Consider the following 67,271-nt stretch of genomic DNA (forward strand, 5'->3'; position numbering starts at 1 on the left):
ATACCGCCCTATTCCTGAGGGACTCAGGGCGGTGAACAGCGAACGATAAAAAATACATGTAATACAAATGTTAATTAAACAAAAACCAATTAAAATATACTAAACACTCTGGTCCTAGATAATTCAAGACATCCCAGTTTAAAATAAAATCGAAAGCAATATAAAGGGAAAGTTAGGCCAGGCCGGCCTGCTGAAACAGGAATGTTTTGAGGGCACGGCGGAAAGTGCGCAGATCCGGAATCTTCTGTATCTCTGGGGGGAGCTCGTTCCAGATGGTGGGTGCCCCCACAGAAAAGGCTCTCCCCCTGGGGGCCGCCAGTCGACACTGTTTGGCTGACGGCACCCTGAGAAGCCCCTCTCTATGGGAGCGTACTGGGCGGTGAGAGGCTATTGGTGGCAGAAGGCGGTCTCGTAAGTACCCCGGTCCTAAGCCATGGAGTGCTCTAAAGGTGGTAACTAAGACCTTGAAGCGCACCCGGAAGACCACAGGGAGCCAGTGCAGCTCGCGCAGGAGGGGAGCCACATGGGAGCGCCATGCTGCTCCCATAACTACCCGCGCGGCCGCATTCTGGACCAGCTGGAGCCTCCGGGTGCTCCTCAAGGGGAGCCCCATGTAGAGAGCATTACAGTAGTCCAGGCGTGAAGTGACGAGGGCATGAGTGACCGTATTTAACGAGTCCCGATCCAGAAAGGGACGCAACTGGCGAATCAGGCGAACCTGATAAAAAGACCTCCCGGCCACAGCCGTCAAGTGTTCTTTTTAAAGACAGCCGTGAGTCCAAGAGGACGCCTAAGTTGCGAACCCCATCTGTGGGGGCCAACAACTCGCCCCCAATAGTCAGAGATGGCGCCAACTGACTATATCGGGACGTCGGAAACCACAGCCACTCGGTCTTGGATGGGTTGAGCCTGAGTCTGTTCCTCCCCATCCAGATCCATACAGCCTCCAGGCACTGGGACATCACTTTAAGGGCATCATTGGGGTGGTCCGGGGTGGAGATGTATAGCTGAGTATCATCAGCATACTGATGATACTTCACCCCAAAACCACGGATGATCTCACCCAGCGGCTTCACATAAATGTTGAACAGAAGGGGTGAGAGAACCGACCCCTGTGGCACCCCACATACAAGGGGCCTCGGGGTCGACCTCTGCTCCCCTGTCAACACAGACTGCGACCGATCAGAGAGAAAGGAGGAGAACCACCGCAACACGGTGCCCCCCACCCCTAACCCTTCCAACCGGTGCAGCATGATACCATGGTCGATGGTATCAAAAGCTGCTGAGAGGTCTAATAGGACCAGGACAGAGGAGCAACCCCTGTCCCGGGCCCTCCAGAGATCATCTACCAATGCGACCAATGCCGTTTCCGTGCTGTATCCAGGCCTGAAGCCCGACTGGAACGGATCTAGATAAGACGATTCATCCAAGTACTGAGGAAGCTGTCGTGCTACCACACTCTCAACAACCTTCGCAACGAAGCGAAGGTTGGAGACTGGACGGTAATTAGCCAACACTGCTGGGTCCAGGGAATTAATTTAATTCTTATCCCTTTTATTTCCCTATTTCCCCTTACTTGTGCCAATAGTATTTCTAATGAAAGGATGAATAAAAGGGGAGACAATTGACAGCCTTGTCTGACCCTTTTATTTATGTTGGCTTTTTCTGTAAGATATCCATTGACCATAATTTTTGCTGCCTGTTTAGAGTAAATTGCCTTAATCATTTCTGTAATTTTTTTCCCAAATTTCATCCTGATTAATTGAATAATTAAAAACTGCCAATTCAAATTGTTGAACGCCTTTTGTGCATCTACCATTATTACTGCCAATTGTTTTTCTGGGTTGGGCCTCATAGTATTCTAAAATATTCATTATAATCCTTTTATTGTTTTTAATTTGTTGTTTGGGTAAAAACCCATTTTGATCTGAATTAATAATTTTGTTTAATATCTTTTTTAATCTTTCTGCTATTATTGTTGCCAGAATTTTATAGTTGGCATTTAACAGCGAGATTGGCCTATAATTTTGAATAAATTGATTGTCTGTACTTTCTTTTGGGATTAATGTTATATATGCCTCCATCCACGAATTTGGCATTTTGGCTTTCTCTAATATCTCATTATATATATCCAACATAATTTCTTCCAAAACTTCCTGAAATTTTTCATATACTTCCGCTGGAATTCCATCTGTCCCTCGTATTTTGTTATTTTCTGTTTTTTAATTGCCTCTCTTAAGTCTGTTAAAGTACTTTTCCCATTCAACATTTCCCTATCTTCGTCTTATACTTGGCAAATTCCTCTCCTGTAGGTAATTTATGATATTTTCTTTTAATATTTTTTTGACTGTATAGTATTTGAAAATAATTTTGAATAATGTTTTTTTCCCATTGATTTTATGATGAAAGTTTCCTTGTTGGTCTTGTAAATATTGTATCAATTTTTTAGCTTTTTCTTTTTTCAATTTAAAGGCGAGGCATCTCCCTAGTTTATTTGCCGATTCAAAATAATTTTGTTTTGCCAATTTTATATTCGTTATCATTTCTTCCTGTTGTAATATATTGATTTTATGTTTCATTAGCTCTATTTCATTTCTGATTCCATGTTTTTGGGGATCTTTCTGAAGTGATAGTTCTAATTTTTTCAGTTTTTCCAATGTTGACATTTGTTGTTCCTTCTTCTCTTTGTTTCTCCTCACCATGTACGCAATAGTTATCCCCCTCATATAAACTTTGGCGGTATCCCATAGGTTATGTATTGTAGTATCTTTATTCCTATTCTTTTTAAGAAACATCTTTAATTCCATTTCCATTGTTTGTGTATAACATTTTTCTTTTACAATTCTTAGTCGCATATAAATGTCTAACCCCCATATCACCCCCTACTTGGTACAGCAAGGGTTAACACCCACACCCTCACTTTTACCACCACTCCTCCTTACCTTTAGCCACACCTCCCTGGTACTTAAGCGACATGCACGAGGTACTGGCCAGTTCTACAGATTCACCTGTAAGAGAGCAGAGTTGACTTAATAAATATGTTTGGAACATACCAATGGCTGAATATTTCATGGGCTAGATCCTCGTATCTTAACATTCTTTGATCTAATGTCCATCTCTTCTTTTTTCCTCTACCTTTCCATTTTAATACTAAGGGACTATGGTCCATCCAGGTGTTCGGCATAATATCCATCTCTTCTAGATTATTGATCAATTCTGGGTTCATCCAGGCCATGTCTATGCGAGACCATGAGTTATGTGGATGAGAGAAGGTGTACTGCTTTTTCTGTAAATTTAATTGGCTCCATGCATCACTTAAACTCTTTTGCCATTTCAAAAAATGCATTTGGTAATTTTCATCTTTTATTTTTGTTTTCTTTCACTGTTTTATAATCCAATTTATTGTCTACCATTCCATTGAAATCCCCTACTATACAAATGTTTTCACCATCTAATTCCATTATTTTCCTGTGCAATTTATTATAGAATTTTTCTTGTTTTATGCTTGATGCATAAATTGTTACTAACATAATTTTCCTATAATTTGTACTTATTTCCATTATTAAAATTCTTCCATCTTTATCACTACATATTTTCCTAGGATTTAACCAATCTTTTATATATACAGCAATCCTCTTTTTTTATTTTGTACCAATGCCGAAAATACTTCCCCTAATTTAGGACATTTTATGAGATCGTTATGTTTTTCTTTAATATGTACCTCCTGGAGGCAGATGATATCCAATTTTTTCTTTTTGTAATCTTGATAGTATTTGTTTACATTTAGTGGCTGAGTTGATGCCGTTTATATTTAATGATAGCATCTTTATTTCATTTTCCATCTTATTACTTATCTGTTGATCTCAGTCTACACCTTACTCTGTTCTCAGTCTGTGCTCTAGTTTTGGCTCCTTCTCTCACTTGACGCTGTACTTCCTTATGATCTCTTGTGTCTTGTTCTACAATTTTTTCCTCCAAAATCTGATCTTCTTGACTTTTACTTTCTCCTTCCTCCCTGCTTGTTTGTTCGTCTTCCCCACTTATGTAGTGATCATAGAACTCCTGAGCCTTTTCTAATGTATCAATCCGAAATTTCTTTTCCTGCCATGTTATCAACATCCTGTCCGGGATGAGCCATCGGAACATCACTCTGTATTTTAGTAATTGTGTAGAGAGAAAATGATAACTTCGTCTTTGCTCTCTTACTCTTTTTGGAATCTGTTTCAGTACCGTAATCTCCTTTCCATTGTGCATCAGTGGGTCTTCTCGTGTTTTGCTAAATACTTCATCTCTTATTTTTTTTCCTAACAAATTTAACATGAACTTCTCTTGGAAGTCTGTTCCTCTGTGCATAATTTGTATGAATCCTGTATGCTTCATCAATTTTGTTTTCCAGTTCTTGTTTACCTTTTTGTAATATTTCGCTAGTAGCTTAGCCATCAGTGCAGGGAGATTTTCTTCTTTGTTTTCCAGGATATTTTGGAAGTGGAGATAAAACATTGATTTCTCCATCTCCAAATTTATTATGGCTTCTTACAGTTCCCTATGTTCTTCCATCATTTTATTCATTACTATATCCATTTTTCCCCATATGTTCCGTTTTAGCCTTTACTGACTTTATTTTTTGTCCATTTTTAGTTCTCATCTCTTGCATTGTACCAATTTTATCATCTAGCTTTCGTATCTCCCCCTTTACTTCCCCCATATTATTCTCAATATCTTCATGATTGGTTGTCATGACCTCTTGCATTTTTAACATTGTTTCCTGTATTGCTAATAAAGTTGACTACATATGTTGTAAATTAACAGTAGAGCCAGATTTTTCACCTCCCATCATGGCTTCCGCCAATTTTGATCCTGAGGGGGAAGCTGTCATTGAAGTTATTTCCCCCTCCCCGCATTTTGGTGACTGTGGTAGTTGTGCTTGTCATTTTGATATTCCTAAAGTACCATATAATCAATCGTATTTCTTTATTCCTTTCTTCCAATCTCTATCCTTTCATATTTCCCTTATATTCTTTCCCTTTAGCTGTTATAATGTTACCCAATAATTTCTTAGTTTAATAAAATATAATCCTTAATTAAGTCAGTTCCAATTTCTAACAATCAATTGATTAATAAACAGTTAATACTTGATTAGTGATTATTAATATATTAATATATGCATATATAGATCAATAGTAATCAATACTTCATCAATATGTTCCTTCCTTCCTTAACTTCTATTACCTTTACAGTTAGCAACCTTAAATATATTCCTATATTTCTATATATACTACTCTATTCACTTACAATTAAGTGGAGGTCTATTAGTATACAGAACTAAATGTATGAGTGTATAGATAAACAGAGATTAATATGGGTTAATACAAGTTATAAGTATTTCAGTATATGTACATAAAAATAAGTATTATCTAAATATATAATGATAAGTACAAATATAGATATTTAATTATAAATATTATAAATACTTCAGCTGATGTGTAGATATATATATGAAGAGTTCTGGATTATTATTTTTTTAGTTTTTTCTTTGATTATTTCAATTAATTGTTAATAAACACAAGAGGTTTTTTTTAAAGGACTTTTTCACCCCTTCCTTCAAGATGTGTTCTTTATTCAAAACTGCACAGTCACCTTAGTTGTCTGTAGTTCAGATTTTAATCCATTGCCTCCAACGTATCCTTCAAAGCCGATACTTTCTCTTCTTATCCCCCAACAACAGCATCCAAGATTATATAGGTTCTTCTAGCACCTGAAATGTAGCGAACAAGTCCCAATCCACTCACTTGCTCTACTCACCACGATAAGTTCTTTTCCTCTTTGACAGCTCTCGATCTCCGTTCCCACTGCCGCCTTGCCGCTCAAATTCCCTCTTGGAGTCTCACTTTATCACTTCTCTTTCAAACCTTTTAACAATTTCTGAGAGTTTTCCCTTTCTGTCACTTTTATTCTCCTCTCTCCAGTTCTTCAAGCTGCTTTCCACTATTTGCTCCCTGTACAAATCATCAGGACACCACGCCTCTGGATCTGTCATTCTCTAGCAGATGTCTTCCGTGTATATCCAGAGGGCAGCTCTCGCCAAACGGGCGCTTGCACGGCTCCATGTTCGAACTCTGAAGAAACCCCTCCACCTCACCAATCCCTCCAAGATCCAACCTGCCAAAAAAAGCTTCAAAAACACGGAAAATCGGGTGCAAACAAGCAGACCCCGTTCATTTGCCCTGCTACAGCAAGACATCACCGCCAGAAGTCCAGAAGCCTCTTTTATCCTATCCCCTTCTCTCCCACAGGCTGGCCCCATAGATCTCTCCCCTTCTTTCCCTCAGGCTGGCCCCATAAAAGCCTCTCCTCTCCCAGAGGCTGGCTCCACAGAAGCCTCTGTTATCCTACCCCCTTCTCTACCTTAGGTTGGCCCCATAGACACTCTCCTCTCCCCTTCTCTCCCTCAGGCTTGGCCCCATAGATCCTCTCCCCTTCTTTACCTCAGGCTGGCTCCACAGAAGCCTCTCCTACCCTCTCCTCTCCCCTTCTCTCCCCTCAGGCTTGGCCCCATAAATCCTCTTCTATCCCCTTCTCTCCCTCAGGCTTGGCCCCATAGATCCCCTCCTATCCCCTTCTCTCCCTCAGGCTTGGCCCCATAGATCCTCTCCTATCCCCCTTCTCTCCCTCAGGCTTGGCCCCATAGATCCTCTCCTATCCCCTTCTCTCCCTCAGGCTTGGCCCCATAGATCCTCTCCTATCCCCTTCTCTCCCTCAGGCTTGGCCCCATAGATCCTCTCCTATCCCCTTCTCTCCCTCAGGCTTCGCCCCATAGATCCTCTCCTATCCCCTTCTCTCCCTCAGGCTGGCCCCATAGATTCTCTCCTATCCCCTTCTCTCCCTCAGGCTTGGCCCCATAGATTCTCTCCTATCCCCTTCTCTCCCTCAGGCTTCGCCCCATAGATCCTCTCCTATCCACTTCTCTCCCTCAGGCTGGCCCCATAGATCCTCTTCTGTCCCCTTCTCTCCCTCAGGCAGACCCCATAGAGCACTCAGGGTTAATCTCCTCTAGGACTGACCAGTTTGATCGCCTTGCAGTCCAAAGAACTTGCAGGAGTCTTCTCCAGCACCATAGTTCAAAGGCCTCAATTCTTTGGCACTCAGCCTTTCTTATGGTCCAACTTTCACAGCCATACATTGCAACTGGGAACATCATAGCCTTGATTATACGCATTTTTGTTGGCAGGGTAATGTCTCTGCTTTTTAGTATGCTGTCTTGATTTGCCACAGCTTTTCTCTCCAGGAGCAAGGGTCTTAAATTCTTGGCTGCAGTCCCCATCTGCAGAGATCTTGGAGCACAGGAAAATATAATCTGTCACTACCTCCATTTCTTTTCCATCTATTTGCCAGGATTTGAGGGCCAGATGCCATGATCAAAGTTTTTTTAATTTTGAGTTTCAGGCCAACTTTTGCACTCTACTCCTTCACCCGCATACACAGGCTCTTTAGTTCCTCTTCACTTTCTGCCATTAGAGTGGTATCATCTGCATTTCTGAGGTTGTTGATATTTCTCCCAGAAATCTTAACTGCAACTTTTAATTCATCTAGCTCTGCCTTTCTCATGATGAGCTCTGCATATAAGTTAAATAGGAAGGGCGACAGTTTACAGCCTTCTTTACCAATTTTGAACCAATCAGTGGATCTGTGTCCAGTTCTCACAGTTGCTTCTTGACCCGCATATAGGTTTCTCAAGAGATAAATAAGATGGTCTGGTATTCCCATTTCTTAAAGAACTTGCCACAATGTGTTGTGATCCACACAATCATAGGCTTTAGCATAGTCAATGAAGCAGAAATAGATGTTTTTTGGAACTCCCTAGCTTTCTCCATGATTCAGCCTATGTTGGCAATTTGATCTCTAGTTCCTCTGCCTCTTCGAAATCCTGCCTGTACTTCTGGTAGTTCTCAATCCACATATTGCTGGAGCCTAGCTTGTAGGATTTTAAGCATAACCTTACTAGCATGTGAAATGAGTACAATGATGCGATAGTTTGAACATTCTTTGGCATTGCCTTTCTTTGGAATTGGAATGTAAACTGACCTTTTCCAATCCTGTGGCCACTGTTGAGTTTTTCAAATTCGCTGGCAAATTTGAGTGTAGCGCTTTTACTGCATCATCTTTTAAGATTTTGAATAGCTCGGCTGGAATACTGTCACCTCCACTAGCTTTGTTATTGCTCAGATTGCCCATTTGACTTCACATTCTAGGATGTCTGGCTCAAGGTCAGTGACCACCCCATCGTGGTTATCAGGGATGTTAGCTCATTCTTGTATAGTTCTGTATAATTTTGCCACCTCTTCTTAATCTCTTCTGCCTCTGTTAAGTCTTTTTGTTGCTTTAATTGCTACCTCTTGTACAATGTTGTGAACCTCCGTCCATAGTTCTTCAGGCACTCTGTCTATCAGATCTAATTCCTTAAATCTATTTGTCACCTCTACCATATATTCATCAGGGATATGATTTATTTCATACCTGAGTGGCCTAGTGCTTTTCTCTACTTTCTTCAATTTAAGCCTAAATTTTGCAACAAGAAGCTCATGATCTGAATCACAGTCAGTTCCTCGTCTATGCTGCAGAGCACATATTCAATCTGATTTCTGTGTTGACCATCTGGTGATGTCCATGTCTAGAGTCGTCTCTTGGGTTGTTGGAAAAGAGTGTTTGCTATGACCATCATATTCTCTTGACAAAATTCTATCAGGCTGTGCCCTGCTTCATTTTGTATTCCAAGGCCAAACTTGCCTGTTATTCCAGTTATCATTTGGCTTCCTACTTTAGCATTCCAATCCCCCATGATGATAAGGACATCATTTTTTGGTGTTAATTCTAGAAGGTGCTGTAGGACTTCATAGAACCAGTCAATTTCCTCCTCTTCAGCACCAGTGGTTGGGGCATAGACTTGGACTACTGTGATATTGAATGGTTTGCCTTGGATTCGGATAATTAGAACTGCAGAAAAAACAATTGTTACCAACCTGTCTTCCATTGAGGACCTGTATACTGCACAAGTCAAAAAGAGGGCTGTGAAAATATTTACAGACCCCTCGCATCCTGGACATAAATTGTTTCAACTCCTACCCTCAAAACTATGCTATAGAGCACTGCACACCAAAACAATTAGAAACAAGAACAGTTTTTTTTCTGCCATCACTCTGCTAAACAAATAATTCCCTCAACACTGTCAACCTATTCACTAAGTCTCCATTACTATTACTATTAGTCTTCTCATTATTCCTATCACCCATTTCCTCCTACATGACTGCATGACTGTAACTTTGTTGCTTGCATCCTCACGATTTATATTGATATTGTTTCCTAGTATGATTTGATTGCTTATTTTTACTGTATGACTACCATTAAGTATTGTACCTATGATTCTTGATGTATATATATCTTATCTTTTTATGTACATTAAGAGCATATGCGCCAAAGACAAATTCCTTGTGTGCCCAATCACACTTGGCCAATAAAGAATTCTATTCTATTCTATTCTATTCTATTCTATTCTATTCTATTCTATTCTATTCTATTCTATTCTATTCTAAAGATTTGTTTAATGATGGTTAAATAGTTACAATTATCTGAGCTCAAAAAAGTTATGCTACTCCTATTTAGATATGGCAAACACTAGGAGTACTTACCAAATTTAAGACTCCTGATAATAATTCTTGTTAACATTACTCCAATGATACACAAGCATCTACATATTTCAGAAGGACATCTACTGGGGGGAAACCTTCACATTAGCAGTCATGGGTAGTTTATTTTCTGCGCAAATCATAGCTCTTGCATTATCATCCATCATGCAAGGGATCTTCCCGCACTCCCACCCGAAGGAGGAAGTGGGTCACCCTAAACAGAGCGGTTGGGCGGTTCTCTGCAGATGCAATAAGAGTGGAAAAATAGTTAGATTTTGCCGCTTTTATCGCCACTATGTAGGTCTTGATATAAGACCTCACCTGTGTCCAGTCAGATTCGGATTGACTAGTCCTCCAAACACTCTCTAGGCGTCTTTTCTGACGCTTCATCTCTCTCAGCTCCTCGGAGAACCAAGGAGCCAATTGAGATTGGCATCGGGTCAGAGGTCGCAAAGGCACAACGTGGTCCAAAGCCCCTACGGCCGCACTATCCCAGGCAGCCACCAGGTCTTCAGTCGAGTCGTGTGCCAGAGTCTCCGGAAACGGCCCAAGCTCCATCTGGAACCTTTTGGGATCCATCAGGCGCCTGGGATGGAACCATCTAGTCGGTTCCATCTCCCTGCAGCGGGGGGTAGCGGCTTGAAAGTCTAAGTGAAGAAGCGAAAGATCTGTCCATGACAAGGGTTTAATGATTTAATGTCTAGGTCCCCTCTATCAAGATCATTCAGCCACTGACCAGAGATGAAAATCAAGCCCAGAGTGTGTCCCCCTATGTAAGTGGGGCCTTGCACTAACTGGGTCAGGTCCATGACTGTCATGGAAGCCATGAACTCCCGAGCCACCTCTGATGTCTCACCAACGGATGGTAGGTTATATTTGTTGATTATCCTTTAGATGAAAGCTGGATTTCATTTCTCTCTATTCAATAATACAATCAAAGTTAAAGAAAAGGATCAACATGAAATTGAGAAACATGAAATATGGGTTTGTCAAAAAGAGAGGTGACTGTTTCAGGTTGCTGCAAGTCCAGACTTTTATTAAAGAGCGAGGAACAGTATAAGCATTTCAGTTTTGGAAAGTTTCCCATGATAGATACATTAAGATTACAAAAGGAAGATGTAATGGCAAAATGTTTAGGACCTCATTTGGAAAATATGAGCATTTCTTTAAAAAAAGTACTATTTCCCTGTATATAATTTGTTGTGTATCCCTCTGACATTACCTGTACAACAGTTTTCTCTTTTATGAATAATAATCAGATGAGAGAAACTAAAAAACCTGGCAATTCCAACATCACTGCTTATATTGAAAGTCAGCTGTCATAAAACCTATACAGAATTCCTCAATATATTCCATAAAAACAAAATGAAAACGGTTATTTTATAAAACAATGAGTTCTACATAGAATAGTTTACAGCAGAGGTGTCAAACTCATGTCATCATGGTGGCATCATGTGACGTATCAGGACTTTACTCCATTAAACTGGGTGTGGCACGTCACGCATCCGGTCCATGGGGTGGGAGTTTGTCAGCTCTGGTTTAGAGCAATGGTTCCAGGCATTGGATGATTTGGACATGGGGAAATAATAAGTTGTGCAATAATATTCTAAAATATGTAAATTCATATAGATTATTTTTTCCCAGTCTTACTCTTGGAAATCTGGTTAATATATTCATCCAATATGTCTGAAAGAGCATACAGATAGTCCTTGACTTACAATGATTCATTTAGTGACTGTTTTAAATTACAACAGCACTGAAAAAGTGACTTATGACCATTTTTCACATGACTGCTACACATGACTGATCATGTATGGTTACATGATCAGAACGGTTGGCAGTTTGGCGGTTCGAATCCCTAGTACAGATCTCCTGTGTGAGCAGAGAGTTGGACTAGATGACCTCCAAGGTCCCTTCCAACTTTGTTACTGTTTAAAAAAAATTCAGACGCTTGGCAACTGTTTCATATTTATGACAGCTAGTATTAGGAAATTATTATTATCTAACTTGTTGGGTTGGCAATATATAAACCATCAATGTAGCTTTAAGACTGCTGTATTGCATCATACTATGTCCTGATTGGTTAGCTCTGTAGCCAATGTCCTTAAGAGGGAGCTAGAAACCTGGTTTGTTTCCCTTTACTGTCTCTTTGGTGCTCATTGCTGATCTTTACTGCTTGTTACCGCTCTTTGGTATGTTTGCTACTGTTTGCAACTGTTAATGTGTATGATGACTGTAAAACGACTTTGTTATTGGATTATCCCTGAACTATTGTTTTACTATCTACTGCTTTATAGGTGTATGACCTGGATTGTTTATTGGACTGTGCCTTACTATTTCCTGAAAGTAAATACAACTCAGTGTATCTGTGTGTTGGCTGTGTGTTTATTCATAACTACTTTCAATCGCTTTCATGTGCACACCCTTGCTACTCAAGGGTTGCTCTGCGAACTCCTTAACAGTTAGTGCCCTGGGATCAGGTGATCACTTTGTCACCTGATAAGCAAAGTCAATGGGGAAGGCAGATTTACTTAATAACAGTGCTAACAAGTGCAATGATTCACTTAATAACTGTGGCAAGAAAGGTCATAAAATAGGGCAAAACTCACTTTAAAATGTCTTAACTTTGCAAAGAAAGTTTGTGTTTAATTGTGTTTGTAAATCAAGGATTACAGTATCTGCATTCTGTTCTCTGTTTCTGGACAGCAACATAATTTCTCCCAGCAGGATAAAAAAATTGAAATTTAAATTACCTTTTATTGTTACCCCAGAATGTCTCTTAATGCATGAGACTGTATTTTGAGGACACAAGATATAACTCTTATATATCTATACAAATAATTTATTTAAGACACGTGTTCTGTTCCTATCTTAAGAACTTGATGTCCTCTCAAAATTAGAATGAGTTTTTAAAAATTTTGATGAAGGAATATGCAAATAGGCGCTAGCCTCCATTCTTCCTTGCGGCTGCGTTCTCCAAATCTCTGTCTGAGGCCTCTTCGCTTTTTCTCTTTTCCAGCTCAACGACTTCTATGGGAAGCTGGCGCCTGGCTTTGTGTTTGACAGGAAGAGGGTTAAAACCATAGAGTTGGAGCTGTGAAGCAGAGCGGAGGCGGGGGACAGGATAGACTCGAGGGGTGCTTTCCTGTGCTTGAACCCGCCACTGCCTACACACAGGCACGGGAGTGGCTCTTTCGTTCCCAGGCCTGCGGTCAGCGAAGGCGTGCGAACCCCGCTTGGATTCCTGCAGCGGGGAATGAATCGGTGAGATTCCGGGGACAGATCCAACCGTGTGGAGACCGATTTATGGGGAGAAGGACGGGCAGCCCGTAACTCAGTGAAAACAGCCATTTATGGGGGAACGCCTGTAAGAAGGGCAGCTTTATCCATCCACCCACCCACCACCTCCATTCAGTCTTCATCTGTCTCCCAGAGTAGTTCTCAGCGGGGAGGATCTGCTGTGGAAAGTCCTGTCTATATTTCTCTTACGGCTTTTTATTCTTCTTTATTTTATCTATTTCTGCGACGGGAGAATGAATGATATTGAGCACGATCCATGACTGTACTCGTGTAGTATAATGAGCAATGTTGGCTGTTACCTGTTTCGTCTATAACCCACACCAAAAAATACAAATACTTTTATTTCTTTGTAAGGATGTCAGCGCTGTTCATAGAAATGTTTGATATAATTCTTCCAATCTCTTTTCTCATTAGCCGTTTAAAATTTAACGTTTCAACGTTTATTTCATTTATTTGCATATCAAACCTTTATTAATTTTATAAATAATTCAAGGAGGAGAATACCCCCTCATCCTATTTTCTCCACAATAACAACTCTGTGAGGTGGATTGGGCTAAGACAGGGTGACTACCTCAATTTCATTCAGCCGGCTTTCATGCCTAAAACAAGACTAAAATTAAGGGTTTCCCAGTTTCTGGTCTGGTGTCTTAACCACTAGATCAAACATATTGAGAAATGACTCTGTTTGTTTATGTAACTTTTTATAGAGAGAAGGAAAGTACTGAAGTCAGGTCAGGACTGTTTGTCTAAGGCTCTAAGCAGTATTACTGAATGCTCCAAGAGCAGAATGATGGAATATGAATTATATAAATAATAATAGCATTAAATATTAATCAAATGGGGAACAATATTCTGGACTGACAGGTACACATTTTTCTATTTGAAAACTTTGAAATGTAAAACAAAAAAAATAGGTTAAACTTCTAATATCTCTAACAATATTATATCATGTCACAATAAAAAAAATCTGTAGAGATATAACTACAAACAATGTGCTGCCGAATTAATGATAATGATGCAATATTTGAGAGGCTAGTATTGCAGATACTTTAAGAGGACACAATTTTCAATCTATTTTCAAAAGAAATCCAGAATATCTTTCTTTAAAAAGTACATTTGCTCCAACACATAATAAAAAATAATATTACTAAATATTATTCTAAAATTTTGATTGAATCATCCTGGCAACATAACATATAGGCAATGTCAACTTACTTGGAAGTGATTTCCTGGTTTCCTCTATTTAAGATGCAGAATTTAATTATAGTAAGTACATTTATAATTAATTTGGTCTCAGAAGACATATTAATGCAATCAGCTGCTCCTATTAATTACATTTTTATAGTCTCAGGCAACAAAGTTAATAAGTACTTTTTTTCCTTTTTCCCACCTAGGGAAAACTGCACAGAAACCCTATAGGTTTACTTAAAAAGAAAGCCCATCCAATCATTCAGAAGATTTTATTTTCAGATGGAGTAGAAACCTATTTGGCATATCAGACTGTCTGAATTACAACTCCAAACATCCATCATCATTGGTCATGCTGCTGGAAGCCCCGTTTGGTGAAATTGAATCACAAGTACCTTACTCTTGCTCTCAGGCAAGTGAAGGATAGTAGCCTATAGAAATTATCAGGATCCAGAAGAGGCTAGCATATGATTTTTATGCAGCCATAGTTTGTTTATTTTGTGTATATTTAAATAATACAATGATTTGGAAACCTGTCATTTTGAAAGAAGAAAAGTGAGTTGAATGAAAGATGAACCACTTCAGATTAATACATCTAAATTTCACTGGCTTGGCTCCAGATTTAGTCATGCTTAGAATAAATTTATTAGACTCAAGAGGATACCTCAGTCATGGATCCCACTGATTTCAGCAAGCCTACTCTAGGCACAGCTAAATCTGGATCCAATCAGTAAACAAATAATCAGGGCCATTTATATTGATACCAATCATCATTTTTTTTTAATTTGAAGAACTTTCATCCTTAAAGAGCCTTGGTAGTACAGGGGTTTAAGGCACCCTGTTATTAAGCTGGTTATTAAGACCAGCTGCCTGCAATTACTGCAGGGTTCGAATCTTGCCAAGGCTCAAGGTTGACTCAGCCTTCCATCCTTTCTAAGGTAGGTAAATTGAGGACCCAGTTGGGGGGCAATAAGCTGACTTTGTATAAATATACAAAAGGATGAAGGCTATTGCTGAGCACATTGTAAGCCGCCCTGAGTCTTCGGAGAAGGGCGGCATATAAATCAAATTTAAAAACAAAAAAAGAGAGAGAGAGAATATTCTGAACAAATAGAATCGTTACAACATATTTTTAAAAATAACCCATCTAGATTGTGCAGATTGGGAAGATATTAATAAAATATATATTTTAAACTCCATTCATATTACATTATTTCTTTTCCACCCAAATTACTCAGCTTTTGGCAGCACTTATGTCCTCTTTATTTTTCTTTCTCTTTTTTTTGAAATTCTGTTTTTCTCCCCAGCAGGTTCTGAGAGCAAAATTATATCCCAGGATCTCAGAGATGTTTATCAAGCTTTAGAAGAAAGCAAAAAGCCAGAAAATCACAACCATTAACTTAGTTCAGAGGTTGAAGGAGTCTTTTGAGGTAGACCACTTTAGCCTCCTGCCAGAGGAGCTGGTCTGAAGAGTGTCAAGACAGGTCTTCATTTTCCGATCACTACCACTCTCGCAAGACTGGCAACCATGGGGGAAAAGTCCCACACTTGCCCTTACTGTGGGAAAGGTTTCCGGCGAAACTCACACCTTACTCGGCATTTAGCTACCCACTCTGGACTGCAGCGCCCTTTAGGTGGGAAACGCCTGGGACAGCAAGTGCCAGAGGAAGACCGTCCCTTTAGCTGCAGCTACTGTGGGAAGACTTTTGCCCGCAGTGCCCACCTGGCCCGGCATCAGGAAACCCATTCTGGGGAGCGACCCTACAAGTGCACCTACTGTGGTAAAGCCTTTGGGCGCAATTCCCACTTGACCCGCCACCACAGCACTCACACTGGAGAGCGCCCCTATGAATGTGGTGTCTGTGGTAAAGCTTTCACCCGCAGTGCTCATGTCACTCGCCACCAAGGAACTCACACTGGAGAACGTCCTTTCCGCTGCACACGTTGTGGTAAATGCTTCACCCGTAGTGCCCATCTCCAGCGCCATCAGGGCATCCACAGTGGGGACAAGCCCTTCTCGTGCAGAGACTGTGGAAAGGGGTTCACTCGTTATGCACACCTTGAGCGTCACCGTGCTACGCATTCAGGAGAAAAACCCTTCAAATGCGCCAGCTGTGGTAAAGGGTTTGGGGCTGCCTCTCACCTTGTAAGACACCAGAAAACTCATAAAGTTTAACAGCTGGGTTTTGTGCCTGCTGCAATCCAAACAAATATGAGAATTGGCCAGTATGAAGTACTTGGACTTATCCTTTGACTTTATATCTCTTTTCTCCATTCTAAAATCTACTTTTAGAAAGAAATGAGTTCAACCCACTCAACAATATTTACACCTGGTCTGCAGACAAATTGAGGTTCTTTTAGCTTTTGCCACTTCGGTTCAGCAGCACCCATAGCAAAAACAATTTTAGATGGTAAAACAGCAAAATATTCTAATTTTTTTCCTTTGGGGGCAAAAAAATCTCAGCGCTGCCAGTCACTCATGGTTTTGTGTATGCTTTTACTCAGTTATATAAATAAATGCTGTATTTAACTCCACCTTTTCTAGTAAGAAAGATGCCAGACATATGCATTTATGACTCCCTGGCAAGTATTTCAAAATCCCCTGCCTTGTGCTCCAGCATTATCTACATTGTGCAGTTATGATGTAAATGTGACAATCTGAATCAACAGAAGCATCTTTTTGGCAATTCCCTTGGAATTTAATTGGATAAATTATTTCATCAGCTTTGGATTTTGAACCTGTGGCCTGATCATTTTGTTGTTAGAACTATGTGCCATGCTCACCTAAAAGACTAGCATTGGAATAGGGAGTTATTGTGCCTGCATCTTAAGCTCCTCAGTAGCTTGTAGCAGCAGAAGGAAATATTATTGAATCTGAAGCCAATTCTTAAGATTTGTCTATCTCTTCCATGCCTCTCAAGACTTTGAGGCTTGATTTGCAGTCGTCTAACTACAAGTAGTGCCTGCAATACCATGTTGCAGCATAGTGTATTCATAGACAATGTAGCCATATTATCTTTCAGAGATAATTCAACTTATTTTTCCCTTCCTTTGAACTGTTTCCTTTAATAGCATGTTGGAGCTCCTATGCTTGCTCAGACATTGATTTTCTTTTTAATTTTATGTTTTTGGAGGGAGGAAGTTATTGCCTTTGGATTTTATTACTAATTATTTTTCTCTGTTTTTGCAAATTTTGGTATTGTGACATGCTGATAACTTCCCACTTATTTCTCAGTAGCCCCATTTGGGTTGCACAGTCATCATAAATGTACATGTGTTTACCAGCAATATTGATATTCATGTCCAGTACTAGATACTTTTTTGTGGGAGAAACAAGGAATAGACCAAGACTTTTATCAAGTTAAATTGCAATGTGAAACTGCAAATATTTCAAGTCTTTTCTGTTGGAAGTATATGAGTTCTTAGATCTTGTCTCCCAAGCCTCCAGCTTTAGTGAATCTGAACTATTTTTTCTTTTTTTATAAATAATAATAGCTAGCACAGTTACACTGATAAATTTTCTTACCTAACAACAGTGTGTTCTAGTGTAGGTAAATAAAGACTCAAATTCAACAAATCAAATTGTTGAACAACAACAATGAAGTTTTTTGTTCATTTAAACTCATTCACATTTTTTAATGGAGAAGGAAGATTTTAAATAATTGCTGTCTCAACAGAAAGGGAACTGTAGAAGAAATGTATGAAGACAGCTGGAACCTTTAGCAGAAATTTAAAGTATAACTTTGAATGTCATGCTATTCTGAAGTGCATCAGAAAACTAGATGAGGCAGCAGGTAGTTTTTTAGCTGGAATTCCAGATAAACTATGGTTACCCAAACTTTTTCTGTTTTGATCCTTCAGGGGGAACTTGCTAAGTTATTACAGCAATTTATTGTCTGTTGCTGATTCTCGTCTGCCTCCTGATCGGTGGTTCTTTGTAGATGTGGGATTCCCAGAATGTTTTAAAGCTCTGATCATGCAAGAACCTGATGATTTTCTTACATCAAGGATTCTTGTACAGAGTGCTCACCATGCCAGTGATTTGAGTTATATATGACATTTGGACCTGGAAACAGCTATAGGCCACTTGGCTCTGTTGTATGGACTGGTAATAACTTGGGCTGTTTGAAACCAGAGAAACTCAGCAGTAAGACTGCAGTTGTGCAGCAAAACTGTCAAAAAGGATTTTCAGAAAAGAAATGGACAAATGATAGATTGGAATAATTGGAAATAAGAACGAATCACAACTTGCAAAGTATACATGATTTTACTTGAATGCCAAATAAGCAGGACTTTTAGCCTAAGTGACTTGTATTTGAAGGAGCCTTATACAATATATGGTCAGCTACTCTGAGTTCATTATAGTTACCAGATGGAGGAACCATTTCCTGTATATTCCAGCACTTCTTTGATGATTATCTTGATCCAGCGTTAAAAAAATTTTTTTTGAAAGAATATAAAGAATTAACTGTGATTGCGATTCCTCCATGCTCTTACAAATCTCTTATTTTCATCTTAAATTCCATATACACTGCCTGTAATATCCCAGTTCTTTCTTCCAGAATATGAAGAGCAAGTGGCAGTACATTTTCTTGGGCTTTCTATGATTTGAAAGCTAAATTAAGTTGAACATTTGTTTTTCTTTCTCTCAAGTTGATAGAACGCTGTAGAAATACTGAGCCCACAAACACTACTTTATTTGCATAGTATTCTGTATTGTAAAAATGTGTGATCATTGCCTGCTTTTTAGCATTCCAGGAGGCAGCAGCTGCTGAACTGTTCTTGAGATATTCTCCCTTAACTCCACCTAAGACATGGAAAGACTTTGGGGGAACACCCCAAAGATGTTTTTTCAAGAGGCAACTGGACTTTCTTGTTTTTCTTTGAAGATGTTTTCTCTTCTCATCCAAGAAGCTTCTTTAACTGTGGGGAGAATATTTTTTTTGCTAAAGTTGAGGCTGGTCAGTTTGAAGAATATAAGTCAAGAATTTCCAGAATTGTTCTAGTAAATGAGAACTATATTTTTTTTCCAATTGGAATTCAATTTTTTTTCTTGATAGCTCCTATTAAGCTACTGTAATATGCCTGGATTCACATATTGCAGTAAGTCATTATAGCTCTTTTGTTTATTCGGGGGAGGTAAACATGTTGCATGAAGCCAGCCATTGTGATTTGTAAATTATGGCTTATAGCGTAATATGTGCAAATCTTGTCAGGTATAGTTCAGTAAAGCATTGTTAAACAACCATGGCGTAATGGAGTCTGTGAGGGCAGCCATTGCCTCCCACTAAACATTAAGCTTATTAATGGAGTAGAAAATTACTTACATATAATTCAATCTGATTATAGGGAACTTTTTATCATCTCATTTTGTTTATTCTAGAACTGCATAGAAGAATCCAAACATCTATCTGTCAAAATGTGATTGTATCCAGTTTATGTTTTAGAACCTTAATATGAGCAGGGCAAGTTTGTCACAACTGTCTCAAATCCCATGGCTTTTGATGGCACTAAAATCCCCTTCCCAATCAGATATTCTTCAAATAGTGTTGGCTTATACTAATGTAATCCGCCAGCTTGCAACGATTATACAGCTGGAAAATTTAGCACACCTGGAGGGTATTTACTGAGAATAGCTGAACTGGAGGAACTTGTTAACAGATCAATTACTATCATTATTCCATTAAATCCTATTCCTGATATAGCTTAGCCATCACCATATTATGGATGCAGATTTCCTCTAAAAAGAAAACTCAGCTGTGAATACTTTAGTCAGCATATTGATGGCACAGAAGAGAAATATTTAACCACCACAATTGGGACCAGCAATTTCATTACTACCAGTAGGTGAGGCAGTCAAGTGAGATATTATACCACTACAACTTGTGATTTTACTGCCAGCTTCTCCATTGACTCTGTTTATCAGAAGCTCCCTGTGAAATGTGCAAATGGTGATCACATGACAGCAGGTTGCGACGGTTGTAAATGCCAATTGGTAGTGAAGCACCTGGATCTCAATCATGTGACCATGGGGACACTGCAATGGCCATAAGTGCAAGGACTGGTCATAAAGCTACTTTTTCATGCCATCATATAGCTAAACAGGAGACATTAAGTGAGATCTGTCTGTACTGTCATGCTGTTCCTGAGCATAAATGAAAATGCACCTGTAAGGAAGAAAACCAGTGCCATGCTCATCTCTGAAGGCAGAAAAAAAGCCAAGTTGGAGAGTAAAAGAGCACCAATGGGATAAATGACTTTCTAAAAAGAAGCAGCCTGTTCATTCCCTAGTCTGTCCAAAAGATACACGACCTGTCTTAAAAAAATGTGATGAACCTTTCTTATACAATCAAGTTGTCTAATACCGAAAGGAGAAAGAGTTAGAGATGTTTGGACTCGGCTGGTATTGTGGAGATGTTTGAAAAAAAGAAGACAGAAAGACATTATTGATCTGGTGTTTTATTAATCTGTCTTCTTTAAACATTTTTCATGTGTACTGTGTTTTCCCTGTTCATAGTAGTATGAATGCCATATTTTAGAGAAAACAGAAAATAGTATTATTTCAAATAATAGGGGTACAATCTAGAGAAAAACAATCGGCCAAGGACCAACTGATGTCAAGGGATATTAAAAATACAGATAAGGGGACTACAGGGGAGATATAATAGAAAGGAATGGGCTGAGTTGGTCACTTGGTGATTTCCCCCCTCCCCAAGATAAAAATAGAAAATGATTGAGGAATGTGGGTGGCAAAAGAAAGTTATAAAATATTTTCTCTTTTGAAATGAATGAAATAGAGGATTTATTCAGAGTGTATGAATATTTTTATGTAAAAGAATGCACAAAATTGGATGGTGATTATTCCTATGTATATAATAGACCAGAATAAGCAACTTGATACTTTCAGATACTATTGGCAGAAGTTGATAGGAATTGATAGCTAAAACATCTGGAAAGCTCTTGCTATCCAAATGCATTCCTATACTTTGAATGCTGCCATCTTTTTGGTACAAGTCAAGCCTTTTTAGTTAGGAATTGTGAATTGTTTGCTGATATGCAGTGGTTTCGGTTTGCAAATAATCAGAAACAAATATTCTGCAGTTGATCTTTTGCATCAATTCTTCTGCATGTGAGTTACATAGTTTGTACAAAAATAAGAAAGGGTTTCAAAACTGTTTTCATGTGAAATGTTGGGATCCAGTAACTTTATGGAATTAGGAGTCTTATCTCTGAATACATAAGCTTAAAATTTCTCAATAACTTTCTTAAGCCAAGCAATACAATTCCATGTCTTCAGTTATAAATGATGCTTTTTATGTGTTTTTTTAAAAAAAAACATGGATTTCAAGTTTTTCCAACAGTTCCAATTTTTATCTGGAAAGAAACAACTTTGTTTTCCTTCAATTCTTCCAAACTTTTGGCAATAATACAAAACACTGGTACATATGTCATTCTACCCAATATTTATATTTACATAGCATACCAAGATTAGGTACTGGATTATAATCAATTTTCTGGATATGTATAATATGCTAAACTATGAAATAGCCAAATAGGCTGGATTCATACAATACATTAATTTAAAAACAAAATCAAACCAATGATCTGGTACAGCAGATTATCTTTGTTCTCAGGTTTATCTAATCAGTGACTGATCATATAAAATATATGCATATAAAATATATACAGACAATGTTGTAAGACTTGTTTTTAGGGTTAAATGCTTTTTTCCCCCCTTCTATAATTTTAAACAAGTGAGGTGAGTTTATGCTGCCTTCCAGCAAGATCTAAAAAAAAAAGCAAAGATTAATTCCTACCAGATGGCCATCTGTATTGCAATAGATGTATGCATACCAGTCAATCAGCCCAATTTTATTTGGATTTGCAAAGAACATAGACCAGGTTTTCCTTTGCAAATATCTGCTCTCAAATTAATAATGGAGATGTTTCCTTCTCACTATCCTCATTATTCTAATTCTGTGCAGCAGCTCCAGCTAGTTATAGTTAGTAATAATGATTACCAATTAAAATAGCCAGCTAAATATTGCCAGGAAAAAAGAATGCATCATCAAAAGGAAAGACATGGACATAGACAATTAAAATTCAATACTGTAGGAATGCAATGGATTCTCAGTGAAATAAGAGGTGATGGAAAAAGCTGATAAGGTTCATCCATTGAACTAAATCACATATAACCACTTTTAAGAGTGAGATGGAAAACACATAAACCTAATAAATTTTTAAAAATGTATCAACAGTTTTCACCCAACAGTTCCTCAAGCTTGAAAGCTAGCAGGAGAGATTCAAGGAGACAGATGTTTGACAAAATGTTTTTATTACAGATACTAAAAAGGTAATAATAGAGTAATCAATAACTGCCAGCTGCATACTAAAAGCCATGTGTACATGTAGCATTCCCAAAGTTCAAACCGTACATCCACCGTGAGGGCAGGTTTCGTCTCAGTGGAAGGGCTGTAATGCTGTTCATTGATGTTCATCCACTGACGTTATGGTCCTGTCTGAGGTTGGGGGTCTTGACTTCTGATCTTGATGATTCTGGCCCTCAAAATTTGCTTAGTTTCAGTTCAGTATATTCAATCAAATTTAGCTTGCAGATCCTGGTTTTTGTAGCTTGATATATTATGTAAATTGTGATCTGTTCAATAAAGTGTAGCTAAGCATACCATGTAGAGCACAGTGTGTGACTGCATTCAATGACTAAGTGGCTTATGCCTACTCAAGATGTTGCCTTGGGAAAGTTCATCAGCAGCCTTCATGCTTAAATTCTTTCAGGATGGTTCTGATTAATCTGGACTTGTGAATAGAGTTGAGGTGGGAATCTTGATTCCCAGTGTTTCTGAACTTTCATTTCCAGTATTGTTCAACTCAGTATAGTTTAAGGTGCTGGCAGGATTTTTTAAATTATTTTTTAGAATAGTTTTATTCTGTAGATCAAGCTTCTGGCCTCCTTCAGTGCAGAACTGCCCCTGTAGCTCCACTTTAATTAGAAGATTGTCCATTCTAAAATAATACTTCTATCGTTCAAATTTGGGAAATTTAGTTTTTTTTAAAAAACTATCAAGTTTTATTACATTTTAATATTAGCGTACTAGTCTCTTTAAAATAAATAAATATGTATGTGTTAAGGTTATAGTAATCCATACTTCCTTTCCTGTGTTCTTTTGTTTTTAAGAAAGAACAGGACGGATATATAACATCCTCCTGGAAAACATCTATAGACTTGTTTATATGCGAGACCTCAACTAATAATGATTCCATGCCTCGGGTGCTATTCAGCAAGTTCTGACAGGTTCTGGAGAACCGTTATGGAAATTTTGAGCAGTTCGGACAGCTGGCAAATACACTTCTGACTGGCCCCAGAGTGGGGGTGGGAATGGAGATTTTGCAATATCCTTCCCCCAGGAGTGGAGAGGGAATGGGAATTTTGCAGTATCCTTCCCCTGCCATTCCCACCAAGCCATGCCCACGGAACCGGTAGTAAAAAAAATTGAATTCCAACACTGCCATGCGTGTCTGCTTTTTCTTAGACTTTTCCACTGAAATATTGTCACTTCCATGTGAACATTCTGTAGGTTCTTAAGAACTTTAGCGATACCATAACTCAGATATTTAGGGTGCAAATAGTTCCAGATGCAGACCTTGACACAGGTGAAATGCTCCTGGTTCGGACCGGATTGGGTGATCCAGTAGCGATCATGTTGGGTGGTTGGCGATCCGGTAGCCCACCCGCCCGAATGTTGTTACATCCTGGTTTTAACCAGGAAGTAATATGTTTTTTACCTTCTGCATATGAAGCGTGCACATAGTGTGTGCACTTCCGAACCGGCAAGGAAGGTAAGTAGATTTCACCCCTGCCTTGACATATAAAAAATGTCTCTGGTAACAGGTGACAGGCAGGAATCTGCTTAAATTACTAGAAACCGAATGAATGATTACTCTGATGAACAAATTGCATTCCATTAATGTTTTCCAACATACCCAGTGGTGGGTTTCAAAAATTTTTACTATTGGTTCTGTGAGTGTGGCTTGGTGGGAGTGGCAGGGGAAGGATACTGTAAAATCTCCATTCCCTCCCCAATCCAGGGGAAGGTTACTGCAAAATCCCCATTTCCTCCCGATCAACTGGGACTTGGAAGGCAGATGGGGGCAGGGCCAGTCAGAATTTTTACTACCGGTTCTCCGAATTACTCAAAGTTTCCGCTACCAGTTCTCCAGAACTGATCAGAACCTGCTGAAACCCACCTCTGAAGATACCTGGTTGGATTTATAGAGCAGTAAGCCAGAATTTGATTTTATGTCTTTTTTTTAACCTAATGAACTGTACTTTGCAATGTATAGTTTATTGCTGAGTGTTATATATATACCCAGCCATTTTGGCTTATTCAACTTACCATGATTAAAAGAAACCACAGACTTGCAATGGTTGTACTTTCCACTCCAATATATATCAATACACTTAATTGTTGGGCAGCTTTAAAGTATTGCATATAATATACTTTAGCATTTTCGAACCTAGTGTCTTCTTGGTATACTGGAGTGTAATTCTCACTAGTTCCTAACCAACAAGTTCTAAGTTGTTTTGTCTGAGGGGGGTTAAAAAAGTTAAAAGTCTAAATGTTTCTCAACTTTGGCAACTCTAAGATGTATGGACTTCAATTCCCAGAATTCCCCTGCCAGCTGAAGTACACTATATATACACATTTTAATTAGAGTTGCCAAGATTGAGAAACACTGGTCTAAGACATTTAGAAGGTCAATGGAATTAGGCTGTGGTCTCCTCAAATAAGATGAAATAGTTGCCAAAAGCATCATATGTGTAGCCCAGACCATGTAACTGCTTACTTGCTAACTACTAGTGGGCATCTTTGCTGCAGTGAAGAGAGTTTTATCTTATGGGAAATTACAGGCACCTACACCGCAGGAGAAGCAGTCACAAGGCAAACACTAGAGATACAACTGATTTCTTCTTCCTCCCTGTGGCTTGTGAAAATCTACAGAGATGTATTTAAGGCCAATTCTATAGTTGAAATGGAGAAGGATCATAGAATCAATTACATCAGGAATGTCAAACTTTTTCATTTGAGAGCCGCATCAGGGTTGTGTTTGACTTAGGGGGCCCAGGATGGGCATGGCCAGCTCGATGTTACTTGTAGCAGGGGGTGCATGTGGTGGTCTGAACATTCTGCCAACAAAAATGGGCACCCAAGTTTCATTTTCAGCTGCGATGGCCGCCTGAAACCATCTGCCAGTGAAAATGGAGCTCGGGAGGGCTGCCTGCCTCCCTTCCAAGCTCCATTTTAGCTGGCAGAGATACCGCGGGCCAGTCCTTTGCTGTTTCCAGGACGGCCCCATGGGCCACATCTAAGCACCCTGTGGGCCGGATCTGGGCCCCAGGCCTTGAGTTTGACACCCTGGATTACATTAATTCAAACTGTGAGTGGCACAATCCAATTGTGAACATTCTATATTAAAACTAATCATGCACATATGCAAACCTTTATGCATTTTAAAACCCCAGCAGCAAATAATGCTTATCCATCTCTGATAGATGTTTTGTTTTTCTATTTGTGTGTATGTGCTTTTGAAACAGCTAATACCATCTGCATTTTCTATCCATTCTGTCTTCTCCGTGCCCCCATTATTGCTATATTCTGCTTTAGTGTAAACCAGATTTCATTCTGCAGGCATTGGTTGTGGACCAATATCCTATTGTCTTTAGCTCTTATTTGTATATTCTTTCACATTACTGATTCATTTCCCATGGTAGTTATTTTCTTAAACCATGATAGCCGGTAAGGAATATATAACAGGAAAAACTGAAGCCATGGGGCAAAGGTCATTCTTGGACATTATAGGCTTGGGATAGCTTTTTGGGCTAGGAAGAAAAGTTTTGTTCATAATGTATGGTCTGAATGCACCCAGCTATGGTACATTTTGAGTAATCCATTGTTAATAAACCACTTTGTTTTTCTCATGATTGTTCCCATGCTAAACATATTTTTCTGAAATATGATTAAGTTTTGATAGCATCGATTTTCAAGCGAGCCTGATTTAAGATTGGCTTTTTTTTCAGCTGCAAGCTTATGATTTCATTATAGTTTTTGGTCTGTCTGCAAATGAAGTTGTTTTTTTGACTAAGGAATAGTCATGAAAAATGTGTTTCATTTCACATAAGGTTGTAGTAATGGGAAATGATCATTTGTTGAGGGACACATCTTCCCTCTTCTTAATTTGGAACCAACCTGGGAATAGCTACATTAGGCCAGACTTTCCCAAGGTGGTACCAGTTCAGTTAAAGCTGGAGAGCATCAAGCCTGGAAAGATACCCTCTGTGGCTTTCTTTCACATTATAAATTCATTTTTGGCTTGCTGTGGCTTGGGTACAGTCTAGAGGGTAAGAGTAAATTTGTTTTGCTTGTGTATTGCTTTGAGGCAGGATTAGACTTGGATTCATTTGGCAGACTGTTTGGATTGTTCGTATTTTCTCTTTATTTGTAATAATGCCAAGGATACAATTTAACAACAGTTGTAAATGGTGTTGCAATATAGCAAAACTGATGTCTGGGTTTCTCAAAATTTTAGTTTTCCTGATATTTCCTTTGGTATCTTTCTCTGTTTTCCTATTATATTAATAATATCTGTCTTTTCTCTGTATGAAATAAATAATTTTTAAAGAGGTTCTGAAATGTCTTTTTTTTAAATCTAATCCATCTGTGATGACTGAGACTATTTTTACAGGAATTGGGGACACTTTTAGAATGACAATGAAATATAAAACACAGTAGTCCTAATAGGTGGGTAAATAAGGAAGTAAAACATTTATATTCTAGAGCTGATATGCAATTTCTTCATGTTTTGAGTCTAATACATGGACCTGGCATTCAAATAGATCCTGACATAGATGAACTTGGATCCTATAAAATAACAAATAAATTTTTAATTTTTAATTTTATAACATTTAATAAAAAATGCCCACAGCCAAAGCTCTCTGGGCAATAAGAAGTTTAAACAATTTCAAATTGCAAATCCAATAAAATATCTGAAATCACTACAACTAAAAAAGGACCCAAGGAATTATATTTAAAATCAATAGATTCATAATTGGTCTCATGGTAATCAAATATATCAAAGTATCACAAATGCAACAGAAAAAGTGTTCAAAAGATGTTGCCGTAGCAAGACTTCCTTGCTAATATTCCATCAAGAATATAGATTATTTTGTAATGGAATATGTCATTAAAGACAAATGTTGGAAAGCAAAAGAAAACTGAGACATCAGAAACCCACCTTAATTGTATTTCTCAGGGGAACAAACTGATGAAATAAGTGGAAATGGAATGTGATGTTGCCTGAATTTAATAAATAAAAAAGGTGAGGGTGCAGTTATTGTATGTCCTTTTCTGGAAGTCTCTCAGCAACTGGACAATTTACCAAAGAACTTAGCTAATATATGCAAGCATATCACTATCTTATTCCTATCATACCAGCATTTTAATCAACCTTTGAAGCTGGAGCATCCAAGTACAAACTACTTCCTGGAATCCCAAGAAAGGAATGGTTTTGTTGGGACTGACGCCACAGCCCTTAAAACTTGGTTAAAGTGTAGGGAATGAATAAACAGCCCAGCCCCGTCGATTAACAGACTCTGATGATTGATCGATCATGTTCTATCGATGCAACCAATGACTAGATTCCCTCATTAGCCACCCACAAAACGCCACCTTTTTGCATCTCGCTTCATTCAAAGTTTGAATAGGCACCGCGCTGTGCAAACTAACGTTTATCTCGTGTGTGTGTGTGTGTCTGTGAGAGACAGAGAGAGAGCAGCAACAATAAAGGCAAAGAGTTTTCTCCAACCCTTTCTATGGGATTTCACACACACACACCGTTCTTGGGGGTGGGGGTCTCCAAGGCTGGGCGGAAGGCTTCCGGCCGGTTTTCGCCGCCCCCCTCTGGGCTTGTTCCGCGTGCAAGGCAGAGGCGATGCCGCTAGAGGGCTCTGGCCATTGTCAAAAAAGAGAGAGAGAGAGCGAGAGCGAGCGAAGCGGCTGTCTCCTTTTCTTTGGCTGCCGCCACCGTTGCTGCTGCTGCTACTGCAGCTCCCGTTGCCGCTGACGATTTTGGGGGCTGAACTTCCCAGGTCAGAACCAGAGAGAGCGAGTCCTGTTGTTGCTGTTTCTTCTTCTGCTTTCGTAGCAGCCGCCCGGAATCGACCCAGCCCGAGAGCTAGCAAGCCGCTGTGCCAAATCGGGAAACGTGGAATCTCGGCTTTATTTATTCTTCATTTGATAGGCAAGATTCTCAAGTCGGCAGCTCGGGGAGTCAGAGTCGTCTAGGTAATTCGAGGTGATTGGGAGTGGGCACTGGCCAAAGTCCAGCCAGGCAACTTCCTCGGTGAGGGGGAGGGAGAGAGGAGGAGGAGGGGAAAAAACCTATCACAAACGAGAGGAGGCAAGGCATGGCACTTTCTTCGGCGCTTCTTTCAAACAACAGTTGAGTCCCGTTTCCCCCCCCCCCCCTTTTCTTGTTGGTGTGAAAATCCGAGGGCTCCCTAGACTCACAAACAAGAGACCTGGGTTAGGAGGGCGAAGCAATAACAGCAACAAAGCTTCCAGGAGAAGCTTTGGAGAATGGCACTTCTTAAGGGTGGATGGAGGAGTAGGGAAATCTCTACACATTCCTCCCTGGAAGGGCTTGAGTGTTACTACAGCCCACATGCTCTGCAGAAATTCAATTGGTGGAGTTTTACTCCTAATAGCTCTTCCAGGCCAGGAAAAGCTTCACCTGTTGAATTTCCAGGCGATTTTAACAGAGTGCTAGGAAGTACAGCAAGACAGGTAAGTAGGATTGTTGTAGGATTGGCACGGACTACAATTCCCAATATCCCTGGCCATCAGTAATGCTGACTGGGGTTGATTGGCGTTGCAATCCAACAACTAGTGGAGGGCATTCTTCACTTTATAGGGCCGGCAAACCAAAGGCCAACTAGTGTGAAATCAGAATTGTTAGTACTGTGACTGAAAGGCCTATCATTATAGGCCAACAGAGTTAGTTTTGGCTTCTGAGCAGGGAAAATTATTCTTTCAGAGGCCAGAGCCTTCTGCAGAAGTGACTGATGTATTTTGCTGAGATACAATGGGCCCTTCTGGACCCATGCCAGAGACCTGTCTACAGGGACATTGTGCAGGACAATTTTGGGACTCTACTGTCACTAGGTAAGGATTTTTATTTTTCTTTCTTTTCTTTTTAAATTAAAATATTGAGGCTATTTTGACCTGAGAATCCCAAAATGAATTAGCATAATTGCATTAGTTTTTGTTGCTATCATAAAATGTTAAGCCTTTGAAAAACAGAATTATTCATCAGGTAGGACAGACTCTGTAACTTGGAAAATTGCATTATACTATGTCCACAAATGTCTCTCCAGTAAAATAATCTTCACATGCCTGTTTATTGTGAATAATTAAAAGAAACTAAGCTCACGATTGTCCTATGTGCTGACAGGTGAAAAGATAAACACGAGCATATTTCTTGCCCCTGTGTATTTATATAATTTCATAGCTTCTGAATCATTTCAAACATTCTGGTTGAATTTAATAGAATTCTGCGAGTTAGCTACCAAATGTCAGGAACTGGCAAAAAGGGTTAGCACCTCCTGTTTGTGTCATCTTCTGTGTCACAGCTCAGATTTGGATATGCCTGGAAGGTGTAAGTGATAACATTAGCAGAAGGGAAAGGTATTTTCAAATAATTTCTGATCCAGTTCTTCCACAGAGCCTGGGATGGGCAATAACAACTAAAAAATAAACCTGCAGCCTGGTAAAGTGTCCATTACCTTCCTTAGAATAACACACCAATGAATGGCTGTAACTTCCCCACCACCACTGCTCGCTTCACTCTCTTTCTTTTGGCAGACGGAGGAACCATGAATTCAAATTCACAGCCGGGCGGGCCTGAGGGTATGCAGAAGCAAGTCCAAGGGCGGCCTGAGGGCTCTGCATATGGGGGACAACTTTCAGCTGGGCAGCTGAGTGAAGAGGCAGGAAAAGGATGGGTCAAGCCGCCTCTTCTTCCTCCAATGACAAAAGACAACGCCACCATCCCACCCCATGGAATTCATATGGGGCCTGGCCCCAGCCTGTGCATCCAGTGTGGAGAGAGCCTTGCCCAGACTCAGCAGAGCCTTGCCCAAACTCAGCAGAGCCTTGCCCAAACTCAGCAGAGCCTTGCCCAGCCTAAGAGATCTCTCCTCTCTGCTGATAAGCAATACCCCTGCTCCGATTGTGGGAAAAGCTTTGGTGTCAGCTCCCACCTCACAATTCATCGGAGAACTCACACTGGTGAAAAGCCCTACGAGTGCAATGATTGTGGAAAAAGTTTTAGCCAGAGCTCCACACTTGTCCTCCACCGCCGCATCCATACAGGAGAGAAGCCATATAAGTGCACAGATTGTGGGAAGAGCTTTTCCGTTAGCTCCCATCTGACCAAACACCAACGAATCCACACAGGAGAGAAACCATATGAATGCCAGGTGTGTGGGAAAAGGTTCAGCCAGAGCTCCACCCTCATTCTTCATCAGAGGATCCATACAGGGGAGAGGCCTTATAAATGTGATGAATGTGGCAAGACCTTCAGCGTCAACTCGCACCTCACCATTCACCAGAGAATCCACACAGGAGAGAAACCATTCCGTTGCATGGAATGCGGGAAGAGTTTCCGACAAAGGTCTGGTCTTAGCACTCATCAGAAAACTCACATGATGCTTGTGAGACCTTATAAGTGCCCACCTTAGAAAGTTGAACCCACAAGTCTATCTGCAAGTACCACCAAAATTCTCCAACACACACACACACACACACAGACACACACACAGACACACACACACACACACACAAAAAAAAATAACAGAGTTGGAAGGGACCTTGGAAGTCTTCTAGTCCAACCCCCTGCTTAGGCAGGAAACTACACAACTTCAGACAAATGGTTATCCAATATTTTCTTAAAAACATCCAGTGTTGGAGCATTCACTACTTCTGGAGGCAAGTTGTTCCACTTATTGATTGTTCTAAATGTCAGGAAATTTCTCCTTAGTTCTAGGTTGCTTCTTTCCTTGATTAGTTTCCACCCATCGCTTTTTGTCTTGCCCTCAGGTGCTTTGGAGAATAGCTTGACTCCCTCTTCTTTGTGGCAGCCCCTGAGATATTGGAGCATTGCTATAATGTCACCCCTAGTCCTTCTTTTCATTAAACTAGGCATACCCAGTTCCAGCAACCATTCTTTATATGTTTTAGCCTCCAGTCCCCTAATCATCTTTGTTGCCCTTTTCTGCACTCTTTCTAAAGTCTCTACATCTTTTTTACATCATGGCGACCAAAACTGGATGCAGTACTCCAAGTGTGGCCTTACCAAGGCATTATAAAGTGGTATTAACACGTCATGTGATCGTGACACAGAAAGAGAGTTTTTAAAAATCAATACAGAGAAGCAAATTGACCACATAATTTTGCACTGGGAAGGCAGACTTCAGGAACTCAATTTAGATTTTTGTAATTATAATCAAAAGAAGTCTTATATAAATGTGCATATTTTGCCTTAACTTGCTTGCTTTGTGATAGACACACTGCTGGATAGTGTGGAATTTTGATATGACACTTGAACAAGTGAAAAGTAAAGCTCTCAACTGAATAAAGATCCAGAACTTACATCTATATGCAAGAACAAGGATGAATCAGGCCTACTTGGAAGTTATATTACTGGATTAAATTCCTGCTCTCCAATATGCCTCTACAAGTCCAGCTTCCCAGCACAGATGGTTGGTCTTTTCCCTGATATATTCTGCTCCATGAAGAGACGGTGGTTGGAGAAAGAATCAGTTTATCATTTCTGAGTTCATACTACTCTTTCCAATGTTAGTTATCTGGAGAATGTCTGAAACATGATTACACATCCTAATACACCAAACAGACAGTACTGGTAACATTGTGGAATTACCCTCTCTTATCATTTGTTCTCCTTTCTTGGGCAATGGCTAAATAATTCTTAAAGATTCACAAAGCATTTTAAAAGTGAAAGAACACAAGAAAAGGGAGGGAAATGTGAATACCAGCAACTCCTGATCTCTTCACATCATTGCTCTGCCATTTTGTAAACAGTTCCTTTAACCTAGTGGTTTCCCATTTCTACTATCATTTTTAAATGGCTGTTACTGTAATTGTTAGCTATTTTCTCTGTTGTATGACTGTGAGCCTCATCTGGGCCTGTGGTGTGAATTAGGAAGTGGGATAGCAATTTAATCGGTCATAATTAATAACTTCTTTCTGAAATGTTTGAAGGAGACACCACCTCCCCAGTTCACAACCCAAAAAGAATACATTTCATCTGTGTTTTAATTTAAAGGAGAAGAAGAGGATGTAGGCTGAAACTTACAGAGCAAGACATTTCCTGAGATCTGGTCTGTTCTTTTGAAAAACCCAGAACTATAGGGTATCAAAGCAGTATCTCCTGTGCTAATTCTGCTCCTCCTGATTTATCTTCAGTTTTTTGCTTCAGCTAAGTGGCATTCTGAATAGAAAGAATGTTGAACATGCCTACATTTATTTAGGGTTAAATGGGATCTCTGAATTTGTCTGCAAAGCCTGCCTCTTAACTGCATGAACCACATATAAGTCATCTTTTGTCAACATGATGCCAAATTATTTCTTCCATGTGTCTCCAAAACTGATAGCTGGAAATTACAGCAATCAAAATTCAACATATGTGAAGATCATCTGTTTGAAGACAATTTACATAAGTGCTACTATCAGAACTAACAAAACTAAAGAATTAGAGAAAGTCCATTCCTGCTTTGTTTTGTGTAATAATCTATTGTACCATTTTTGTAGCTTTAGAAGCTTTTCAGCCATTTATGTTTCTTTATCAATAAATCTCTCGCTACTGTCTGACCCTGTATCTGACTTCACTAAAAAAGAATTAAATTTCAAAGAATTGCATGAAAGCATTTTGTAGGCTTATTTTTAAGTGATTGCCGGCAGACGTATTATTTCTTTTCTTATTTCTCTTCCTAGAATAAAACCAACTCTGTAAATAATGTGGGGAGTAGTTTTAATAATTTGTGTGTTGGGACCGCTTCTTTTTCTAATATATATATATATATTGCAGGTGGGGAGATAAGAATATGTGATTCAGTGGTGGGTTCTCCCGGTTCGGTCCGGTTCGGCCTGGTTCGGCCAAGCCGGTAGCGGTGATGATATGATGTCACCGAACCGGTTCTCCCCCCCGCCCTCACGTTATTCTTACCTTTTATTTGATCCCACCCCCAATCTGTTGCTGCCTCCTGAGTCCCAGCTGATGACTAGAGGGAAAAAACTGTTTAAACTCTTGCCGTGGAGCTTCAAAGGGCCGTCCTACAGCTGATCAGTGTTTAAAGCAAACAAATGAGTCGGGTCGTAAGTGCGAGGACCTTCCAGAAATGACTGACCAGCTAGCCATGCCCACCTAGTCACATGACCTCCAAGCCACACCCTCAAAATAAGCCACGCCCACAGAACCGGTAGTAAAAAAATTTAGAACCCACCCCTGATGTATTGTGTCACTTTAAACTCCCCAAAAGATAAAAAAGACATGGCTTTCACTTGTTTTGAATTATAACACGATCACCCTCAATCAATGGTAAGTGTTGGTTGGAATTTTAATCCAATTTAAATTTTAAACCTTGGCTACGTAGGAAAAACCTGGCTAGAGGAAAAACACACATAAATCCTACGAAGAAGTAAGAATATATATATATATATATATACACACACACATACACACACACACATACATACAATATATATATATTGTATATATTGTGTATATGTGTGTATGTGTATATATATATACACACACACTAGATTTTTTTCTCCCTCTTTGGAATAGCTTGTCTTTTAAAGAACAGACCATGTTTTCATGTTTACCAGTTGACCATGTCAAATTTCCACAATATTTTGCAGCCCGTGTCCAGGATCTCAGTTTGGGAAATGATAAAATAAAATATTTATTACTTGTTGATCCCAGCTTAATTACCAAATTAACCCAAAAGAGTACTCTGAATTTAAGATGACCCACCTCCCTAAAATATAAATTGGCCAGAAAAACATAGTTTGTCCCTATTACTGTACTTTTTGTGCATCTGTGGTGACATTTCATTTTTAAAGGTAAATCATTGCATAAAGATAAAAAATTTGATTCAGATGAATACAAAACTGCAATTCCCCCATCGGATAGTTTTTTATGGCACAGATCTATGTAATTTTCTTTCTCCATGGATGTGGCATTATTACAAATACTATTTTCTTTCCTTTAAAAATAGCACAACAGTTTGTTTTGCATTTAATACTGTCCACTCACACAAGTTTCCAGATGTAATTCATGGGACATGTAAAAGATGGAATTTCAAGCAATGGCCAAAAAAAAAAAAAAAAACAATTTTCAGGAGAAGAAAGGCTGGGAAAGAATAGCAGAAAGACATCTGGTACCATGGCTTTTCTGGGAGATCTCATGGCTGAGGTGCTCCAAATATTAATTCTACAGCATAGATTAAAGGCAATGTTAAAAACCAAAATTCAAAAACTGTTTTGGCTGAAGGAATGTGGAAGATAAATTTCAACAATTTCTATCAGCCAAACAAACAGGAATATTTTAAAGAAAGAATTACCTAAAATTTTGTCCATTGAACAAAAAAAGGTGAAATTTCTATATAGTTTTGCATTGTATTGTAAAAATTAGAAAGCTATTTTAGTAGTAGGTATGGAAATTGAGCTGTAAAACCATCTAATTTTCTAAGAAATTTTCATTCTTGTTTCTTTGCGGTGCCATGGCCCCAGGTGAAATTCTATAGAAATTAATGTAAATCACTATTTATTGTTGCCAAGTTACACAGCCACAATGTATAAGATTACAGATAAGTAAAAGTGGCTGACTTTTGAAAAAAGACTGGCAATATGCAATTCCTATTTGAAAGCTTTCTAAAAAAGTTTGATAAAATGATTGTAGAAAATATTCAGATACATCTAACCATATATAAATCAGACTCACAAAAGGAATGTAATTTGAAAGCAGTAGATTTGCTGGAAAGAAATAAGGAATCTACAGACCTAAGTCTTACAGACTTAGAACTAACTTGAGTTGATTCTCACACCTCTTTGAAGTTCAAGCCTACATTCCTTGACAAAAGCAAAAACCTGACTGAGTAGACAGGGAATAAACTGGCTTTCCTTACGAAAATTAAAGGGGATTGAAATATGCATTTATCACATTCAACTGCAAAATAATTTCATCTGGACTTTTTGGGGACCAACTTTGGAAATTGGACCTATTATATTTAACCAGAGAACAATTGATAAGAAATGGTATTAAGAAACAAATGTGGATATTTGATCCAGAATGAATCATGGTTATCTTCTGGGATGATTTGGGATATATAAGTTGCCATAGTAAATTTTCTACGAATTGATGACAATAACATTTTGTTAACAGAGTTTTTGAAATTTTAATCTGTTACAGCCATGTATTTGTATAATTATGCTCGTATTTCAGAATGCTAAATATTAGTAAAGTATTAGTAAAAACAGATTTTAAGTTCAAATGTTTTATTTGCTTAGCCATTTTCTTAAACAATGTCTTCATCTTATACTGTGATTGAATGATCTCCTTGAAGGTAAGACTAGGATTTCTTCATCAGTAAACATCCCAAATGGTTTTCAATGCAGTGGATGGCTAGGTTCATACAAAAATGGCCCATTAACAGAATAACAGAGTTGGAAGGGACCATGGAGGTTTTCTAGTGTTACCCCCTACTCAAGCAGGAAATGCTATAAAAGGGCTGTCAAACTCCCGGCCCACGACCTAGATGCGTCATGCACTGGCCATGCCTCTGCCCGGTTTAGCAAAGGGGAAAAAAGTCCCGATACATCACGTGATGATGTTAGTTTGACATCCCTGCCCTATAACATTTCAGACAAATGATTGTCCAACCTCTTCTTAAAAACCTCTAAATTAATTTAGAATTTCAGATCATTTCATGGACACACTTTTGTTTTTTAAGAGCGTAGCTGAGTATATTTCTGATTCAGCCATGAAAAATTCCTAAATATAATCTAGCAAAGATACAGTTTGAGGAAAGGTGTATTAGTTGCAATAAATCAGTATTCTACACATGGATATATAATTCAGAGAACTACAAGTTGTCCAACCACATTTTAACTTATTGCACAAACCCAGCCGGTGCAGTCAATAATTTGATGTGTCATATAAGCTTAGACCATTGGATTAACTGAAAAGCTATTTGTGAGGTTGTGCTATCAGTTCTGATAGAATAAATTAAGAGTTTTTATTCAAGAAGCAAATGAACAAGCTCAAATTATCCTATTTTGGATACATTATGGTAAGACCCAGCTCCCTTAGGAAAGTCATAAGGCTTGGACAGAGAGAAGAAAAGAGGATGACCAGAAGCAGGATGGATGGACTTGGTTACAATTGGGGGAAGGGGAGGGAGGAAGAGAGAGAGAGAGAGAGAGAGAAGCTATCACTCTGGAGAGAGATTGTTGCTAAGAGTCAACTCTATAACATATTAACAGCCAAAATAGCTATGAGTGTGTACCCATGAATTAAAGGTGAAGTTTAGAACTTTTCTTTTTCAAATGTAACTTGCAGGTTTTTCTATAAAACCATTATTACCTCTGAGTAAATACAACATGTCCGGGGAAGCAAAAGCAAATTTTATTGTATCTATGGAGATATAAGCCGCATAGATCAAGAAACAAACCGGCCATTTGCTTAGGAAGTTTCTCTTTTAAAAATCCAAGTTTTTAAAAATGCTCCCTTTTGCTGTAATGCTTCGGGAATGGGCACACGGGTCGGTGAAACGCTTTACAAGGGAAAGCACGACAGTAAATAAATAGAATCCGCTCGCTCGAAGTACAGTTCCCAAATCTGCAGATCTCTATCTAGTTCTGGAAATATAGTTATGGAGAGCAGCAAGGGTTAAGACCGTAGATCAATTCAGGTTCCGCTCTTGCCTGTAGCTAGAGCGGTTAGCTCTTCCGATTCTGGGTTAGAAATGATTCAATTCCTGTCGTTTCCTCTTGCAGTCCCACCCTAAATAATTTCCAACGCAGATTCTGAGCGCCGCGAAATCCGACCTCTCCTTATGTTTGGAGTTAGGAGGTCTCAAAATCGAGCTATCTTTGAGCTGAGAAATGAGGTCAGAAGCGGAGCGTTTGGAGGAGTGGCCAGGTGTAAAATAGCAAAGAGGGATAGGAAAGCTTCCCCATCTTGTGCGTGGAAGTCTATTAGTGCGTGCACGGGGGATACGCTCTGCGCACTCAAGGATGAATAAAAATATAATATAAAAATATTAAGAAGAGAGGATGCAAGGCTGAGGAATCTATAATAGCAGAGAAAATCACCCTGCATTGAGGACGCTTTAATGCGGGATTTCTCCACCTCAAAAACTTCCACTCTCAGAATTCCCCAGCATGAACACTGGTTGGGAAATTTGGGGGATTCTCTTTATGAGGTCCACACATCATAAAGTTGTTAAGGTTGAGAAACCCTGCTTTAATACAAGAAACTCTTATCTCTCCATCACACCCCAGAAACTCTTGCCATTCATCTGCTACAGTATTTCACTTAAAAATACCAGATATGTTTTCAGAGCCTTTTAAGTCGCAGCCAGGAAATCAAGTTTTTTTTTAAAAAAAATGCTGTTGAGTGAGTGCAAAGTTTATCCCATCATTACAAATTGAAGGTAGCTTTCCCTTTGCTCAAAGGAAATTAAGGTACAGCTTTGAAGGCAAAGGTGAGGCCCAGGGCAGATTTATATCCAAATCCTGTGACTATCACTAAATGTTGTATCTTATGATTTATGATGAATGCATTTTTATGATGATTATGATCATGAATTATCACTTATAGCTTTCATGTACACTGAGAGTTTATGAATCGAAAATAAAATCCTTGTGTGTCCAATCACACTTGGCCAATAAAGAATCATATTCTATTCAAATGTCCTCTGTTTAATCTACTAAATGCCACAGCTGTTTCTCCTGCATCCTCATGTTTCTAATGATCATCCCAGATTAGGACCAGATAAGTTTCTGGATGCAAAGATGTGCCATATGCAACTTCCCTAATGAGGTGGTAGCTTGCCATCAGTTGAGCAGCCGGGAGCCTGAGTTGTTTTGGGGAATACAGGGCTGAATTAAGTACGAGTATTCCTTGATGTACAACAATTTGGTTAGTGATCATTCAAAGTTACAAAAGCACTGAAAAAGTGACTTGTGACCCTTTTTCACACTTATGACCATTGCAGCATCCCATGGTCACATGATCAAAATTCAGATGCAATATGGCAACCAACTCATATTTATGATGGTTGCAGTGTTCCAGAATCATGATCACCTTTTGCTACCTTCTGACAAGCAAAGTCAATGGGGAAGCCAGATTCACTTTACAACTATGTTGCTAAACGACTGCAGTGGTTCACTTAAGAACTGTGGCAAGAAAAGTTGTAAAATGGGAGAAACTCACTTAACAACTGTCTCTAAGAAAATGTCTTTAAAAGGTTTACATCTGATTCCATTTTGGTAAAGTTCAGGGAGGGGTATGAAACCTTCCAGTCTCATGATGCTTTCATCCTGACCCATTTATGAAACTTTATGTGAGATACAAATTTTATCCTTCCTGGCCCTTCCATTATTTCTCAACGCTAATATTTTCTTTTAAAGATAATTCACAAAGAAAGGACAGGCAGAAAAAAACCTACAAATTTGACCCTAATAGGGCAAGAAACTATCAGTCTGAGAGTGGCAAAGAAAGGAGAATTGAGGGAGGGCATTCCTACTCATTTAGATTAATGAAACCTAGTTTTCTCAAAATCTTTCATCTCGTTCTTGAATTTGAATGTGTTTATTGCCATAATTTCTATGATACTATTTTTGATTTTATGAAATACCCATGTTATATGGATCACTGATCCAGATAAACTACAAATCCATTTGTAGGTAACACTCCATCTGTAAATACATAAGCTCACCCTTATCCATATCTTCATTTAGGTCCAGCCTTTTATGCCACTGGAAATGCAGAGTCTCTGCCTTGATGGAAGGATATCATGCAGGATGGATATTATATAACCCTCCTTTTCTTTGGTAAGGTAATCTGAATTCTAAATTTTTGAACTTAGGAAATATTTTAATGTTATTTTGGGTGATTCTTAATCCATATTGGTTTGGAAGCCTGGTTGTAGTGGAATGTGTTAAAAGGAAAGTCATATCTTCATATCTTTAAAAGAAAGAAATAACTAAAACAACCAACTATTTCTAGATTTTCTTCCCTATATATTCCTCTGGAAAGAGAATGTATCTGGGGCAATTTTCTCACCCTACTTTTTCATTTAGCTATTTTTGCTTTAAGATACCCATAAAGTTTTGAAATGACTTTTTGTTCCATCCTCACAATAGTGGTTGTTAACTGATAATGATAAATTGATGTGCTATGTTGAATTGTTATAGAAGGAATTATTGCATTACCATTGTCTTTCTCATGTATCTCAATGGTTCTCAGATGGTATAGTGCTGTGATCCCTCTAAAATAATAAATGATTTTGTGTGGCAAACTCCCCACCCCAGCAATTAAAAAAATAAAAAAATTCAGACTGCATTCTGATGGGTCTACCTGGACAAGCCACTGTTGTATATTCAGCAGTGATCCAGAAGTAAATGTGCCAGCCAGTACATCTAATCTGGATTATTATCAGAATTTATTCTCTGGATATTTAGAGATTTTTGCCTTCTTTCTAGGGCATGTTATGGCCTGCTGCTAAGTCTGGTCTAGGCAGCCTGAGAGTTGAACCTTTTCTATTTCTTGGAAGAAGGTGACACCTCACACTTCACCTGCTCAGGATGCCTGGAATGGGTGCACAGGCTCTGTGCTAGGATTCAACATAGCCATCCTCCCCCTCCACAGTGACAAAACCCTGGAAAAGTGGGAAGATGAAACTAGACATCACAATCCTTGTGGGGCCAACTTGGGGAGTGTTCCATAATACAGTGCTACAGGTCCAAAGGTCACTGGCCTAATCCCTGACTACCACAGACCCCAATTCAGCACCAGCAGTTGGCACCACGGCAAAGATGCTTGGTATCCTGGTGGAGGAAGTGCAGCTCTCCTCAAAATTGCAAGTGTATCTCCTATGGAATGTACAGTTTGAGAACCTCTGCAATAAAGGATGATTTTTTTTTTTAATAAATGGGAAGAGGTGATCGAGCTAGAATTACAGAGGAGGTGAGTGGATGGCATTTTGGCCCCTGCATGTGTCTGATTTAGTAAGCTGCTGTCAACAGACTTTGTTATACATCTACTTTTTGTAATTTCATTTAATCTTATCCAAGGTTTCCAATTGGGATGGCATAGAGAGCCAAATCAAACCATTATCTGCCTTAATACAGGGTTTCCTGACTTTTTTGAGCTGGCGGGAATGTTTGAACTTTTGAGAATGGGTCACAATACTCTCAAAAGTTGGCAGATGTGAGTAAATTACCCATTTAGACAAAAGACAAAATAGTAATGTTATTTTCTGACACTCTTCTCCTAGGATATTTCTGCTATTCTCCTCCTAAGATACTTTCAACCCCATTGCCAACTAAAACTTTTTTTAATAGTTTCATAGCATTTCCCTTCCCACCTCCCAAAAAAACTATCATTTGGATATATATGGGGCCCAGAATTGACATGCATTTTGTACTATTTAATTTAATTTAATTAAAATTAAATTAAATTAAATTTAAATTTAAATAATTGGAGATAAGGCAGATGTCATCAGGCACATCAGTATTCAGAGCAATCACATTGCAGATTCTCTGTGTAAACTGATGATATTTTTCAAGTCCAAAGTACTTTACCACTTGATGGCAAACTGGGCTGTTTTGGTGCCAGCTATTGTAATTGCAAATATGCTACTACGCTATGTCAATAATCCTGCTTGGTTCTCAGTTACAATGTCTAAAGTTCTACCACCTTTTGGGTACAAGCCGCCATTTCTCTTAAAGAGAGAAATAGATGGATTTTCAAAATATTAACTCTGAATGCAACTGTGAGACTGTAAATCTAATTTCAAATGAGACTTCCATATAAGGCCAACCATAGCTAGTGGTTTGTTCTTGCTTGACATAAATTCATTGAAATGCAGTACTGTAGCATCTTATTCATGAGTAATTGAAGTTGCACTGATTAAGCATGATCCAATCCACTGAATCAGAACATATTTTGAAAGTTATTTCACAAGTGCATAACTCTTGAGACTGCATTTATACTTCGACCTTGCCATTTTTTTAAAAAAAGCCATTTAAATAAATCACTATTGTTGGATTTATACACATGGTTAAGCCAAAATTAGATTATGGGTTGATATGTGATCTCTTCCCACTCCCCTGCTCCACTGGTCATTCATGAAGGGAATATTTTTTGTTTTTCAATTCCTCCAGTTTGTGAACCTGTGGGTGAGAGAATCTGGAAATTGATTCTACATCTGACAGATACTCCAGTTGAGAAAAGTATCATTATCTCAGTAATTGGATTAGCAGAAGCTTAATTTGGTGAGTAATTTAATTCATTTTCTTGGTCTGCGCAAAGCTGAGAGTCATAAACTAACCAATTGACTCTGTCTGCTACATCAGGTCTGCATTAGAAAGCCCATTCCGTTCAAACTTATCATATAGGTCAGTGATGGCTAACCTTTTTGCCATCGCGTGCCAGGAGAGGGGGGGTGGGGGAGGGACGTGCACGCACGTGCCCACGTGCATGCACGCGCAACCCCCCCCCCCGCTCCTGGCACATGATGGCCTGGTAGGCCTGTTTTACTTTCTTACCTGGTTCCAGATCCTCTCTGTTTATCTGAGGGTGTCCTGCCGGCCGCCTTGAAAGAGGCGGTGGTGAGGCCTCTCCTCAAGAAGCCCTCCGTGGATCCGGCTGTTTTGGCTAACTATCGTCCAGTCTCCAACCTTCACTTTATTGCGAAGGTTGTTGAGAGTGTGGTGGCATGACAGCTTCCCCAGTACCTGGATGAAGCTGTCTATCTGGATCCGCTCCAGTCCGGCTTCAGACCTGGGTACAGCACGGAAACGGCATTGGTCGCATTGGTGGATGATCTCTGGAGGGCCCGGGATAGGGGTTATTCCTCTATCCTGGTCCTATTAGACCTCTCAGCGGCTTTTGATACCATCAACCATGGTATTATGTTGCGCCGGCTGGAGGGACTGGGAGTGGGGGGCACTGTTTTGCGGTGGTTCTCCTATCTCTCCGACCGGTCGCAATCCGTGTTGACAGGGGGGCAGCGGTCGACCCCAAGGCGCCTTGTTTGTGGGGTGCCTCAAGGGTCGGTCCTCTCGCTCCTCCTGTTCAACATTTATGTGAAGCCGCTGGGTGAGATCATCCGTGGTTTTGGGGTGGAGTTCCATCAGTACGCTGATGATACTCAGCTGTACATTGCCACCCCAGACCATCCCAATGATGCCTTGGAAGTGATGTCCCAGTGCCTGGAGGCCGTGCGGGTTTGGATGGGGAGAAACAGGCTTCGACTCAACCCACTCCAAGACCGAGTGGCTGTGGCTGCCGGCGTCCCGGTATAGCCAGCTGACGCCATCGCTGGTTATTGGGTGCGAATCATTGGCCCCCATGGAGAGGGCCCGCAACTTGGGTGTCCTCCTGGATGCACGGCTGTCTTTAGAAGGGCATATGACGGCCGTGGCCAGGGGGGCTTTTTGCCAGGTTCGCCTGATACGCCAGTTGCGCCCCTTTCTGGACCGGGACTCCCTATGCACGGTCACTCAAGCACTCGTCACCTCTCGTCTGGACTATTGTAACGCTCTCTACATGGGGCTCCCCTTGGGGTACACCCGGAGGCTCCAACTGGTGCAGAATGCGGCCGCGCAGGGGATTATGGGAGCGACGGGGCGCTCCCATGTGACTCCTCTCCTGCGCGAGCTGCATTGGCTTCCGGTGGACTTCCGGATGCGCTTCAAGGTGTTGGTGATCACCTTTAAAGCACTCCATGGCTTAGGGCCAGGGTACTTACGGGACCGCCTTCTGCCACCAATAGCCTCCCACCGGCCGGTTCACTCCCACAGAGAGGGCCTCCTCAGGGTGCCATCGGCCAGACAATGCCGGCTGGCGACCCCCAGGAGGAGAGCCTTCTCTGTGGTGGCACCTACCCTATGGAACAATCTACCCCCAGAGATACGAGTGATCTCCAACCTCCGGACTTTTCGTCGGGCCCTAAAAACTTATTTTTTTCAGTTAGCCGGTCTGTCTTGATTTTAGGGTTAGTTTTAAAATTTTAATATTGATTTTAAATTGACAAGTTTTAAATTACGGGCCAAATTTATAAATTATTTTAACTCTATTTTTAACTGTAATGTTATGTATAGATGTTTTTATTTTGGCTGTTCACCGCCCTGAGTCCGAAAGGAGAAGGGCGGTATAGAAATTTGAATAATAAATAAATAAATAAATAAATAAATAAATAAATAAATAAATAAATAAATCAATCAATCAATCAATCAATCAATCAATCAATCAATCAATCAATCAATCAGGGAAGGGCGAAAACAGCCTTTCCCACTCCCTTGGAAGCCCTATGGAGGCTGAAAGGGCCCATTTCCCAACTCCCGGTGGGAGAGGAAGTGACATTTTTTGCTGTCCCCAGCCTCCAGAACCTCTCTAGGAGTCTCTAGGAGCCTGTCTAGGAGTCTCTGGAGGCTGGGGCAGCAAAAAACATCACTTCCTGTCCCACCGGGAGTCAGGAAATGGGCCCTTTCAGCCTCCATAGGGCCTCCAAGGGACTGGGAAAGGCTGTTTTCACTCTTCCCAGATAAATAGAGAGGATCGGGAACCAGGTAAGAAAGAAAAATGGGCCTTCCCCACCCCCTCCAGGCCCTCCAGAGACAGGAAACAGCCTGTTTCCCTACTTCTGGTGGGCCCAGAATGCCCGAAAATCAGCTGGCCGGTGTACGCATGTGCCCCAGAACTGAGCTGGCGTGCCCACTAATATGGCTCCGCGTGCCACCTGTGGCACGTATGCCATAGGTTCGCCATCACGGATATAGGTAGTTCTTAATTACCATTCAGCAAGCATCTGAAGTTACAGCAGTATTAAATAAATAGCACATGCCCCGTGGCTGAAATTATGGCCCTTGCAACACTTCCACAGTCAGGTGATCAAAATTTGGCACTTTGAATCCCACCACACTTATGACTTCAGGGGCACTTCAACTCACCCCTGCCACTTACCTCCCCCTGATCTCTGTTCTATTGGCTCCTATGTACAGTGGTATTCCTTGGCAGCAGGGGCAGTGCTCTAGAGGTCTGAGGATCATGGCAGCTGACTGAGACTGCTAAAATACCCTAGCCTCTATTTTAACACTAGTACTACCACTGATGCCAACTGATATCAATATGCAAGGTGTCCATAAGGACAGAGATGGGAAATATAGACAGGTGTGGGGAGTTCAGAAGGAGGCAGTCCCTTACTTTGGTGAGGCTCAGGGCTAGGAGTGACTATCCGTGAATGGTTTGGTTCAGGTTGGATCCTTGCCTAATGGCCAGTGGGTTTTGATTAACAAAGGCAATTGATTTCTGTCACTAAGTGATATGGTTATGTAATGTCACACTTTACAGCTGCATTGTTTAGCAATGAAAATTGTGGTCCTAATTACTGTTGCTTATCAAGGACTATCTGTATTATAGCAAATGCTGCTCTAAAGCATTTCAGTGAACCAGTTAAGCACGTGTACGAATCCAGAAAGTAAGTGGCTATTTGCAGGCTATGTTTTCATCTAACATTAGCAATAAGTGAATTTATCTGCCTTTGGTTTCATAAGATTCCTTTTGTTTTGCAGTTACTTTTATAACTTCAGATATCTCAAGTTGACACACCACACTAAGCCATGTTTATGTTTATTTTGGGCGTAGTGCTGTCTGTAAATCAGGCCACAGTTTAGTAATCAAGGTTTGCGTATTAACAGTATATAGGCCACTTTCGGTCTGTGCAATAAATTATGGTTAAAAGTAGGGGTATGCAAAACTTTTCAAGTCTTAATGATTCTGATTGGAAATGACCTCTTTCACTTGTAATATGAGCTAGTTTTATCACTCTGGAAATACTTCAGCATCTCTGAAATTATCAACTCAGCTGCTTCCTACTCAGAAAAAGGATGTTTTGAAATCAAATTTGAAATGTTTGTAACTCTCTAGTTAAAATGTTTGGTGTAATCCCTGATCATTGTCTTGTTGTAACAGATGCCAGGAGAAAATGTGAGTTACAAACCTTCCTTGTCAGAAAGATGTTATCAAGAGAAGAACCTGAGCAGATGGTGGCCGAGGGACCTCCTCTGAAACTGGAGCACGACAGAGTGGGAGCTGGCAATTTCACACTGTTACTTCCTGCCAAACCGAGCCCCATCTCCTCAAGCGAGGACCAGCAACCATACAAGTGCATGGAGTGTGGGAAGGGCTTTAGCCAGAGTTCACACTTGATGCACCACCTAGAGACACACTCAGGAGAGAAATCTTACTAGTGTACAGCCTGCCCCAAGGCCTTCACACAGTTGTCAAACCTGCAGCAGCACCAGTGAAAGCATACAGTGGAGTGATCCTTTACCTGTGATTTATGCGGCAAATGCTTTTCCTGGAATTCCAATTTGGCTCAGCACCAGTGCCTCCATATGGGCCAAAAGCTTTATGCTTGCACATAGTGCAGCAAATGTTTTTGTGAGAGAGCTCAGCTTCTGGAATACCATGCACCCATACATGTGAAAGGCCCTATCCTTGCTCCCAGTGTTGGAAACACTTCAGCCGCAGCTCTCACCTGTTATATCACCAGCGCCTCCACAATGATCAAAAGCCTTATATTTGCATCTCTGTAACAGCGCTCAGCTCCTGGAGCATTAGCACCCCCATAAGGGAGAGCAGCCCTATGTCTGTCCACAGTGTCAGAAATGCTTCAGAAACGCCTACCACCAGTGCCTCCACGCTGCCATTATGGAAAGATAGGAGGAGGATTGAAAGGCTCTTCTTTCCACTTGCCCCACTCTACTCCCTGCAAGTAGCCTTTACTAACTAGTGGAACAGCCTGGTCAAATAGGGGGAGGTGCTTTATAAGCGTTTCTCTTTTATTCCTTAATCACTGGAACTGTGGAATTTCTAGTTAACCGTAAGCTTTACAAGCTTTACCTTGCGGTAAATATTTACCTTGCGGGCGGCTTTCTACTTGTGTTTTCAAAATATAGCGGAAGACAAAGAGGAATATCTGGGGCAAGTGATGGCAAAGATGATTGCGGAAGCCCTGCAACAAGATAAGCAGCAAATAATAAGGGAGCTGGATGAAGTTTACCGAGTGCAGACCAATTACGCTTAAGAAGGAACAAGCTGCCAAGAGAGGTCCACATCAGGTTTGCTAGGAAGAAAGTCAGAGACATACTGTATAATGTTACGAGGGAGGAACAGCTGATATATAAGGGGAAGGAAGTAACAACATTGAAACAAGTTCCCAGAAGGGTTAGGGAACTAAGAAGGGACTATCGATTTCTAGCCATGCAATTAACCAAGAGAAATATTTTATTTAGATGGATTCTGCAGGAAGGCATGATAATTACATGGCTAGGGAAGAAAATCAAGATTGACAGCTTAGTAATCGCACAAGATTTTCTTGATCAGCTAGTGGGGATGGAGGAAGAGTAGAGCAGTAAAGAAGACACCGAAGCAGCAGCTCAAGAAGAGGAAATACATTCTCAACGGGAACCCAAGGAAGAATCTCTGGAAAAGAAAGAATTAGAAGAAAAAGAAAGCAAAGACACAAAAGAAAAGAAGCCAAGAACCCAAAGAGTTACACGAGCAAATAAAATCTAAAGTCGCCCAGGAGAATTGTATATGGAAGATTGGAAATTAATATCAATTAATGTTAACGGATTAAAGGAGAGTAGAAAAAGAAAACAAATATTTACAAAACTAGTTAAACAAAATGCCGATATTATATGCCTTCAAGAAGTCCACATACGTAAACAGGATGAAAGATATTTAGAATATAATAAATTAGGGAAGGCCTTCACTTCACTAGCGGAAAAAAAAAGAGGGGGGTAGTAATATACGTTAAGGTAATTGCGGGAAAAAAATATGCCGACTCAAAAGGGAGGACGTTAATGATTGAGATAAAAAGAGATAACTTATTAATATTATTGATAGCTATATATGCTCCAAACAAAAACCAGGGAAATTATTATAAAAAACTTGATGAACAAATAAGTAAAATGGAACATAGCAAAATTTGTATTGTGGGTGATTTTAATGGGATTGTTGACCATGACAAAGACTATAGGAGTGGCAAAGTGGAAAAAAGGGAAGCCCTACCTAAATCGTTTTTTGACTTAGTGGAGGAAATGAACTTAATAGATATTTGGCAGACCCTGCACCCAAATGAGAGACAATTTATCTTTTACTCGAACCCGCAAATATCCTGGTCTAGAATAGACATGTGGATCACCAAACAATTGGGATTAGAAATAGATACGGCGGAAATTACACCTAATATATAGGCAGATCACAACCCCCTAGAAATTAGGTGGAGGGCCTTACAGAGGAAAAAAAGGAGGAGATGGAGATTAAATACACAACTTCTGAGAGATAAAGATTTCATAGATAAAATTAGGGGAGAACTAAAACTATTCTTCAAAGAAAATGATAATCAAGAAACATCCCGAGTTAATGTATGGGACACAATGAAGGCATATTTAAGAGGGATAACGATATATAACACATATAAGAACAACAACAACAAAAAAAAAAAACCGGAAGGCACAAGATGCCTTCCAGGAAGAATTGGGGAAAGTGGAAAAGAAGATGCAGCAAAACCCGGGAGACAAAGTGACGAAAGAGAATTGGATAACGTTAAGACATAAATGGAACATATTAGAGCAGGAGGAATTGGCTTACAAAATTAAACAATCAAAGCAATACTACTTTGAAAACGCCAACAAGCCGGGCAGATGGCTGTTGTATAAATTAAAGAAAGAAAATGAGAAACGGAGTATCCACCAATTGGAAGATAAGGGAAAGCTGCAAAATAAAGAAGAAGCTAAGCTTGAAATTGCTTGTGAATACTACATGGAACTCTATAAAGAAGAAGAAGTTTCTAGAGAAAGTATTGCCCAGTACCTCTCAGAAGATGAACTTGTACTGATAGGAGAAGAGGAAAGGGAAGTGTTAAATAGAGAGGTTACAATGGAAGAATTAAAGAGGGCAACTTCCAGACTAAAAAATAATAAATCACCAGGTTCAGATGGTCTCCCAGGAGAATTATATAAAAAATTGGAGGATATACTACTACCAAAATTATTGGAGATTTATAATGAAGCCCTACTGGATGCCAAAATACCTGATTCGTGGAGAGAAGCATACATCACATTGCTACCAAAAGAAGGTATCGACCCAAAACAAATAAAAAATTATAGGCCAATTTCACTTTTAAATTTGGATTATAAAATTTTCATGAGCATGGTGGCGGAAAGATTGAAAACTATTAAATGTCCTAATACACACAGAATGGTTTCCTCCCTGGCAGACAAATAAGAAACAATTTAAGAATAGTGATTGACACTCTAGAATACTACAAGGGCCATCCCAAAAAGCAAATGGCCCTAGTCTTTTTAGATGCCCAAAAAGCGTTCGATAATTTAAATTGGGATTTTATGATTAAACAAATTAAAATAATGAAATTGGGAATGAATTTTGAGAAAATGATAAAAACAATTTATAATAAACAAAGGGCAAATATAATATTAAATGGAGATATGACTAAACCATTCCAGATTAAGAAGGGGGTAAGACAAGGATGCCCCCTATCACCATTATTATTTGTTATGGCCTTAGAAGTATTGTTAAGTAGGATTAGAAAAAACAATGAAATAAAAGGGCTGAAGATTAGGAATGAGGAATATAAGATGCAGGCATTCGCCGATGACGTAGTGTAGATTGTGTAAGAGCCATTGGAATCTGGCAAAAAAATCTTGCATGAATTAGGCATCTATGGGGAGATGTCTGGATTTAAGTTGAACAAAGAAAAAGCAAAGATGTTGGTAAAGAATTTGTGGGAATCAGGTGGTCATAGTATATGTGTAGATCGGCCTAGCTGGTTGGACACATGTACGGAGCTTGGCACCGAAATAATCTGAATAGGAAAAGCGGGTCCAGCTGGATGACCATTAGAGAGGCCCTATTTAGAATGGAGGCTGTGTTTGCTGCAAGGCATAGACATCTCCTTGTAGAACATTCCTGAGGGCTGAGGTAACCTCTGATAACAGGGAGATGGGCCTCTCGGCTGGCAGAAGAATATGCTGGGAACGAAGCCAAATATGATAACATAGCAGAGTAAAATTTTGTTTTTACCTTAGGTATCGCTTTCCTAGAATTCACTTGATTTACTGTAATATTGTAGAATGTGAAACCTATATGGAGAATATATGGATGCTTTCCTTTTTCATGTGTGTAATATGAGATGTGTAGCCATAATAACGCCTTTTGATGACGCTGTACTTTGATTACTAATAAAAGAGATTGCGGGGCTTTGTGCTTTGCTCTCTCATCCCGAGAAACATTTGTGCCTGTGTTTTCTCTAATCTGGACTACTCATGAGGAGCCCACCAGGATGATCGCAACATATGGTGACCCCGACGTGATTCACGGATCGAGCACGTCTCTTGGCACCCTCATACTCATTCAGCTGGAAGCCTCTGCAAACCAGGGCCGGTCGTCTGCGGACGAAGCACCCTCCCATAAATAGTGAGTATGGGGGCAGAATACTCTAAGCCTCAGGTCGCGCACCTCCACAAACTTAGGGAATTGGCCAAGTCCTCAATCATTGTTTAAAAAGATAACGGGAAAGTCCTGCCCGTGATATCAAGAAAAGGAATTTGATTTACCTTCTAAAATACATTTGGCAACATTATCCGGCTTATCCGGAAAAGGGCTCTTTAAAAGTGAAAACGTGGAGACAGATGGGAACCTGCTTCCACGAACCTCCCGGAGCCCTGGAAAAATTCTTGCACTCTGGAGATTAGTTATAGAGTGTTTAATGATGCATGAGAAAGTTTTCAGGACACTGATAAGTTTCCCGACAAGCCATCCACCTGATTATAAAGTTAAAATTGTTACCTCAAAACCATCTTTAATTGAACTATCAGTTCCTTCTGAAGGAGCTGGTTACACCCCCATTAAAGAAACAGTTAGAAAAAAAGGAGGGGGTGGAATATAGAAGAAATTCCTGAAATGCTTTCTGTCTGTCTACCGGCTGCAACTTTGCAAGTTTCTTCTGAATGTGCTTATCAAGCCTTCAGAAAAGTGCCTGTTTCTGGCAAGCGTCAACAAGCCTTCTCTAACATAAGGAAAAAAGCTAAAGAGAAGGCCACTTAAAAGCAATTGTTGGGCTGGGAAAAGATCTTGATTTGGCAGATATGATTAAAGTGTGTCAGGATATAGGAACATCGTATAAAACCAATTTGTTAGCACTGCTTTATCACCAGGCAGCAAACCTCAAGAAAAGTGTTAAAAATCCAAGGGGGGGAGGCATGTCTGTAACATCTCGCCCTCTCTTTCATCAGGGATAAAAAACCCTGGTTATCATCATATAGATGACATTTAATTGGAGCACAAAAAAAATACAACCTAATTGGCTTTTTGAAATACAAAATGATTTATGTGTAAATGAATTGCACATTGCCCCAGAAAAAATACAGCTATACGCTTCTTATCTGTATTTAGGGCATAAACTATTGCAACCTTTTTCTACTCCGGCTTTTCCTTGTTTAAAGTTACCCAAAGTTATTTCCTTAGTAAATTTACAACAATTACTGGGTACTATTAATTGGGTCCGCTCATATTTTTCTTTACCTACGCATTTACTTAGTCCATTATTTGAGTTATTGACTAAAAGTAAAAAGCCAGGAGATTTAATTATAGTTCCATCTGTAGTGTTTGCTACAGTTGAGAAAATTAATAATCTTGAGTATTCAGTTTGTGGATTGGATCCCTCATAGAAATTATCAGTTAATATTTCCTGCTAGTAAGCTACCCACAGGAGTATTGGCTGCTTTAGAACAGTAAAAAGTATATTGTATTGAATGGCTTTATTTGTCTCATTACCATCTAAAAATGTTTTACCCTTTATTCAAGCCATTGCTGAATTTATAACCTTGAGGCGTACTCCAGCCTGTCGAAGAAATGGAACTGATTTAATAAATATTGTTCTTTCTATCTCAAAATCTGACTTTCACTTTTATCTTCAGAATAATTCATCTCTTCAGTGTGCTCTAACTGACTATGTAGGCTGTATTTCATATCATTTGCCTAAAGATCCTAGGTTTGCTTGCTTAATGACTTCCTCCAGAGGAGCCATTGCTTACAAGGATACTCATGACGACATCTGGAAAGAATCTTACACTAATTGTCTGCGGCTATCTTAGCTTTCCACACTTTTTCTCAACAACCTTTTAATCTGATCTCTGACTCTCAGTATGTTTGTCAGGCTGAAAGAAGAAATTGTTTATTGTCTTCCCACCTGGGGTTAGCAGGTAATATAAAGCCTGTCTAAATGGGAAGGCTCAGATGATTTGATCTGATCAACTTGAAGTGATTTCTGTTAAAAATATTTTGTTGATGTGCATCTATAATGATAGTGTGTAGAACTGAATGGGGTTGAATTAATTATGATATTTTTGGCTGGCCAGCAAAAATGGATGAGCTTCGGCTTGAAGCTGTGGAAAGGTGGGCAATGGTTCGGGCCCAAAAATCACCATTGTGATTAAAACTGCTGCCTGTGTTTTCCACTGTTTTGGGAATAAGCTAGTTCATTGGAATAATTTTAATGACTGATTTGCATGGAGGACGCATTATACAAAAGGTCTGATTGCAGTACAGATGTGAATGGATGTGTATGTAGTCATTTATTGGATTGCATGAAATGTAATTTTGTGTATAAGCATTTTTTTCCCCTTTCTCTTCCTGTCTTCCCAAGAAAAGGGAGGCTTGTCCGTTTAAAAAAAAAAAAATTCCTTTCTCTCACCCCCCCTTTTTTTCCCTGGGAGGTGAGAGGCACGAAGAGGGGGGCTATGGTTTTTGTTCCCTTCACCATTTTTTTTTCTCTCTGCTGAACCAGCCTGAGAAAGGCGGGGTAAAGGGTGATATCTGATACCTGCCTTTGCAGTTTCAGAGTATTGACTCAAAATACCTCATTTAGACTGTTTGTTTTATTTTTGAAGCTGTTTTTCTTACTCCTTAATGTTTTTATGTCTGCGTGCATTTTGCATATTTAACAGATGGCACGTTAGTTTGTTTGTTTGTTTGTCCGCAGCATAAGTTGCTGCCATTTTAGGAATTGTCACAGAGATGAGTTAGAAATTACAATATATAGAAAGAGAGATAAAATACATAGGACATTTAATTAATGAAAGAAGTAACACCTGAAGGAGTTGAGGAAATTTCTAGGGTTACTGGATATTGTAGGCTGTGAATAGATAATTGTGCTATTTTGAATAAAGACTGGTATGCAAAGAACCCAGTGTTACAGGGAATGTAAGGGAATGGCTTTCAGGGTTTTAACCCAGAAGTGGGGAGTGAAGAGAGAGTCAGTAAGGAAAGTAGAAAGTTGACTTTTGGAAGTACAAGGAGATTTAGAAGGACGATCAGATATTGGTGCTGAGAAGGCGTTGAATTGTTTATAGACATTTAGGTAAGTTGATTTGCACAGACTTGGGCTGGCTTGGAAGTCAGAATGGCAATGGGAGAAGGACTTGAATCTTTAGTGTTATAAGGAGATTTGTTTATTGGAAGGTTATAGATGTTGTGGGTGGCGGAGACAGAGATTTCCATCAAAATAAAAAAGCATTAGCGAAGCAATTTGGTCTCACGGCAGCCGAAGCGACTGCCATCATACAACAATGTCCTACCTGTAGTCAACAAGCTCATTCTATCCCTATGGGTGTAAACCCTAGAGGACTCAAAGCTTGTGAAATTTGGCAAATGGATGTAACTCAGTATCTATCCTTTGCCCCATGGAAATATTTGCATGTTTCCTTGGATACTTATTCAGGATTTATTATGGCATCCCCACAAAGGGGAGAAGCAACCAAACATGTAATAAATCATTGTATTCGGACCTTTGCATCGATGGGACGCCCAATTGAACTCAAAACTGACAATGGACCTGCGTACACCAGTACTGCCTTTGCAGACTTTTGTAACAAGTGGTCCATCACACACAAATTTGGCTTATAAATTGAAAGAGGAAAAATGCCTCGGCCTCCCAGCCATGCAAAACAAACTCAATCTTTGCTTATATACTTTGAACTTTCTTAACCTGACTGGACAGCCTCCCACATCGGCTGCGACCCGTCATTTTTCTGCTTCTCCATCAGCTACCCCAAACCATAGGTCTATTTCTGCCAACCACCCGATCTTGAATGGAGAGGGCCCGCTGACCTTATTACCTGGGGCCGTGGATACGCTGCTGTCCAATATAACGATCGCATCATTTGGATCCCCAGAAGACACATAAGACCATTTCATTTACAACAAAAAGAAGGAGAAACCCCTTGTGCTGAGATTTAAGAAGAAAACACCCTGCTGAGTCCTATCGGCAACGAACTCTCTACGCACGGTGGTGATCATCAGCTTTGTAGGACCACACCGGAAGCTGGTCCCCTGTGCACAGCAGAAGATTCATCAGGAGGAAACTACCTTCACATTGTACATATACATTATATTAGCTTTAATATAACACTTTCTTACACATACTAATGTTAGTAGAAGTTTGGGAGTGGGTTTTGTGGGTAATTGTTTTTCTAATTTTACTAGTAATTTTGTTTCACACGTATAAGTGACTATGATTTGTTTATGGCCTTGGACTTTGTTAGCTTTGGGACTCTCAAGTGACCATGTAAGGAACATCAAATCCCCACATACATACACTTCAAGTCAAGTACGCTCCCGCCACAAACGCATTGTCTATGCATGAGGTCCTTACTTTCTACCTAAGCCTACTCCACCACCTAAGGTTCCCATATTGACGTTTCCAGTTGAGGGGGGAATGAATAAGGACAATGGGCCTCTGCAACAATTGCATAGAGGAGACTATATATCACAGATTCTGGAATTAAGTTACGATCTTGCATCTATTCCCCTACATCTCATGATCCTTCATGTCAGCAGCCTCTACATTCAATCATGATGGGACAGTAATAAAAGACATTCAAATAGCTGCTAATTGGACAAACTCCACTACTCCTATTTCCCAAACCGCACCCACCACTGACACTGGGTGGCTCATTAAAAACTCAGATATCCAGAGGCATCTTGCCCAATCTCGGGTAGCAATGAACTATCGGGATCTTCATTTATTAAATAACTGGACAGTACATATGTTCAACGAGACTATCAAGGTGCTGAAGCTGATGAACAAAGAACTGGCTGAAATCAGGGAGGTTTCCCTGATAAACCAATATGCCTTAGATATTATGCTAGTAGCTAAAGGAAGCGTTTGTGCCCTCATACACTCACATTGTTGTACCTATGTATCTGATTATCAGTATAACAACACTCACACCATAGAACATATGGAAAACTTGATCAAAAACAATCCCTTATCATCCGATGGATCTGGCGCCATTGACATCTGGGCTGCCCTTTGGTCATGGCTCCCGGATGGTTCTTGGTTGAAATCAATTATGCCAACTATTGTATCTATAATCGTACTGCTTGTTTTGCTTTGTTGCTGTATCCAATGTCTCCCCTCCCTTCTGCAAATGTGCAAAGGTTTTATTCCCTCCAATAGGAAGGACGTCCTGAAAAGTGAAACCAAAGCCCTTCTGGAACTGGAGGAACAAATCAGGTGTGGTCAGAGAAGGTGCTCGGGACTTGCAAGATAGGGCTTCCAGAATAACTCAGAGGTTACAAACTCCTGACATGTGGTTTTCTTGGGTGCCTGGATCCGGATGGATTTACAATTTGTGCGAGCGATTTGTGGAAATGTATAACTGGAATACAACTCAGAAACTTGATGGCCTACCTCGCTTGACATCTCCTGGCCACTTTTCCACTAACTTTGTTCACCGTAATAAAAGGATGGGTGAGCTACAAACATTTGCAGAAACCGGATGGCTGAAGAACATATTGTCTACTGTACTCATGATCATTGCTTTGCTTATTTCTGTATGTTGTAGTATCGAATGTATTCCTGCTTTGTTTGCTATGATGACAAACATGTTTCCCAGGCATAAAGAGAACATCACAATAACAACACAGCTGAACCCTGTTGCAAAAAAACCCTCAAAAACAGAGGAGATGTGGGAATCAGGTGGCCATAGTATATGTGTAGATCGGCCTAGCTGGTTGGACACATGTACGGAGCTTGGCACCGAAATAATCTGAATAGGAAAAGCGGGTCCAGCTGGATGACCATTAGAGAGGCCCTATTTAGAATGGAGGCTGTGTTTGCTGCAAGGCATAGACATCTCCTTGTAGAACATTCCTGAGGACTGAGGTAACCTCTGATAACGGGGAGATGGGCCTCTCGGCTGGCAGAAGAATATGCTGGGAACGAAGCCAAATATGATAACATAGCAGAGTTAAGTTTTGTTTTTACCTTAGGTATCGCTTTCCTAGAATTCACGTGATTTACTGTAATATTATAGAATGTGAAACCTATATGGAGAATATATGGATGCTTTCCTTTTTCATGTGTGTAATATGAGATGTGTAGCCATAATAACTCCTTTTGATGACGCTGTACTTTGATTACTAATAAAAGAGATTGCGGGGCTTTGTGCTTTGCTCTCTCATCCCGAGAAACATTTGTGCCTGTGTTTTCTCTAATCTGGACTACTCATGAGGAGCCCACCAGGATGATCGCAACAGAATTTGACAGACAAAAGGAAGAAGTGGAGAAGATAATAGATTTACAAATTGTTAAAAAAATCAAATACTTAGGAATATGGATAATGTCAAGATGTTCAGCCCTGAAAGAGGATAATCATATACCTCTGATTAGGAAAATCAAACAAGATTTAGAAAGATGGGGGAACCTATAATTATCACTCCTAGGCCAGATAGCCTCAATAAAGATGAACATTCTGCCTAAATTATTATACCTATTTCAAATTATGCCGGTAACTTTAGATAAAAAATTATTTGCAGAATTGAACAAAATTACCAGGAAATTTGTTTGGGGAGGGAAAAAACCCAGAATTTCACTAAAATCGTTACAGGACAATAGAAGCAGGGGAGGCTTTGGACTCCCAGCATGGGAAATTTACCATAAAGCGGCCAATTTAGTTTGGATAAAGAAATGGATCACTCTAGAAAACAAAAGAATTTTGACTCTAGAAGGGCACGATCTACAGAGAGGTTGTTACGCGCATTTATGGGACAAGGAAAAGAGGAGAAAATCATACTTCCACAGACACAGGCTACTGGATACGCAATTACAAACATGGAAGGAAATTGGGCAAAAACAACACATGAAGATTCCAAACTGGCTTTCAGAATGTAAGCCATGATATATCCCAATGCCCTAGCAATAGATAAAATGTACAGGTACAAGGATATTTTAGATAGTTGCGGAAATCTCAAAACTAATGAATCACTCAAAGAACAGGGCATCTATATTGACTGGTGGCCATATCTACAGATCAAATCTAGGTATCAAAAAGATAAGGAGGAATTTGGTACAGAGATGGGATCAAACAGATTTGACAAATTATTGATGGGCACAGAAAATAAAATACTATCCAAATTATACAATTACTTATTAGAATATGACAGAGCTGAGGAGGTGGTAAAGGAACAAATGATTGTATGGGCAAAAAACATAGGGCATAATATAAATTTGGCTGATTGGGAAATAATTTGGAATAGGAACTATAAATTGACAAAGAGCGGTAACATTTAAAGAAAATCAGTATAAAATGCTGTACAGATGGCACTTAGCCTCCTCAAGATTAGCCAAAATTTATCCAAATCTGAGACCAAATTGTTGGAAATGCGACCACCAGCAAGGGTACCTTCTTTCATATGTGGTGGACATGCCCCGAAGCGATCAAATATTGGAAAAAGATTCGAATTTGGATCCAGGAAGTAATCGAAGAAAATATAGATTTGGCACCTGAAACCTTTCTCCTAAAGAGGAGATATGTTCTCATATGTTCTAAAGAGGACATATGAGAAGAGAAAGAGATACTTAATTATACACATTATCACGGCACCCAGAATAATATATGCACAATATTGGAAAGAAAAAGGAATACCATTGGAAGAACATTTAATTCGGAAAATTTTAGAATGTGCTGAGATGTGTAAATTAACATATGAGATTGATGAGAAAGAGGAATCGGAATATTATACGGTGTGGGAACTATGGTACAAATGGAAGACAGAATAAAGAAAGGAAAAGGAATAATTTAGATACCTAAATAAGGGAGTAAAATAGGAGATATAATAAGTTAAGAATGTATTCAATCTGTATTTATATTAACACTGTCTAACCGATAGTTCATGTATTGTATTATTATGCAACTTAATAAAAATTAAAAAAAAAAAAGACACGCCTTAGTTTTTGGGGAAGACAATAAGAAAAAAGCTGATTGGCAGGTGGATCAGCCTCCTGGAATACCCCCAATCAGCTGTTCCCAGAGGTGAATTTTAGCAACAGGTTCTTTGGTTGTGAGCTCTGTGCCTTGCTTTTTTTTCTGCCTCTGAAACTTCTGAAACTCCATTTCAGAAAAAACTTTTTTTCCTGCCGTTGAAAGCCTCCAAAACAGAGCTTTAAAAAAAAAAGCCTCTGAAGCTCTGTTTGGGGGCTTTTTTTCTGAAGCTTCGTTTCTGATGCTTTTTTCAGCCTCTGAAACCTCTGTTTGAGAAGCTGGGCGGGGCTACATTTGGGGTATAAGACGCACCCAGATTTTTACCCTCTTATAGAGGGTGAAGTAGGTCTTCTCTATAAGGCTGATATTTCCTGTTGACAAGGGACATGACTTGAGAGATTTTGAACGCTAGCCATAACACTGTTTTAAACAGTAAGTGAAGGGTATTTAAGATGAAAACAACATGCCATCCTCCTTGACTTTTGATCAAATGTTCTGCATACTGATGTGGAGGGAGAGAACCCAAAACAAAGCAACCGAAAAAGACTAGATTAATTATGTACCACCAAGTGATTATTAATTCCTAGCAAACAGATAAATAAGATTTTCTCCATTTATCTGTCCCTGATTTGTTCTTTCAGGTATCCTAATGGGATATTCATTACCACTGTAACTCAGTCCATCTACCTGGCTGCTGGTCATCTTCTTTCCTTCCACTTTTCCAACAGCAGAGCCTTTTCTGTTGAGATATGAGCTGAGTCTTCACATAATATGTTCGTAGTAGAATAATTTGAACCCTGGTCATTATATGCCTACAATACTCCCTACAATTCTCTACAATACTATTAAATATATTCATACCTGAAAAACACATTATGTGCAGCCTTAGGTTATGTATGGTGATTCTTTAAAAAAAGTTTTAAAAAACAGATCCAAGAAATGACATGAAGAGTTTTATTCTTTAATTAACAATAAAATCTTGCATTAATAATGCAGCTGCAATTATTTATTCATCTACATGGGCACATTTGGACACAAGTATATTCAAATTGCTGCAACAATTTATGCTCTTACATGGATTAATCATTTACTCCAAAGTATCTAATATCTCTATTTATGCCTTTCTGGTTCTTCCATTCAATGTCATTACTGCTTTTACAAAATCCTGATTTATCTAGAATCAGTAGCAATATTTTGTAGTGTTTTCAATACTTCTTATTGTAGTTCTTTTCCAAATAATAATTTAGTTAGTTGAATATCTTTCCAATTTTTACTATAAAATATTGTCATTCATCTACACAATAAAATATATTTGCACATTGGTCTTTTCTATCATCTGAGTGGGGTTCCATAAGTGTATCGGTTTTGTTTCTTATGATATTAGATTTTGTTTGTTCCATCTCAAATGTTCTGTCAAATTTATTTGGTCACTTTCAGTCAGTAAGAAAACTTTCATGTGTAGTATTGATGTTAAAAGTCTACCTGTTAAAAGTCAGGTTAGTGATTTAACCAAAATGTTCATCCCTGACATTTCAATTTCCACCTATTAGTTGCAATCTGGCTTGGCATTAACAACCAAGATCCAGTTGCTCTGTTTTCTTTGTGACAATTTTTCCAATAAGTAGGGATAGTTGATCTACAAAAGCCTGCAACTCCAGGACCACATACTGCCTACTTGTGTTTTGGCTAAAAACATTGGAGCTCCTCCAGAGTTGCTGTCAATCTGGTAGTTTTCAATTGAAGAGAAAAGCAAAATAATAGTAATACTCAGGAATTTTGTATGCCATACTTAATTGGATTGGTGGTGGAATGGTGGCAATGATCGTGGCTAGTGTGGGAATACCAAAAGAGTGAACTTTTAAGACATTTTTATCTCTTTTAATAATTACCATTACAAATCAGTGTCCCATATTTATGCCTTTTAATGTATTTATTCTAATATAAATTAGAACAAAATGTGCAGTTACTTTGGTAAGCAGAAGGAAAATGAGACTATAATGAATGCAGTGGTCCTCAAACTTTTTAAACCAGGGGCCAATTCATGGTCCCTCAGACTGTTGGGAGGCTGGACTGGGTGGGTGGTCATGTGACTGGGTGGGCATGGCTAGGAGGTCATGGCCAGTGGTGGGATTCAATTTTTTTAACAACAGGTTCTGTGGGTGTGGCTTAGTTGGGGGTGTGGCTTGGCGATCATGTGACTGGGTGGGCGTGGCTAGCTGGTCATGTGACTGGGTGGGTGTAGCTATGTGCATAGGGACTACTCAGAGGGCTGAAAAAAGTCATTTCTGACTGGTCCTCGGACTTTTGACCTGTCCTCACACTTATGACCATCCTCACATTTATGCCCATTGCACATTCTTAACAACCATGTCAGTCATTTCACCACTATTTCTCTTCACCGCGGTGACAAGATAGGGCGCAAAACGTAAAATGTGAGGACAGTCGTAAGTTCAAGGACTGGTCAAAAGTGCGAGGACCGATCAAAAATAACTTTTTCAGCCCTCTGAGTAGTCCATTTACTACCGGTTCTGTGGGTAATGTGACTGGGTGGGCATGGCCAACTTTTTTTTTAAACTTTTACTTTTAAAAGCATTTTTTCTACAACCTTAAGAGGTTGCAGAAAACAATGCTTTTAGAAGCTTCTGACGATCACTCAAATCTGCTGGGATTGCTAAAAGCTTTTAAGGCGATTTTTTTCCTACAACCTCTTCAAAAAATCCCTTTAAAAACCTCTGACAATCTAAGCTGAGTTGCCTGATCCTCAGAAGCTTCTAAGAGCATTTTTTTTCTGCAACCTCTTTAAGCTTCTGCCTTTTCAAGGCAAAAAAGGGCGAGGGGTGGGGGGACACACACATGTGGCAGTGAAATATTCCACAGCTCAAACCTCCCCCCACCGGAAACCTGGGAAGGTTTCCCGTCTCTAAACAAATAACTCCTGAAAATTGAGGGGCAGGGGCAGAAAAGTCTCGCCCAGCGAGGAAACAGACTGGATTTCGGAGGAAACGCAGCTCGGTTTAAGGTTAAGGCAGGGCAGAGGGGTTGAGATGGCGATGGAGGGTGGGGGGGGGCAGCCTTTCCAACAAGCAAAGTCAATGGGGGGGGGAGCCGGATTCACTTAAGCTAACAACCATGTGAATCACACCTCCCTGCCTACCCTAACACAACACACACATACATATCCAAGGGACCCTCTCCCCAGGCGAGAGAGATCCAACCCTGACAGAGCCAAGACAGGCAGGGAAGCCAGCAGCACAAACGTTCGGGCAATCCATCCTTTTTTTGGGAGGGGGGATCTTTGCAAAGAAAAGGAACGCAGATAAGGCAGGTTTAAAGACCCCTCCGCTGCAAAGCCAGGAGCATTCCCTGGAAGTCCCAGTCATCGGAGATCCTGCCCCCCCCAACAAGCCAATCCACAAGCTCAGATTCCCGCCCACCCCCCTCTCCTCGCAAGCCACACAAAACGCGCGTCGAGCATCGGAATCCCCAACTTGCGCCTAGTTTTGCAAAAGCCAAGTTGGATAGGACCCCCCCCGCGCCCACCCTCCCCACTCCCTCCGCCGGTTCCCTGGCGGCGTAGGCACAGCAGCCCCGGCTGGGGAAAAGAGGTGCCGGCCATGAGGCTGCTTTGCAAAAGCGCACCTGCGCTGCATGGCGCCTCCTACGCTCTCACCTGTTGGATCTACCCGGACGCCATTGCCACCGCCGCTGCAGCCACCGGAGGCCATCCGGCACTGGCAGGGAACTTTTTCAAACTTGGCCCGGCCCTGCGGAGGAAATGCGGTGTGCATCTCGCCCCCTCTGCTGCCTTTCCAACCCGGCCAGAGCCCGGGAACCCCCCGTGGAAAACTCACCGTCTTTGCCCCATAGGTTCTGCACAATGGCCCTCGCAGGTAGACCCAGGGCCCTAGGAAGGTCATGGGAATACTGGGTCCCCCGTGCCCAGGCGAGTCATGTTGGGCGTGGGCGCATCACAGGGGTGGTAGCCTCTGGGGCAAGTTTCGCCTTCTGCTCTGCTCCCATGTATCTGGGACAGATGGCTTATCCCTCAGTCGTGCCGGCTAAGAGGCAACGTTCCTCCTCCTGCCAGCCTCGAGTTCAGCTCCGGGCAGTATCCAGCCAGCCATACCTGGCTTCTCCCTGCGGCAGCCCACGTGGATCCCAGGCAGCGGAACTCAGGCTAGGGAAGGGGTGGGCAATTGTGGCTCTTTTACAACCTGTGGCCTTCAACTCCCAGAATTCCTGAGACAGCCAAGCCGTCTCAGGAAGTCCACAGGTTGTAAAAGAGCCACAATTGCCCACCTCTGGCTAGGATAGGCTGGCGCCGCGCGGGTGGGAGGCGAGGGGCGGGCAAGCCAGCAATTTAACAAACAGTTCGGTGTGCTGCGAGGCCAATAAAATTACAAAAAAAACACTGAACCGTTTGTTAAATTGCTGGCTCGCCCGCCCCCACCCACCACTATTTATTGGCAATAAATAGTGGTGTGGAGGAGCGGGGCAAGGTGAGCCAGCAATTTAACAAACGGTTCGGCCGAACCGCCTAGAACCAGCAGAATCCCACTACTGGTCATGGCCAATTTAATAGTCCATTAAACAATGCATACAAATTAAACTTTGTTTTGCTCCTGGGCGTGTTTTATTTGCTTTTGTTTGCATGTTGCTCTTTTGGTTGACTTTTCTTTTTACTAGATAGTTTTTTCAGTTGTTTAGGTATCTAGTGGTCCACTTCAGGAAACTCAGTTTTGCAGCAATTTTTCTCAGCCCCAAGGAGCTTACAATCAATAAATCTGTGTGCGTGTGTTTCTCTCTCTGTCTTTTGTCTCTCTCTCTTTCCTTCTCTGTCCAACTTCTCTCTCTCTCTCTTCTGGAGGCGGGGGAGGTCAAAAACACGGCATGCGGATGCCCTGGGAGGCGTCTGTGCACCCTGTTTTGGCCTGCAGAGTGCTACTGGAGGCGGGGCAGGCCAAAAATAGGCCTGTTTTGGGCCACCCCCACCTCCAGTAGTACTCTGCAGGCCAAAAACGGGGTGCACGGAGGCCTCCCAGGGCATCCATGTGTCCAGTTTTTGATTCCCCTGCCTCCAGAAGCATTCTGCAGGTCAAAAACAGTCTGGTTTTTGGCCTCCCGGGGCATCCACATGGGAGGGAAGTTTTTAGGGGTTAGCTTTGACTGGTGGGTCAAAAAACATCAGAATTGCAGGGTATCGCTCTAGCGTAGGCAAAACCATCTCAGCATAATAGTCACATTATGTGTGCTAAGACCATCTGTGCTCCTAGCCACCATTACTGCCCCTCAAGTAGAGCTAAAATTAGGACCTCCACCTGCAGCATACCATGTTAGCTTGCTACATTTGCAAATATAGTTAACATCATAGAATTATTCTTCTTGTGCCATATTCATCATCGGATGTTGGTGCTCATGTTGGTGATCTTATTTTTATCAATAGCTGCATGAAAAAGTGCTGTTGAGTTTTGTCCAAACCAGTCCCTTAGATTTTGAAGCCATGGTAGTCTTCTTCTGCATGGACTTCGTTTGCCTTCAATCTTTCCCTGGAGGATTAAGTGAAGGATGCTGTATTTTTCTGGGTGTCACATCACATGTCCAAAATATTCTAACTTTTGCTTTTTTATGGTTTTGATGATTTCCTTTGGCTTTCCTAGATGGCTTACCACCAGGGGGTGGGTTCTACTTACCTTTACTACTGGTTCGCAACGGGGCCATGTGCGCGTGCTCGCTTTGCGCACGCAGAAGCATTTTCATGACATCAGGATCAGTGGGTGGGGCCTCCCATCAGTTTTACTATCGGTTCTATAGTACCGGTGCGAACCGGGGGCAATCCAACATTGCTTACCACTTCCTCATTTCTGATTTTGTCAACCCAACTTATACATAACAGCTGTATAGAATTGAGGAAATGTTTTGAGACTGAAATTGTAAAATGTGTAATTTAACCACTAGAGGGCACTGTGAATTGGATTGTACACAAACTGCATTTGTAAAGAGAATATAACAGTTTTGACCAGTGTTTCAAACTTTGTAACTTTAAAATGTGTGGACTCCAACTCCCAGAATCCCTCAGCCAGCATACTAGCAGAGGAATTCTGGGTGTTGAAGTCCATTCATCTTAAAATTGCCACATTTAAAAAACAATGGTCAAAATTAAAAATAGATGATCCTTCATTGACAATTTAATCAAGAACTACTTAAGTAGTGATGAGCCCACAGTGGAATAGACACTGTTCAGCTGCTCTATACACAGTGGGCTTCAATCTTTCTCCATCCTACTATATGAAACCTTGTTTGTCAGGGATCTCATATCTTACCCAATATCAGAAATCACACCAAGCCCACATGAGGAAAGTTGACCTACAGGTGCTAGATTTGAGCTGTCATTTAGCAATAATGAGTAAACTATGACCCCAGGATTATTTGTCATCTCCAAATCTCAGTATTCCTATTGTTCTGGCATTTCTCTAGTTATTCCAGTAAGAATTTGTGGTATAATTATCTCCATTTTGAGATGAGAAATTCATGAAAATTGAACTGTAATTCCTAAAAGGCTAAACAATACTTTAAAAAAGATAACTACAAAGAGGAAAATAATGAGAAAATAACCACTCTTCCCACATGCCTACCAGCTCTTTTCTATTTACATCTTCATCTTGCCCTCTATGGTCTTCATCTACCCAAAATGTTTACTTCAGCTTCTGCCAATTTAAAGGTTGCCTCAATTAATTTCAGAAAATAATAGCGAGATTGAACTAACCAGCTGGATCCAGTAGGATAATGTGCACACAAGAGAAATGAAAAGAGTAGCAGATTAAGAGTTTATCAAATCCGGAATACAAGGGGACCAGTGAACGAGCAGATGTTTCCTGGAAGCTCCTTAAGAAGGTAGAAAACTTTTATCTGTTCCTACAATTACAGCACAGGTATATGCACTGCCAAACCCACTGGGAACATCAAAGATGCATTTACCTATGTAATATTCATTGACAAATCCTCCATGAATTTGTTAAAATACAGCAAAAATTAGGGCTACTACATCTGTTCTAAAAAATGCAGATGACCAGTAGATGACAGCAAAATAGAATATTGTTCATATATTTGCTGGTAATACAGTAATCCTCAATTTATGACCAATCACTTAGCAATCATTCAAGATGTCAGGGCATTTATTAATCCCATGTTTGGCTCTGGGACTAATTACCCTGGTTTAGAGGAGATGAATCGAGGCTTATCCTTGTTTGCAATATTCCGAAAAGAAACGCGAGGAAGGTTTCTAATAAAACTCATTTATTTGTTATAAAGAAAATAAAACACCTCACTAACTAAGAAAAGTTAATTGCTACATTTTGGAAGTAATTTGGGCCAGCTGCCTTTCAGCAACCGGCACCCGTGGCAAGAGAACAAAGGAAAAAGGTGTGAAGGAATGTGGGTAGATACGGAAACACGTAGCTTACTGATAAGAAGTTGGCAAGCTACGGAGAGCCAAACAGTCCAGAAATAATGAGCTCAGCTGGTAAATAAAATAACGCAGTGACATTCCCCTTCTTTGCCAGTTGAGCGAATATCAGTTCATCATCAAATAAGGCACATCTTCTCACGCAGATACTCGTGTTGAGCTGCTGGAAGTGGTTTGTTGAGCATATCAGCAATTTGATCATGTGTAGATACATATTGCATTTTGACAAAACCTTTTTTCACTAAATGCTTTATGTTTTGGTAACGAATGTCAATGTGTCTGGACCTAGAACCTGTGAAATGAGATTCAGAAATATAAACCACCGATTCATTGTCTTCCATCACGGTGATCGGTCGGATCGGGTGTGTCCAGATATCTGTGACTAAAGCATCAAACCAAATTAGGGAATTACATGCATCTGAAACACAAGCATATTCAGCTTCAGTAGATGAACAAGAAACAAAATTCTGTTTACGTACTTGCCAATAAACAGGACATCCATTTAAGAACATCATATAACCTGAAGTACTTTTACGTGATTTCTTATCACTTGCCCAATCAGAATCTGCATAGCAACATAATTCTGCATAATCAGTGTGTGTTGGTTCTAACAATAACTTCATGTGTTTAGTGTATTTTAGGTATCTCAATAATTTCTTAATACATGTCCAATGAAACTGTTTTGCTTTACCTACGTGTCGAGATAAGAGATTAACACTAAGTGCAATGTCGGGTCTGGTCCAACTACTAATGTACAATAGTGACCCAATGACTGAACGATAAAGTGTTTGATCCTCGAACTCAGGACTTTCTTGTTGTGTCAAGTTATGAAAATCTGTTTGCATGGGTGTCTTTGTTGTGTTAGCATCCTTCATGTTGCAATGATGCAAAACTTGTTCAATTTTATCTTCTTGTGAAAGACTAAACCCCTTCTGTGTTTTTTCAATATGAACACCTAAATAAGTGCTAATGTGACCTAATGATTTCAATGTGAAGTATCTCTGCAAAGCTTTGGCAAAAATTTCACTCATTTGCTTATTTGGACCAATATAAACAATATCATCAACATAAACAAGAACTATCTCATATGCATTGTTAGATCTTTTTGTGAACACGCACTCATCAGTTTCGGACTTAATAAAGCCCATTGAATTTAGTTTGTCAGTAAGACATAAATACCACATTAAACCAGATTGTTTCAGACCATAAAGACTTTTGTTTAGGAACCAGGTATCCCCTTCTTGCTGTCGGAATCCTGGAGGACTTTTCATGTAGATCTCTTCGTCTAGGTCTGCATGTAGATAAGCCGTGTCAACATCAAACTGGAAAACTTCTAAACCAAGGATAGTTGCAGTTGCTAAAGCAATTTTTACACTCTCAGTTCTGACTGTTGGTGAGTAAGTATTTGTGTAGTCCTCAGGATAACGTTGAGCGAAACCCTGAGCTTGTACAGTGACTCACCATTTGGTTTCTTTTTGATTCTGTAGACCCATCGAGTGCCAATGATCTTTTTGTTTGCTGGAGGTTTTGCAGGTGTAAATACTTTAAGTTTCTTTAGACTGTCCATTTCAACCTGCATTGCATCATACCATTTGTCTTGCTCTGAATCAGGGAGCTGCTTGATTTGTGTGAAATTATCAGGTGGAAGTGTGACATTGCAAATCAAAGGCAAGGGTGCTTTTGTCAGTTGCCAAGAATATCGTTGTGGAGGGATTCCTTTTGTGACCCTCTTGGAACGTCTCGGAACAACTGTCCAGTCTTCTTCTGCTTCGTCCTCGTCCTCACTTTCGTCGCTAGCATCAGCATCCGCGGCTTGCAAAGACGGAACATCGGGTTGAGAAGGATCAGTGGAATCTTGATCATCAATCTGCGTAGCATCAGCAGTATCATCTCTGGGAAAAT

General features: G+C 40.1%; 2 protein-coding genes and 1 long non-coding RNA gene across 8 annotated transcripts; all 3 read left to right on the forward strand.

Annotated features, from left to right (window-relative positions):
- Window positions 1–11,777: 11,777 nt before the first annotated feature.
- LOC117669042 (uncharacterized) lies at window positions 11,778–20,720 on the forward strand. 4 transcript variants are annotated; one of them, XM_087891960.1, is made up of 4 exons: window positions 11,781–11,872; window positions 12,700–12,944; window positions 14,375–14,580; window positions 15,479–20,720. In XM_087891960.1, the coding sequence occupies exon 4, from the start codon at window positions 15,697–15,699 to the stop codon at window positions 16,342–16,344; it is 648 nt and encodes a 215-aa protein (XP_087748086.1). In that variant the 5' UTR covers window positions 11,781–11,872; window positions 12,700–12,944; window positions 14,375–14,580; window positions 15,479–15,696; the 3' UTR covers window positions 16,345–20,720. The 4 variants fall into 4 exon arrangements, with proteins under 4 accessions (XP_087748085.1, XP_087748086.1, XP_087748088.1 ...); XM_087891959.1 differs by lacking the exon at window positions 14,375–14,580 and having other exon boundaries at window positions 11,778–11,872; window positions 15,476–20,720; XM_087891962.1 differs by lacking the exon at window positions 14,375–14,580 and having other exon boundaries at window positions 11,798–11,872; window positions 15,479–19,413.
- A 7,474-nt stretch (window positions 20,721–28,194) lies between these two features.
- On the forward strand, window positions 28,195–33,183 carry LOC117669039 (uncharacterized). 2 transcript variants are annotated; one of them, XM_034423136.3, is made up of 3 exons: window positions 28,195–28,525; window positions 29,277–29,404; window positions 30,104–33,183. In XM_034423136.3, the coding sequence occupies exons 2-3, from the start codon at window positions 29,305–29,307 to the stop codon at window positions 30,979–30,981; spliced, it is 978 nt and encodes a 325-aa protein (XP_034279027.1). In that variant the 5' UTR covers window positions 28,195–28,525; window positions 29,277–29,304; the 3' UTR covers window positions 30,982–33,183. The 2 variants fall into 2 exon arrangements, with proteins under 2 accessions (XP_034279027.1, XP_034279029.1); XM_034423138.3 differs by lacking the exon at window positions 29,277–29,404 and having other exon boundaries at window positions 28,223–28,525.
- Window positions 33,184–37,254: 4,071 nt separating this feature from the next.
- On the forward strand, window positions 37,255–47,089 carry LOC117669041 (uncharacterized). Of its 2 annotated transcripts, none has more exons than XR_004592351.3 (4): window positions 37,255–37,431; window positions 39,287–39,379; window positions 41,714–41,824; window positions 45,525–47,089. It is a non-coding gene; the product is annotated as an uncharacterized LOC117669041 (long non-coding RNA). The 2 variants fall into 2 exon arrangements; XR_004592352.3 differs by having other exon boundaries at window positions 37,328–38,028.
- Window positions 47,090–67,271: the final 20,182 nt, after the last annotated feature.

Source organism: Pantherophis guttatus, chromosome 4, assembly GCF_059756535.1.
Source record: "Pantherophis guttatus breed Tessera chromosome 4, ASM5975653v1, whole genome shotgun sequence".
Taxonomy (NCBI): Eukaryota; Metazoa; Chordata; class Lepidosauria; order Squamata; family Colubridae; genus Pantherophis; species Pantherophis guttatus.

Coding starts and splice junctions, on each gene's coding strand:
- LOC117669039 (XM_034423136.3), top strand. CDS start 29,305: ATGTATTTTGCTGAGATACAATGGGCCCTTCTGGACCCATGCCAGAGA. Junction 29,405..30,103: donor TGGGACTCTACTGTCACTAG/GTAAGGATTTTT, acceptor TTCTTTTGGCAG/ACGGAGGAACCATGAATTCA.
- LOC117669042 (XM_087891959.1), top strand. CDS start 15,697: ATGGGGGAAAAGTCCCACACTTGCCCTTACTGTGGGAAAGGTTTCCGG.